General features: G+C 46.9%; 5 long non-coding RNA genes across 6 annotated transcripts in view; all 5 read right to left on the reverse strand.

The window, feature by feature from the left end:
• Positions 1 to 8,230: 8,230 nt before the first annotated feature.
• LOC148045730 (uncharacterized) lies at positions 8,231 to 11,086 on the reverse strand. The gene is made up of 3 exons (XR_015696304.1): positions 10,983 to 11,086; positions 10,308 to 10,372; positions 8,231 to 8,794 (listed from the first exon to the last, which is right to left on the reverse strand). It is a non-coding gene; the product is annotated as an uncharacterized LOC148045730 (long non-coding RNA).
• A 5,424-nt stretch (positions 11,087 to 16,510) lies between these two features.
• On the reverse strand, positions 16,511 to 20,348 carry LOC148045731 (uncharacterized). The gene is made up of 3 exons (XR_015696308.1): positions 20,041 to 20,348; positions 17,202 to 17,591; positions 16,511 to 16,748 (listed from the first exon to the last, which is right to left on the reverse strand). It is a non-coding gene; the product is annotated as an uncharacterized LOC148045731 (long non-coding RNA).
• Positions 20,349 to 25,446: 5,098 nt separating this feature from the next.
• Positions 25,447 to 58,008, reverse strand: LOC148045732 (uncharacterized). 2 transcript variants are annotated; one of them, XR_015696303.1, is made up of 5 exons: positions 57,849 to 58,008; positions 49,677 to 49,736; positions 47,856 to 47,912; positions 27,448 to 27,512; positions 25,447 to 26,010 (listed from the first exon to the last, which is right to left on the reverse strand). It is a non-coding gene; the product is annotated as an uncharacterized LOC148045732 (long non-coding RNA). The 2 variants fall into 2 exon arrangements; XR_015696302.1 differs by lacking the exons at positions 25,447 to 26,010; positions 27,448 to 27,512 and adding exons at positions 44,731 to 45,306; positions 47,181 to 47,245 and having other exon boundaries at positions 57,849 to 57,995.
• Positions 33,624 to 37,480, reverse strand: LOC148045733 (uncharacterized). The gene is made up of 3 exons (XR_015696307.1): positions 37,172 to 37,480; positions 34,333 to 34,722; positions 33,624 to 33,879 (listed from the first exon to the last, which is right to left on the reverse strand). It is a non-coding gene; the product is annotated as an uncharacterized LOC148045733 (long non-coding RNA).
• An 11,468-nt stretch (positions 58,009 to 69,476) lies between the features above and the next one.
• Positions 69,477 to 71,225, reverse strand: part of LOC148045734 (uncharacterized) — a 2,596-nt gene continuing 847 nt past the window's right edge. Inside the window, exon 2 of the long non-coding RNA XR_015696306.1 lies at positions 69,477 to 70,048. This is a non-coding gene — a long non-coding RNA (uncharacterized LOC148045734). The remainder of the gene's footprint in view (positions 70,049 to 71,225) is intronic.

A 71,225-nucleotide genomic window follows, 5' to 3' on the forward strand; every position in this document is an offset into this window, starting at 1 on the left:
GATCTTCTTTGGGTATCAAAGATATAAACGCTGTCTTCCAAGATGGAGGCACTTTACTTTCCGTTTGAATCTTATTAAATAATTCTCTAAGAGGTTCTACCATTTCTAACTGTAAATTTTTATAGTAAACCACTGTCAAACCGTCTGTACCTGATGCTTTCCCTAACTTTAATTGCTTAATTACCTGCAAAATTTTCCCCGAGGTTATTGGTTGATTCAATTTTTGCCTGTGCTCTTCTCTAACTGAGGGTATTTTCTCTTTATCTAAATATTTGTCTATATCTAGACCATTAATTTTATCCCCTTTATACAATTCTGTAAAAAATTCCCGAAATGCCTTTTGAATCTCTTCCTGCTGAAACACCTCCTTCCCTCTATAAATCAGTTTAGATATATTTCGAGTTTTCCTTTTTTTCCTAATCTGATAAGCTAACCATCTGCCAGGTTTGTTTGCGTTACAAAAGGTATTGTGTTTTGTATATAATAAATTAGTAGCTACCTGGTCAGAGATCAACATGTCAAATTGAGATTTTAATATGGTGATAGCTTCCTTAACCTTTGTATCGCCTGGATTCATTGTTAACTCCAACTCTTTTCTCTTAATTTCCTCTTCCAATTCTGTTCGTTTTAGCCCTTGTTTTTATCTATGTGTTTTATTTATATTCATCAGCACACCTCTCATATATGCTTTTTTTGCATCCCATACGAATTCCATAGATGTACCCTTATTCATATTCAAAACAAAATATTCAGATAACAATTTTTTACAATCATTAATATACTTTTCATATCTAAATAAGTTTTCATTCAATCTCCAAGACCTTCTTGCCTGCACTACCCTTCCCAATTCCATCCAAACTGGGTTATGATCCAAAAGGACCCTAGCCGCAATCTTTGTCTTCTTGACCCTAAAAAGCAAATCATTAGTGATTAGTATAAAATCAATCCTTGAAAGGGATTGATGTCTATCAGAGAAGAAAGTGAAATCATATTCCTCTGTGTTTCTTTCTCGCCAAATATCTCTCAATTCAAAGTCGTCCATCATGTCAAAAAGAGGTTTGGGTAGCTTTGCTCGCATCTTAGTATTTGGGCAAGAAGTCTTCTTATCTCTTTTAGTGTCTATCACACCATTCCAGTCACCCAATAGTATACAGGACTTATAGTCCCACTGTACTAATTTGGCATGAAGATTTCTATAGAATCTATCTTGCTGTTGATTAGGAGCATAAATTCCCAAAAGTAATGTCTTTTTCCCTTCTAGGATTAGATCTAACGCGATATATCTTCCGAAGGGATCTGCTTCAATTAATTCAGCTTTCATGTCTTTTCTTAAGTATACAACTATACCATTTTTCTTTTCCATAACAGAAGCTACAAAATGTTGACCAAGTTTTGAGTTAATCAGATATTTTTCATCAGTTGATTTGATATGAGTTTCTTGCAAACAAATTATGTCATTCTTAAACTGTTTGAGATAGTGAAGTATTTTCTTTCTCTTCTGTGGGGAATTCAATCCATTGGCATTCCATGTTAAGATCTTAGTTGTCATCTTTGGTTGGCTGAAGAATTTTTAGAGCTTCCTGCATGGCCTGTTTAACCTTAGGCCTAGCTCCTCCCACTGCTTCCAGACTTGTTACTGTAGCTCCTTGATCGATGGCCGGTGATTGTTGAGGTTGTTGCCTTTTAGCTTGTTTCTCCATTCGTCTAGTAATCATACGGCTAGGTCTTTGTTCCATAACACCTTGCGCTTCTAGAAGAGAGAGATGCTCCATCTTATCTGATAGTTGTGTAGTTTGCTGTCTGTCCTGTCCTTCTTGTGGTCTTTCTCCAGGTCCAGATGATGCAGGATATCCAGCCTTCAAAATATTATGGTAAAAATCTCGGGCTTTCCATACAGAGTTGATTCGGAGGACTCCGATGACGACACATCGCCTCACTGGGTGAGTTCAAACAAGGGGCCCCTGCTAATCCCTATTGAATTGAAAGTTCCTCCTGAGGGGAAACCTGCCACCCTCCTGGCCTTACTTGATTCAGGCTGTTCCCGATCCATGATCAACCCAGCCATGGTGGAGAAATTAGGCCTCAAATTGCGCACTTTGAAAACCCCAATTGTGTTTTGCCAAATAGATGGATCCATTGCGGGGGGGGGCGCCCATTTTTTTACGGAGCCTTTGGAAATGAGGTTGGGTACCCATACTGAATTAATCTCTTTTGTGGTCGCACCTGGCATGGACAGGCCACTCATTTTGGGCATCCCATGGCTCCGGAAGTGGAACCCTTACATAAATTGGCGGACAGGCCGCTTACGCGTTCGCTCGAAGGTGCCTCCAGTGGGGGAGGGCTCTCCGGACCAACCTGAAGTCACTGACGTTCCTGAAGTGGCCGCTAGAGGGCAGGAAAGGATTGCAGGAGAGGAGAAAATTCCGAAAGAATATCTGGATCTTAAGGAAGTCTTCAGCGAACAATCTTCGGACATTCTGCCCCCCCCACAGGCCTACTGATTGCTCCATAGACATTTTACCCGGGGTTAAGCTCCCGAAACCCCGGATTTACTCCATGTCGCCCAGGGAAATGGAGGAGATGCGCTCTTTCATTGACAAAAATTTGAAACGTGGTTTCATTGAACCGGCTCGACCCAAAGTAGCTGCCCCTGTACTGTTTCGTGAAAAGAAAGATGGTTCTCTTCGCTTATGCTGTGACTTTAGAAACCTTAACGCTGTCTCTACTCAGAACCTCTACCCACTCCCATTGATGAAAGACTTGTTGGCACAGCTAGGGAAGGGCCGCATCTTCACTAAATTGGACCTCCGAGAAGCTTACTATAGAGTACGCATTAAGGAAGGGGACGAATGGAAGACTGCTTTCAACTGCCCTCTCGGTTGTTTCCAGTTCCGGGTTATGCCTTTTGGCCTACAGGGGGCTCCTGCTGTTTTCATGCAACTTATTAATGAGATCTTGCACGATCATCTGTACAAGGGCGTTATCGTGTACCTGGACGATATCCTCATTTATACTCGCAGTTACGACCACCACGTCACTCTGGTGCGCACTGTTTTGAAAAAACTCTGTGCCGCTGACCTTTATGCCAAATTGTCTAAGTGTGAGTTTCACCAAACTAAAATTGACTATCTGGGCTATCGCATCTCCCCTGATGGCATTGAAATGGACCCTGAAAAGGTGAAGGCGGTCACTGAATGGGACGCGCCCAAAACTCGTAAACAATTGCAAAAATTTTTGGGTTTCGCTAATTTTTACCGTCAATTCATTCCCTCTTTTGCTAAGATTGCTCTCCCTATTACTAATTTGCTCAAGACGAAAGGCGACCCGAAGCCTAAACCTAATAAGCCTTTGGACTGGAACATGGAATGCCAGGCGGCATTCGAGAAACTTAAACGCCTTTTTGCCGCTGAACCAGTTCTTAAGCATCCTGATCTCGACCAGCCTTTCGTCATCCAGGCTGATGCCAGTGATGTCGCCGTAGGGGCCGTTCTGCTGCAAGCCAACGACCAAGGTAACTTGCAGCCTTGCGCATACACCTCTCGAAAACTCACTGACACGGAGAGGCGTTGGGCGGTTTGGGAGAAGGAGGCTTTCGCAGTCCGTTGGGCTCTCGCTACTTGGCGCCATTTCCTAGAGGGCGCTAAACACCCATTTGAGGTTTGGACTGACCACAAGAACTTGGAAGCGTTGCGGACGCCTCGTCGTCTCTCCCCCAAACAAATGCGCTGGGCCCAATATTTCAACCATTTCAATTTCACTCTAAAGTATATCCCGGGCGGGAAGAACTTCATGGCGGATGCTTTGTCCAGATTACCGCAATATAATTGCTCTAAACTCAGTGTCGTCCAACCGCTCCTGGCAGCTCCGGTACTCACACGTCAACAGACCCAAGCACAGAGGGAAGTGTCTCAAGATCTACTTTCTGACCTTAAAAAAGCTCTTCCTCAAGACGACTGGTTTCTGAACCATCGGGACGAGTGCACCATGAGGGACGATCTACCGTGGATTGGTGCTAAATTATACATCCCCGCATCCCTACGGCTTGTCGTCCTTCGTCGCGCTCATGACTCCAGATTGGCGGGTCATTTTGGGTTCGTAAAAACTTTGCATCTCGTGAAGAGACAATTCTGGTGGCCCTCTTTGAAAAAGGACATTGAACTGTATGTGGCCAGTTGCCCAGTTTGCGCTACCGCCAAGAAACCGCCGGGGAAACCACAGGGACTACTCCAGTCCGTCGCTCGCCCGGTTGCCCCTTGGAAGGAGATTTCTATGGACTTTATTGTTGAGCTTCCCGAAAGCCAGGGGCATACCGTTATCTGGGTGATCACTGATTTGTTTTCCAAGCAAGTTCATTTCGTGCTTTGTCACAAAATTCCTTCCGCCAAGGCATTAGCTAAACTGTTCATTTCACACATCTACCGTTTGCATGGGGTTCCCGACCGTATTATCTCCGATCGTGGGGTCCAATTCACATCTACTTTTTGGAAGGAATTTCTCAAATGCATTGGCTCCGCCCAGGGCCTTAGCTCCGCCTACCATCCTCAGACTAACGGCGGCTGTGAACGTACAAATTCCGTCCTTGAGCAATATTTACGTTGTTTCATCAATTATCAACAAGACGATTGGGTTGATTTGTTACCGCATGCTGAGGTGGCCTACAACAACTTGGTTCACTCCAGCACGGGGTTCACCCCTTTTCGGGTCGTTTACGGCCAAGATTTTGTTCCTATTCCCGAATTGCCTACTGACCAGCCACAAGTTCCTTCAGTTGCAGACTGGAGTGAGCGTCTCAGTCGCATCTGGCCTCTGACTCTTTCCACTTTGGACGCTGCCCATAATGCCCATAAGAAGCAAGCCGATAAAAAACGCACTCAGCCCTATGAATACCGCCCTGGGGATTTGGTGTATTTGTCCACGAAATTCTTGAACACTACGCAGAAGTCAAAGAAATTAGGACCCAAATATGTTGGCCCTTTCCCTATTGTGAAAGTCATCAATCCTGTTTCTGTTCGTTTACAATTGCCCAAACACCTCAACCGAATCCACCCAGTGTTCCACATCAACCTCATTAAGCCTGTTCGGGTTTCCCACTTACGCCCCCCGGATGAACCTCCGCCTGCTCCGTTGCTGATTGATGGGGAACATCATTTTGAAGTTCGTGCAATTCTTGATTCCCGCAGGCACCGTAATCGCATCCAATACCTGGTGGCTTGGAAGCACTTTCCCCCCTCCCACACGGAATGGGTTGATAAATCCCACGTTCGTGCTCCCCGCCTGCTACAGAAATTTTATGCTGCTTATCCCGACAAGCCTTGATTTTTTCCCCCTCCTTCTTCTTTTTGTGTGTTGTCGTTTGTCTATTTCGTTTGTTTTTCTTCCAGGCCTGACAGCCTTTTTCCGGGGGACGGCCGGATGTCAGCTTCTGCCTTGCTGTTGCTTCAGCTGCCATGAAACGGGAAGGGGGGGGTTGGTATTTGGGAGGGGTTAATTGATGTGCTGGAGGAATGTTCTAGGATGTACCAGTCGTTGGGATTGCGCATGCCTGTGTGTTTCCCGCCTGCATCAACGGCCTCGACATTCCATCTTTCGGCCTGTCTTTTTGAAGTTATCTCACACCTGACACTTGAAGGACTTATGATTGGACTGGAGCTATGATCCTAAGGGGGGGGGAACGGGCTATTCTATATATCAATTGCTTTCGCGCCTAATCAAGCAGACTTTGCTTTGCTACTGCTCGCTTACCATTTATAATTAGTAAAAGTACTTTTGATTTCCAACCCATGGAGTCTCTTAGTTTTCTTTCCTAATTATGGAATGGAGTGGTGCCTGACACGATATCTGCCTATCAAATGTAAGTATAATACCAAATGGTGCGTCCCATCTATACTGTATCTGATGGTTTCTGAGTTCTTCGACTAAAAAAGCGTAGTCTCTCCTGGCTCTTAGCATTTGAGGTGGTATCTCTTTTAAAACAATCAGGTCTTGACCGCCAATTTGGAGGTTAGTGTTATAAGACTCTTGTAGTATCATGTTTCTGAGCTCTCTTGTAGTGAAGTATATAATGATGTCTCGAGGAAGCTGTTTCTGCTTTGCCACCCAGAAGTTAACGCGATAAACTTTGTCGATCTGCCAGTCGAGCTTAGTCCCTGGTCTTCCCACCAGACGGTCAAAGGCTTCTGATAGGATCTGTTTCAGGTTCTCCTGTTTCTCCTCACGCAGCCTCCTTACTCTTAATGCCAGTTCCATTTGTCTATACTGTATCATAATAATTTTTTCCCCATCATTTTCAACTTTTTGTTGCACCATCTCTGTTTTCAATGTCAAGTTGGTATTAGCCTCATTAAGATCCTCTAGACTATCTTCAATTCTGGAAACATGTTCTGTCAATACAGTTACAAGTCCCAGCATTTCATCTTTAATTTTAACAACCCTGGCATCGATTTTATCATACAACTCCTGTTTAAGTTCTTTTATTTCCCCTTTTATTTCTTTTATTTCTTCTTTTCCCTCCTGTTTTATCTCCTGTTTTATCTCCTCTTTAAGATCTCTAAGTTTAACTTCCATTTTAATTGTCTGAGCATTGAGAGCCACACTTAATTCACTCAAGAAGAATTCTTTTGTTAACAAATCTCCAGCAGGGGGTGTAGGGAGCGGAGGCTGCAACCTTGTGCCAGGCACTGAGGATGTGCCCCTGGGAATAGTGGGCGACGGTTTCAGATTAGGATTTGGTTTTGAGGCCATTCCAAATTTTATCTTCAAGCAGTTAATAAAACTCTACTGGCTGACTGTGCAGCTATAGGAAAAGATGCTGAATTTCTCCCTTTGTTTTGAAATTTGAGGCTTGGCAAAGCTTTACCAAGGATTTCAGAAAATAAGCATTGTAACAAGACAGTTCAGCAAATTCATCACCATTTAAATTCCAGATAAGCAAGATTAATGAGAGAAAGGAAGTCTTGTAAAAATGAAACTAATTAAAAAGTTTCTGCTGGCCGATTGTGAGGCAGGGTGATAAATCACTCCTTTGAAGTTTTAAAATTCTGTAGCGTTTAACAAGGAGATTAAGAAAATAATCATTGTTACAGGAGAATCCAGCCGGCTCGGTGCCATTTTAAAAGCCTCTAAGTAAATAGATTTTCAGAAGACGATCTTGTAAAAAAAAAGAAGCTAGGATCTTGGTAAACAATTAATGTCCTCTTAAATGGATTCAGCTCGCATTAAAATCAAATAAATCAAAGCTGTGAACTGAGTGGGAGAGATCTTACTTTGTTCTGCGCAAGGCAGTTTGAAGTTCCCAGCAAGGATGCCGTTCTGCCTTGGGCTGCCCCCCCCTCTCTGCAGACACAAAAGCTGCAAAAATTGAAGGGCATTTGCCAGCAAAACTATATCTTCTTCCCTTCTTGCCTGAAGGATAAGAAACCTGTTAGACGTCAGATAGATGATCATCTAAACAGATACATGACCAGGAATTCGGGGGCAGCTATTTTAAGCTGCCACCATCAGTAAGCTCTGCCCAGGAAGTCCGACTATCTGGAATTTCTTAGTCCCATATTTATTTTGAGTATAGTCAATCCATCTTCTCCACTCCAGTTTATATATCTCATTTGAGTGGTCCTTGAGATATCCTGATATTTTAGCCATCTCTGCTAGGCTTGTTACTTTTAAGTCCATTCTTGAATAGTAGGCAAATCTTCCTTCTTCCAGTATTGCACCACCAACTGTCCAATCTGTTCTTGAAGAACTCCAGTTGGAGATTTGGAGCACCCACAACTTCTGGAGATGTCCCACTAGTTAATTGTCCTCACCTTCAGCAGGAAATTTCTCCTTAGTTCTAGGTAGCTTCTCTCCTTGATGGGTTTCCATCCATTGCTTCTTCTTCTTCTACCTTCTAGTGCTTTGGAGAATGACCCCCTATTCTCTGTGACAGCCCCTCAAGTATGGGAAGATGCTACCCCTTCACCCCAAATATGGTCAACATGATCTCTTATATCTAGAAAGCGGGTTTGGTTTCTTCATTTGCTTTTATCTCCAGACCTAAAGGTGGACCATTTCAGATACCAGATGTGGAGAAGCCCTCAATATACTCAGAAGGGATTATGGCGAAAGGGAGACGGGGGAGGGAGGGGATAGAGAGAGAAAGTTTCCATAGGTTTTTCTGGAAAATCTTCAGGTAAGCAGGACAGGAAGTAAATTTAAACCATGTTTGTAAATGATACAAGCGGAAGGGTGAAAATTCAGAATTTCAACTTTTTATTTGCGAAATCGGTCCATTGAGTACTGTTTGATTGTAAAAAGCATAATCTTGATTTGAGATGCGGAGTCTTTTTTGTCTTCATGCTTATATCCGGAAGAGGAGACTCCGCCATACAGCTAGTCCTCGACTTATGACCCCAGCTGAGCCCCACACAAGTGTTGCTAAGTGAGAAACGGGTTCAGTGAATTTCGTCCCCTTTCCCGGGTTTTTTCTCACCGGGAATCCCAGCGGTGGTTAAGAAAGTCACCCAGTCGTTAAGTGAATTGGGATTTCCTGTTGACTTTGTTGGTCGAAAGGTTGTAAAAAGGGGCGAGGGATAGCGTGACCCCGGGGTCATAAATGTGAGTTGGCTGTCCAAGCATTCAAATCACATGAGTATAGTCGTAAGCGTGAGAAAGGGGTCATAGGTCCCGTCGTTCGGGGACATTGCTAAGCCAACTGTTGTAAGTCGAGGACTGCCTGTATGGGGAATGCGCTCAGATTATTGGGAGAAAATTCTGGAAGCAGAGTTGAATTCCTTGTCCTGATCTTTGAGCCCAGAGCCTGCAGGAAAAGGAAGGAGAGGTTGGAAGATACCAGTCAAGATCTGGGTCTGAGGGCGGGGGGGGATCCTGAAAGCAGCCAGATCAAAGCATAGTCTATCTGTTGGGGAGGGGGGTTCTTCCTCCTCCAGACCACTCACAACCTTCAAGGCTTCCTTCAAGGATCTTGGTTTAGCGTGTGACTGAGTTTATGATTAGTCTTTTACAAAATCGTGGTTACTGGGGTCTGTGGAGCACACGAGAAAGAGACTGCGCAGCCACCGCCATCCATTTTGGCCAGGAGAGGCGCCACAGGTGGTTCCTCCTGATATTTGCAGGCCAGGCCCATGGCCAGATTTAAGCATCCCATGTAGGCCTTGAGTTTGACACCCCTGGTCTGGGGTCTCCTATTTGAGCAGTGGGTTGGGCTAGATGACCTCTGAGGTATCTTCCAATGTTATTCTCTAAAATTACACTTTTGCTATAATCTATATACAAACATATCCTGATAGATAGATGATTGATTGATTGATTGATTGACTGACAGACAGACAGACAGGATAGATAGATAGATAGATGATAGATAGATAGATAGATAGATAGATAGATAGATAGACAGACAGACAGACAGACAGACAGACAGACAGACAGACAGACAGACAGATATGGACAGAGACAGACATGGATGATGGATAGATGGATGGATAAATATAGATGGATAGATATTAAATGATTGATGATAAGTTATTGAGACAGACAGACAGACAGACAGACAGAGACAGACAGATAGAAGATAGATAGATAGATAGATAGATAGATAGATAGATAGATGATAGATAGATAGATAGATAGATAGATAGATAGATAGATAGATAGATAGATAGATAGATGTGATATGTAGATAGGATAGAGAGAGGTAGATGATGGATAGATGGATGGATAAATATAGATGGATATTAAATGATTGATGATAAATTACTGAAGAGATAGATAGACAGACAGACAGACAGAAAGACAGAAAGACAGAAAGACAGAAAGACAGAAAGACTTTTAAAAATATATTTCTTTTCCATTTTCCTTACTATCTTCAGTTTTTATCTTTCATTATTGTAAGCCGCCCACGGTTTTTCTGAGGTAAGATGGTCAGCCAATATATTTTATAAATATATTAGTAAATCCGTAATTCAATAAATCAGTAAATCAATAAATCCGTAAATCAATAAATCAGAAAATCAATAAATCAGAAAATCAATAAAAGCAAATATATAAATCAATAAATCAATAGTCTTGTTTCTTTCTTTTCTATTTCCTTTCTTCCTCTCTTTCTTTCTCTATTTGTTCTTTTCTCTTCTCCGCACCTTCTGTTTTTTCCTTGTATTCTTTTCATATTTTTAAAATTTTTGCATTAACTTTTACCTTTTCAATTTCAACGTTGAATCAAATTAGTATCTTTTTTAAAAAAAAAGAGAAATTCCTTTGAATCCCCGCAAACCCATCCCGAAACCCTTCTACACCTCTTCGGCTCTTTGACGTACTTGTGTGCCGGAATCGACATGCATCAAATCGCGTCTTCGCCATCCTCAGTAGCGGCACCGTCAATCTGCAGAAGGGAAGATCAAAACGGCGGGTGTGGGGTTGGTTAGCAGGGAATGGAAGCAGACGATTCGCGGCGGCCAAGTGGCGTGACTGGGTAAGTGTGACCAGCTTGGCGCATCTGGCTGAGTGCTGCTGACTCAGCACGGTTGACTCGGCACAGCCACGCGGCCGTCATCTGGCGGGTGCATCGTCTGGTGGGCGCAGCTGGTTTGGACCTGCTGACTCGGCGCGGCAGGGTCAGTACGGAACAAATCGTACTGGCTAACTCGATGTGGAAACAACTCGGCGCCCTACAAACTACCGACAGCCAAGCAGGCGCAAACACCCACACACCCCATTCCGAGTTTGGGGACTTTTCTGCACAGAGGAAGGAGAGGCCCTTCTAAATAGGACCACATAGAGCCAGGCAGGCCCAGCCACGATTTCCACCACCAATTTGGGTGAACCAGTCTGAACCGGCTGAATGCCACCTCTGCCCATCCCCTCCCCAGAGCCAAAGCAGGTGGCAAGGAACTTCTGGGTTCCAAGTTCTCCCCATGTTGAGTTAGGCTGTGCGACTTGTTGCGCGCCGAGTCTCCCCACCCAACCCGGAACCTCTTCAATCCCAAACATACCTTGATACGCTGTAGCCGTTCCCAAAGGTCTGACGGGAATTCTTCGACACTTGGGATCTGTGGGAGGAGAGGACACTAAGGAAATCTCCCAACCGGGAGAAAGGCTGCGACTTCACCAGATTGGAGAAAAGAAGGACACTATAGCAGCATTCCAGTATTTTGGGAGGGGGGGGTGCCCCAAAAAAGAGGGGGGGGGGTCATTGTCCTAAGGACCAGAAGGCAAGATGAGAAGCGACAGATGGAAACTCATCCAGGAGAGAAGCAAGCTGGAATTGAGAAGAAACCTCTTACCGGGAGGACAATTATCCGGTGGAACCGCTTGCCACCACTGTCAGGCCTGCAGTTATATCCCTTTTAGGATCTTTGGCCTTCCACACTCTCTCTCTATTGCCTTATGCTGTTTCCTTAGTGTAGTAGTTCGGAGGGGGGAATAGGAAGGAGTAGGATTGTGGAATGTATTGTTGTCATTCTTTCCTAAAAGCCCAAGGTCATCTTTTGTCTCCGCACCAGTACACCTGACCAGAACCAGCTGGGTGGAGATGCCAGTGTGGAAGAAGAAGATTGGACCATGTGATGGATTTGTGGGGGTGGGGACAAGATCACAAACTTTCAACTGGGTAGGAATCCTAGGTAACTTTCAGAATTGGGATTCCACAGATGTGCCAAGATGTCTGACTTATTAAATTGGAACTTTAAGGGTTGTTTTGCCTTGGACTCTGATTTAATTCTGCATGATACTTGGAACGCTAACAACCAGAGGTTGTGGGTGCTCCATCAGCGGGAGGTTTGGAAGAAGAGACAGGTCAGTCACTTCCCTGCAATGGTATCGTGTCTCCTGCTTGGGCAGTGGGCTGGACTAGAAGACCTCCAAGATCCCTTCCAGCTCTTTTCTGATGGATGGATTGAGAAGGCAGACGCCAATTAAGAACTGCTTTCCTGGAGAACGGAGGGGAACTTGAGCAGCCCCTGATCTATCTGTCAGCTCTCACTTTAGGATTTCTATCCTACACTCTCAGGCAACAACAGATGCCACCAACACTCTCTCTTTGGTCCATAGCCCAGAGGCCAGGACTATGGAGGGAGGATGAGGAGAGACACGCTTGGGGAATCGAAAGTAGAGACTGCACCTTCTCTCGATGCTGCCTCAGGGTCATCCAGCTGGGAGAAGAAAGAGGGAGTTGCATACCAAGTTGCTGAATAGAGCTGGAAGGCACCTTGGAGCTCATCTAGTGCGACCTCCTGCTCAAGCAGGAGACCCTGACAGAATTACAGAGTTGGAAGGGACCTTGGAGGTCTTCTAGTCCAACCCCCTGCTCATGCAGGTGACCCTTACAAATGGTTGCCCAGTCTCTTCTTAAAAGCCTCCAGTGATGGAGCATCCACAAGTTCTGGTGGCAAGCAGTTCCACTGGTTAATTGTTTTGCCGGTTTGTTTGAAGCGCACTTTATGCTGTTGCAACCACTTTCGCTTCTCAACTTGCCAATGAACTGGGGGGGGGGAGAGGAATGGGGGAAATGGAACGTAACCTCCAGACATTAAGAAGTCGAATCCTGAGAACCAAGGACACTTACGCAGGTGTTTCCTAAACCCCAGGGGCATTTTCTCATAATTGGACAGTGTGACCTGCTCTAATAGTGGGAGGGGGAATGCTATATTCGAAGTATGTGGATTGCGTGGGAATTAGCCAGAGTTGGTTTGGCTTCCGCCGTGCTGAAATGAGGTACTCAACATAATTTTGCGTTCGGAGATTGTATCATCTCGAGCGGGCTTGCCTGGTTGGGTTCTTCAGTCGGAACCTTGACACATACCTCAAGAGCAGGTCGAGGAGTCGGGAATTCGGCCAAGTCATCTATCAGTCGGCCCTCCAACTGGGGGGAAAACCAGGCGTTAGAAGGCAGAACTTGGGGACAGCCCCCCCTCCCAAGGTGCAAAATGTCTTTGCTCAGCATAAGAAACGCTCAGAGTGGGGAAGAAGATGGAATCCCCCAACCTTTCTGGCCAGGTGGGGGGAGAGGATGCTTCCACACGAGTGGCGGGCAAGCGTGCACAGCTTCCTTTGTGTGAGTGATGGACACACACGCATGCCACTCGCGCACCCATGGTTGCACAAATGGAAGCATGTGCTCCCATGCTTGCTTGTAGTTCACACAATTGAGGACACACGTGCTTGCCCGCCACTTCTGCAACCCAGTTACACAGGACTTGGGCCCCGATAGCGAGCTGCGGCCTGGGGATTGGGGAGCGTTAAGCAAAGGAGAGTTAAGGACCATGTAAGATGCAGGGGTCTCCAGAGGGGTCACACAGAAGATGCAAAGACTGCCTTTTCGTCATCTGCGATCCAGGAGACAAGGAGATGTGGCTGCAGAATCTGAGGGATTCCATTAGAATCTGAATTTTGTCCCAGACAAAAGGCTTCCTAGGTCAAAAAGGTCAAGCTGTTGGCCGCCGGTTACGTTTTTTAACTGCACTGCCGAGCTTTGGTTATGTGAAGCACTGGGGAAACCGAGAGATTCAGTCAGTTCAAATGAGGATCAAGATTTACTGCAAGCTTTAGCTCTCTACAAGAATCTGGCCTACTAATGGTGAAAGGAAATGAGTGGGAGATAAGAATAGAAGGAATTCAAGGCAGGCTGGAATTATCTGTGCAGGGACTCGTAACTGATGACATTTTTGACCCCTCCTTTGGGCTCAGCCGGGTCATCTCCTACAGGTTGCACAACTGTTGTGACTTTCATTTTTAACCAATCACTGTAGACACCCTTGCCACAAAATCGCAGGGTTATGGGGAGAAGGGGGTGATTTTGTAAGGCAAAGTCATCCTTTCAGAATTGGGGTACCAGCCGGATTCGACGGTGTTCATCCCATGCAGATTCAATCTGCATTCAATCCCTGTGCCCTAGACTCGATCCCAGGGAATGGATCCTACGCTCCCGAGGCAAACCCCAGCCTCATCGGCGGGATCCAGATTGGTTCTGCTCAAGGGTGGGTTGCTGCTGGTCCCCGCCAGTTCTCGTGAACCGGTTGGTCACCGGACCCAGAATTAAGCCCGCCCTGCCCCCAGCCCTGTATACCCATCCCGGCTAGACGGTATTTTGTCCCTTCTCGCTCCCCGTTGCTCAAAAAAGCGACTTCAGGAAGGTCCTTTGCTATCAGGTATGTTCTAGGATGCCTGCCGCCACCAAAGGACCTTCCCGGAGTTGCTTTTCTGAGCAACATGGGGACAGAAGGGACAAAATACCATCCGTTTTCCCCGTGCTCAAAAAAGCGACTTCGGGAAGGTCCGTTGGTGGCGGCAGGCGTCCTAGAACCTGCCTGCTAGCAAAGGACTTCACCGGGCTTCCGTGCAAACTACCGCCAGTAGCCCCGTGCTCAGAAAGCAAGTCCGGGCCCAACCTCATAAAGTGGCGAGGAAAGATCCGCGTTTAAGGCCTGCCATTCGAAGAAGCGGGCGGAGGAAGCAGTCGCTCCTTGTTCCAGGTCAGTTTGGTTGCAGTGCAGGGGTGGGTTTCAGCCTGTCCTAACCGGTACGCTAGAACCCGTTCGTGAAATTGAGCGTATGTTTTAGAACCCCTTCCTCCGGTGGCGGAATGTACCGGAATGCTTGGTTCGCTTCCCCCACCCGACGCGATCTCCTTTCGTTCTCCCTCTGTGTCATTCACTCGTTCGGGCAGCAGAGAACGAAAGGAAATCGCATAGCCGAGGACAAGGGAGCCTGCAGCCTCCTTCATTCAAACATTCAGGCTGCGGGGATGGGGGCGGCTTTCTCGCACGCTCTTTCTCTGAAGCCGCGCTGAATTCAGCAAACTGGGCAACACGTGCCCTTGGGCTTGTACAGCAGCCGAAGAACAGGAGGTGAGGATTCGGCTGCTGCACAAGCCCACGGGCAGGCGCTGCCCTCTTCTCTCTGATAGCCGCCTGGTTCAAAAGGAGGAGGAGCCCATCCGGGAAGACGAGGAATGCGAGGAGGATCCAGTGGAGAGCCTCCTCCTTTCAAACCAGGCGGCTATCAGAGAGAAGAGGGCCTGTGCGGTTATGCTGCAGCTGAAGATCGCCTGGTTAAAAAGGAGGAAGAGGAGGCTCCGCTGGTCCAAAGCCCATCCACGGGGACAGGGATCCCCATCGCGTTCTTCGTCTTCTTGGATGGTTTAAGGTTTATTAGCATTTGTATGCCGCCCACTCCCTAGAGACTCTGGGCGGCTTACAGATAAAAACGGGGGGACGTATATAAAAATTAAAAGAAACAAACATTAAAATTACACATCATGCATACCGCTTAGAGTGGGGCTGGATAAAATCAACAGCCCCAGGCCTGCCGGAACAGCCAGGTCTTAATCGCTTTGCGGAAGGCCGGAAGAGTAGTAAGGGTCCGGATCTCTACGGGGAGATTGTTCCATAGGGCTGGAGCAGCTACAGAGAAGGCCCTCCCCCGGGGAGTCGCCAACCGACATTGACCGGCAGATGGAACCTGGAGGAGGCCTAATCTGTGTGATCTTATTGGTCTCTGGGAGGTAAATGGCAGGAGGTGGTCTCTCAGGTGGGCTCCTCCTCCTTTTTAACCAGGCAGCTATCAGAGAGAGGAGGGCAGCGCGAAGGAGGAGCAGAACGGCCTTGATCCTGTCGAGCTGTCCAGTCAAAAAACCTTTTCCTTCTGTAAAAAAAGGGGGGGGATTCCAGAGACACACTGAAGGAGGGAATCCTCAGCCAGGGAACCCTTTGCTCCGTCACAGCAGCCTTTTCAAGCAGGATCAGACTAGCTTGAAAGCCTCCCCTTCTACTTCAGCGGGGAAATTCCAGGCTCCCTCCCGCAGAAAAAGATCCCCTTCACCGAAGCTCGAGAGGGGAGCGCTGCCTCTGCCCGGCAGAATCTCCAGAGAGAACTTTGCAATTAGCTGTGGAGTGGCGAGCAGCGGACTTGAGCGTTTGCACGCATTCAGCCAAGGTCCTGCTGAGCCCCGCTACTTTGGACGACCCGATGGATTTTACGATGGATGTGCACCCCCCGGAGGTGTTGAAGAAGGACAGGCAGCTCAGCCTGATCCAGGACGACAGGTGTGACAGCGGCTTACAGAGAGAGAGGGGGGGGGAGAGAGACAGACAGAGACAGGCAGACAGACACACAGACACACAGAGTGGGAAACAGATACACACAGAGGCAGGGAGGAGATACAGAGGGAGAGACAGAGAGAGACAGACGCACAGAGACAGAGACAGACACACAGAGAGAATGACAGAGAGAGACACAGAGGGAGGGAGATAGAGGCAAAGAGCCACACAGAGAGTGAGAGACAAACTGAGAGAGAGAGAGAAAGAAAGAAAGAAAAAGAAAGTGGGAGAGGGAGATGAAAGAAAGATAAAGGGAGAGAGAGAGATGCAAAAGGAAGGAAGAAAGGAGAGAGAGATAAAGAGAGAGAGAGAAAAAAAGAAAGAGAAAGAAAGAAAGAAAGAGAGAGAGAGAGAGAAAGAAAGAAAGAAAGAAAGAAAGAAAGAAAGAAAGAAAGAAAGAAAGAAAGAAAGAAAGAAAGGACTTATGACCACAATTGAGTCCAAAATTTTGGTTACTAAGCAAAAGTGTTGTTAAGTGAGTTTCAGCACATTTTTCAAATTGGCCACGCCTACATGGTCACATGACCGCTGAGCCACTTCCACAAAACAGGCCACACCTACAGAATAGTTGTAAAAAAAATTGAAACCCACCACTGGTTCTACCTTGTCAAGCGGTATTCCAAATGCGATGGAGGAGTAACATCCGTAACGACCACAGCGTCTCTGCAAAAAAGAAAAAACACCCCTCTTTACCAGCCGGCTGGAGAAACTTTTCAGGTTAAGGCAGCCTGTTCCAATCCGGCTGTCTGACTACAATACCCATCATCTCTTCAGACTGAGATTAGCAGAGCCCACTAAACCCATTCCAGATCAGTCCAGGTAGGAAACAACCTCCCTGTCTTCTAGCCCTGATGTTGTTACACAGTTGGGTCATGAAATGTCTACAAGACAACCACCAAGCTCAGAGACCCCCAAGGATCCCACATCCCTCCTCCCCATCCTCCTCCTTCTCCCCTTCCCTCCAAGCACTGATGATGTTCCCTAGTTGGCTTATGAAACGTCTGCAGGGAAACCACTGAGGAAGAGCCCCCTAACCCTAAATCCTAACCCACAAGAAACATCTTCTCAGCTGACCCACCCAGCTGTCCCCGTTAACCACGGGCAGTGTGGACTCACTGGAACGCTGACCGCCGTCTCAACCACCAAAGCCAAGAGGAAGGCTGAGATCAACCAAAGCTTCTTCATGGCCGTCTTTCTCCACAAGATTCGAGGCAGGAGCGCTTGAGTTGAGAGCCCGCCGAGTTGTCTACGCTCCGTCGCTGGACTTTGACTTCTGGTTTCCCGTTAACGGGGTATTGTGGACACATCTGGATTGTTAGCATAAGGCCGAGCAACGGCCTTCAGTCTCTGGCCAATGATTAGCCACTTGGAGGGATGTCCTGCTGGACCCCAAACCTTCAGGTGAAAAGATAATGAGATGTTTGCTTTGGATATCTGCTTCCGTACTTTCTCTGTGACGCACCAAGCTTTGATTCACTTACTACCTTCCTACGTACAATGTTGTTCCTTTTTAGGACAAAGAAGAAGGATCAAAAGAAATGCAAGGAGGAGAGGAATCTTACAGAACCATATAATAACAGCTGGAAGGGACCTCGGAGGTCCTCTAGTCCAACCCCCTGCTCGAGCAGAGACCCTTACAGAATCATAGAAGGGAAGGGCCCTTGGAGGTCTTCTAGTCTGCAAGACCTCCAAGGTCCCTTTCAACTCGCTGAATTCTATGATCTTCTAAGGATCTCCTCCTTGAGCAGGGGGCTGGACTAGAAGACCTCTGAGGTCCCTTCCAACTCTACCCTGAAGTTTGAATTCGATTAAGGCTTCTGACTTTACGGCCATGCCCCTCAGTTGCACTTCTGGCAAACCATGCCACGTCTACAGGACCTCTTCGTAAACTGCGTTATGTTCTTGAAAGTCCTTTTTTTTTTTTGAGGTTCTCCTGAACTTGATCCGATCCTAACCTTCTGGTTTTTGCCACCTTCTCAAGGAAGTCGTGGCTTCTTCAAATATTGGTTTGGCCTTTTGGTTCTCATTCCTGATGAAGATAAGAGTCAACCAAGTTTATTCCTCCGTTCGATGTGTGGCCGCTTCCTTGTCCATCAAACTTCCTTCATTCTCATTTTATAAAACGTGCATCTTCTTAAACCTCCAGTTCCCACAGCTTCAAGAAAAGCTTTCCCCAGTGAGCCCATATACAATGGTTCATTTAGTGACTGTTCCAAGTTGCAACGGCCCAGAAAAAAAGGTGACTTATGACCATTTTTCACAGTTACGACTTACATCCGTTCACTCGCGATCATGTGATTTAAATTCAAATCCTGGGCCACTGGTTCAGTTTTACAACCATTGCTATTTCCCAGGGATCGTGTGATCCTCTCTTGCGACCTTCGGACCAGCACAGTTAAGGGGGGGGGGAGCTCGATTTGCTTAGTGACCGGCTGACTAACTTATCAACTGTGGCGATTCACTTAACAACCGTGGCAAGAAAGGTCGTAAAACGGGGCAAGACTCACCTAATGACATCAAGTTGGGGCTCCATTGTGACCCGTAATCAAGGACTATCTCTACCACAGAGCTCCGAAGCCCCTTCTTCTGTTACTTCACTTGGCCTTGACTTTTTCACAATGATAAACGCTTGGCAACTGACTTGTATTTATGACGGTTGCAGTGACCCGGGGTCACAGGATCAAAATTCATATGCTTGGCAACAGACTCATACTTATGACGGTTGAAGTGTCCCCAGGTCACTCAATCCTTCCGGCAAACAAACTCAGTGAGGAAACCAGATTTTCTTAAGAACTGTGTTTCAGCTTAATGGCTGCAGTGATTTGTTTAACAACGGGGGCAGGAATGGGGGTAAAAGAATGCAAAATGCACTGAGCAAGTGTCTTGCTTAGTAGCAGAAATGTTGGGCTCAATTCTGGTCATAAGTCAAGGAATAGCTGCATACCTGTATGCAGCCATTGGGACAGGATTTTTAGGTTGCTAAACTCAGCTGTACCTAATTTTACGTCCTCTTTTGCCACAGTTGTTAAGTGAACCCCACTGCCATTAAGCAGCTAGGTGGGCAGTAAAAGAAGTGCAAAATATAAATAATTATAAATAAAATGAAACGAGAGGCATTTTTTTCTTACAATAGATAAACATTGTACAGGCTGGGCAAGGCCTGATAGCAATCCTGCCCCAACTTGAACATTTAAGCCAAACTGACCTTTAACTTCATTGGTCGATAAAGGTTTAGTCTACTAACGGTCAAGTGGAGTATGATAAAGCAAAGCCAGAACTGAAATTTGCGACTGGCAAATCCCTGGGTGGAACCTTCCCGTCTTAGGCACATCCCAACATTGCTCCCTCCACCCCACTCCATTGTCCAATCATGTTCAAAGAAGATGTTTTTTGGAACGGCCGTTCTGAGTGCAGGCTGTCTTGTGCCTCCATTCCTTTCCTGGGGAAAACGGCCTTGAAGCGGAGTCTCTGAGAGGCAGACTTAGGTTGGTTACTTTCAGTTTCCCCCACTAAGCATTCTCTCTCTTTTTCATTCCCTCCTCCTTTCTTCTTCCTTCCCCCCTCTCCTTCTTTTTCCTTCCTTGCTCTCTTCCCATCTTTTTCTTTGTCTTTCTTCTTTCCCTTTCTCCTTCTTCCATGCTCAAATGCAAAAGGGGAAACGTTTCTCCTTTGGTTTTGCTTTCAGATTGTTTTTGCTAGCCCTCGGCCAGTTGAAAACAGAGGAAGGAAAACCAGCGTCTTTTTCCTCTTCCTCCTCCTGCTCCTCCTCCTCTTCCTCCTCTCCGCAAACCCCACTCCCATCTAGCCCTGATGCTGTTCCCTAGTTGGGTCATGAAACATCTGCAGGGAAACCACTGAGGAAGAGCCCCCTAACCCTAAATCCTAACCCACAAGAAACGTCTTCTAAACTGACCCACCCAGCCGACCCCGTTAACCACGGGCAGTGTGGACTCACTGGAACGCTGACCGCCGTCTCAACCACCAAAGCCAAGAGGAAGGCCGAGATCAACCAAAGCTTCTTCATGGCCGTCTTTGTCCACAAGATTCGAGGCAGGATCGCTTGAGTTGAGAACCCGCCGAGTTGTCTATGCTCCGTGGCTGGACTTTGACTTCTGGTTTCCCGTTAACGGGGTATTGTGGACACATCTGGATTGTTAGCATAAGGCCGAGCAATGGCCTTCAGTCTCTGGCCAATGATTAGCCACTTGGAGGGATGTCCTGCTGGACCCCAAACCTTCAGGTGAAGAGATAATGAGATGTTTGCTTTGGATATCTGCTTCCGTACTTTCTCACTGACGCACCAAGCCTTGATTCACTTACTACTTTCCTACCTACAATGTTGCTCCTTTTGAGGACAAAGAAGAAGGATCAGAGAAATGCAAGGGAGGAGAGGAACCTTAGAGAACCATATCATAACAGCTGGAAGGGACCTCAGAGGTCCTCTAGTCCAACCCCCTGCTCGAGCAGAGACCCTTACAGAATCATAGAAGGGAAGGGCCCTTGGAGGTCTTCTAGTCTGGGTTGTTGAGTGAGTTTCTCACCACCATTATTAAGTGAATCACCACAATTATTAAAGTTAGACACATGGTCATTAAGTGAATCTGGCTTCCCTGTTGATTTTGCTCATCGGAAGGTCGCAAAATGGGATCGTGGAACTCCGGGACGCTGCGACCATCATAAATGCGAGTCGGTTGCCAAGTATCTCAGTTTTGATCACACGGCCACAGAGATGCCACAATGGTCGTAAGTGTGAAAAAAGGTCATAAGTCAGTTTTTTCAGGGCCGTTGTAACTTTAAATGGTCACTAAGTGAACCATCGTAAGTTGAGGGCTGCCTGTATGAGGATCACAGATAGTCCTTGACAATTGAGACAGTTGTTAAGTGAGTTTTGCCTCCTTTTGCAACCTTTCTTGCCATGGTTTAATGCAACACAAGTGCTTGGCCAAGATTAAGCCCAGCATTGTTGATTTATAGGTAGTCCTCGACTTACAATAATTCATTTAGTGACTGTTTGAAGTTACAGCAGCCCTGAAAAAAGGGACGTAGGACCAGTTTCCACACTTACGACCGTTGCAGCAGTGAAAGCAAACCATGGTTTAAGGCGACACGAGAGCTTGGCCAAAATTAAGCCCTGCATTATTGATTGACAGCTGGTCCTCGAGTTATAACAGTTCATTTACTGACCATTGGAAGTTGCAATGGCACTGAAAAAAGTCCCTTATGACTGTTTCTCACACTTACAAACATTGCGAAAATCCCCCCCCCCGGTGAAGTGATCAAAATTTGGATTCTTGCCAACTGACATATTTATGACAGTCATAGCCGTCATAGCCAGGGGTCGCGCGAGGCCGTTTGGCGACTGTCTAATGAGCAAAGTCCCCAGGGGAAGCCTGAAAGCTCTCACCTCTTTGCCCGCTGTGGGGTGGGTCATTGGTGTTGTGTCCTGGCCAGCAGATGGCGCTGTGCAAGGCGCCTCTGATTGGCCAGGATGCGCCTGCTTCTTGGAAGGAGAAACCCTGTACTCCCATTGGTTCCCCGTCTGACAGCTGGCAGTATAAATAGCTGTCAGGCGGGGGTTTTCGTTGCCTGTTACTTGATTAAGTTTCTGTTGAATAAACCATTCTGTTGTTAGTAGACCGGTCTCCTCAGTCATTACTTCAGACTACAAAAATTGGAGTCTGAGAATGCACCAGGAAGGGGGGTGGGGGTCCATTGGCACCGGCTTCTCTCACCTGGTGGTGGGCGCCTTCTTCTCCTGCGGAGGACTCTGGGGGACCAAAGGAAGGGGGAGGAGATGCTCACAGGGTCCTACCAGGATTTGAGAGCCAGAGAGCCGCCATTCCCAAACCCCAGTGAGAGGACCCGAGCGGAGGTATATGAAAATAAGAGCAAACCCCTCGCCCTTTTAGCACTGAGATGTTAGCTATTTGGGTCACAAGATGTCTGCAAGAAAACCACCATGCTAAGAGCGCCCCAAGGACCCCTTCAGTCCAAGAACTGCCAACTTTGGAGTCCACCTACCCATCCCTGATGCCCTGTTCCACCCCAAAATCCACGCCCTACCAGTTCTCCAGGTTGCCACCCTCCGAAGACCCGTGGGAGGAGCAGCGTTGCCCCCATAGTGCCCAGCGCCACTCACCATGGTCTTCAAATATACTTTTTTATTTTCATTTTCATAACAAACAATCACATGTATACTATTACATACCCAGTATCCTATTGTATTAAATAGCAATTACATCAGTTCTTCTTGCCATCAACACCCAAAAATATAAAAACCCATTATTAGCTCTTCTGCTCTCCATACACCTCTTTCTTCTACCTCTCTCCTACCTCCTTTCTTCCCTCCATCATCCTTTCCTACTCTACTTCCCCTTCCTTTCTCCTCTCTCTACATTCCACTCCTCCTTATCCTCCTCATCTTCCCCCCTTACCCTCTCTCCTATCCCTCTCTTCCCGTCTTTCGTCTCCCTTTGGTTTCCTCTCATTGGTGTATTTCCGCTTCTGAGCAAACTCCAATCTATGTTGATGGTATTTATACTTCCATAACAATATACTTAACATATCCTAGTTTTAAAGAAAAAATAAGAGAAGACAGTATACATGTGCAATCATATTACATTAAAATCTAACACCCCTCATCAAAACTCCCTCCCTCACCCTTTACATTGAGCTTAGCTCCTCCTTGCTAAGCTAACTTTAAACAATTTATATCATTCCTGATCTTAATCATAAGCTATCTGGAATTTCCTAGTCCCGTATTTATTTTTTATAGAATCAATCCATTTTTTCCCGTCTCGTTTATCCATATTTATTTTGTATATAATCAATCCATTTTTTCCAGTCTCACTTATATCTCTCGTTTAAGTGATGTTTAAGATATGCAGATATTTTAGCCATCTCGGCTGAATTTGTGACTTTCAGTGTCCATTCTTGAATTATAGGCAAGTCTTCCTTCCTCCAGTATTGCGCCACCAACAATCTAACTGCAGTTATTAAGTGCAAAATCAAATTAATCTCTACAGCTGCACAATCAGTAATTATACCTAACAAAAATAACTGAGGAGTAAACTTTAAAAGTTAAAAAAAAACATTTTGCATAATCCTAATTTCATCTTCCAGTCCTGTTCACTTTCCCCCTTGTTTACGTCTATGTAATCTATTTAGATTTATCAAAGCTCCTCTCATATACGCTTTACTTGCATCCCATACAATTTCCATAGATGTACCCTTATTCATATTGAAAACAAAGTATTCTGCTAACAATCTTTTACATTCGCTGGTATATTTCTCATGTCTAAATAAATTTTCATTCAATCTCCAAGACCTTCTTGCTTGCGTCACCCCTCCCAACTCCATCCAAACTAGATTACGATCTGATAAAACTCTGGCAGATATCTTTATCTTCTTCACCCTAGAAAACAAATCATTGGGAATTAGTAGATTGTTGTTTTTTTAATTGTTGATCCATTCGTCTGGTAATCACACGGTTTTGTCTTTGTTCCTTGGCTCCTTGTACTTCTGAGGGAGAAAGATGATCCATCCTTGTTGATAGTTGTGTAGTTTGCTGTCTATCTTCTCCTTCTTGTTCTCTTTCTCTAGGTCCAGGTGGGGCGGGATGTCCGGCCTTCAGGATATTATGGTAAAAGTCTCGAGCTTCCCATACTGATTTAAGACTGTATCTTTGCCCCTCAAAGATGAATGTTAGCCTCCCATCTGAACTGTAGCTGATGATTTTTAAGCTCTTTGACTAAAAAAGCATAGTCTTTCCTGGATCCTAGCATTTGAGGTGGTATCTCTTTCAGAACAGTCACTTCCTGACCCCAAATTTGAAGCTTGGTTTTATAGGACTCTTGCAATATCATATTCCTCATGTCTCTTGTAGTAAAGTAAATCACAATGTCCTTAATGATGCCAATACTAATTTGGTATCGAAAATCGACGTGGTGCAACAAAAAGTTGGAAATGCTGAAAAAGAAATTATTATGTTACAGTATAGACAAATGGAGTCTGCACTAAGAATAAGAGGTTTGTGTGAAAACAATCAGGAGAATTTGAAACAGATTTGTTTCAGAAGCTTTCGATAGTCTGTTGGGAAGGCCAGGGGGAAATTTTGATTGGCAAATTGATAAGGTTTATCGCTCCCTGCTGGCGAAACACTCACCATGGTCTTCATCAGCCCTTGGCTCAGAGCTGAGAGGCTACCCAACCGGTAAGGTCTCCATCGCTTCTGTTGGTACTGGGTGGTCCGGATTATTTGGACGGTTGCCCTGCAGGATGGAGAGGTCATAGAGAGGACCTGGCTGTTTTACAAGGGCCCCTCCCTCCCCCAGGGTCAAATTCAGCCCTTTATTATCTGGCAGACACTTCCATCAGAACAGAACTGGAAGGGATCTTGGGAGGTCTTCTAGTCCAACCCCTGCTCAAATTACAGAATTATAGAATAATTAGAGTTGGAAAGAACCTTGTCATCTAGTCCAACCCACAGTTCATGCAGGAAACCCTTTCAGAATTGGAAGAGCTGAAAGGGACCTTAGAGGTTTTCTAGTCTGACCCCTGCTGAAGCAGGAGAATTTTACAGAATTAGAGAATAATAGATTTGAAAGGGACCTTGGAGGTCTTCCACTCCAACTCCTGCTCGAATTACAGAATTATAGAATAATAGAGTTGGAAAGAACCTTGAGGTCATCTAGTCCAACCCACAGCTCATGCAGGAAACCCTTACAGAATTGGAAGAGCTGAAAGTGACCTTGGAGGTCTTCTAGTCTGACAGAGGGACCTTGAACATCATTTAGCTCAACCCCCCCCCCCCGGTTGAGCAGGACACTTTATACCATTCCAGACAAATGATTACTCAGTCTCTTCTTGAAAACCTTCAGTGTTGCAACACCTGCAACTTCTGGTGGCAAGCTGTTCCACTGGTGAATGGTCCTCCCTGTTCGGAAATTCTTCCTTAATTCCAGGTTGCTTCTCTCCTTAATGAGTTTCCATCCATTGCTTCTTCTTCTTCTACCTTCTAGTGCTTTGGAGAATGACCCCCTATTCTCTGTGACAGCCCCTCAAGTATGGGAAGATGCTACCCCTTCACCCCAAATATGGTCAACATGATCTCTTATATCTAGAAAGCGGGTTTGGTTTCTTCATTTGCTTTTATCTCCAGACCTAAAGGTGGACCATTTCAGATACCAGATGTGGAGAAGCCCTCAATATACTCAGAAGGGATTATGGCGAAAGGGAGACGGGGGAGGGAGGGGATAGAGAGAGAAAGTTTCCATAGGTTTTTCTGGAAAATCTTCAGGTAAGCAGGACAGGAAGTAAATTTAAACCATGTTTGTAAATGATACAAGCGGAAGGGTGAAAATTCAGAATTTCAACTTTTTATTTGCGAAATCGGTCCATTGAGTACTGTTTGATTGTAAAAAGCATAATCTTGATTTGAGATGCGGAGTCTTTTTTGTCTTCATGCTTATATCCGGAAGAGGAGACTCCGTCATACAGCTAGTCCTCGACTTATGACCCCAGCTGAGCCCCACACAAGTGTTGCTAAGTGAGAAACGGGTTCAGTGAATTTTGTCCCCTTTCCCGGGTTTTTTCTCACCAGGAATCCCAGCGGTGGTTAAGAAAGTCACCCAGTCGTTAAGTGAATTGGGATTTCCTGTTGACTTTGTTGGTCGAAAGGTTGTAAAAAGGGGGGGGGGATTGCGTGACCCCGGGGTCATAAATGTGAGTCGGCTGTCCAAGCATCCAAATCACATGAGTATAGTCGTAAGCGTGAGAAAGGGGTCATAGGTCCTGTCGTTCGGGGCCATTGCTAAGCGAACTGTTGTAAGTCGAGGACTGCCTGTATGGGGAATGCGCTCAGATTATTGGGAGAAAATTCTGGAAGCAGAGTTGAATTCCTTGTCCTGATCTTTGAGCCCAGAGCCTGCAGGAAAAGGAAGGAGAGGTTGGAAGATACCAGTCAAGATCTGGGGGGGGGGCATCCTGAAAGCAGCCAGATCAAAGCATAGTCTATCTGTTGGGGGGGTTCTTCCTCATCCAGATCACTCACAACCTTCAAGGCTTCCTTCAAGGATCTTGGTTTAGCGTGTGACTGTGTTTATGATTCATCTTTTACAAAATCGTGGTTACTGTGGTCTGTGGAGCACACGAGAAAGAGACTGCGCAGCCACCGCCATCCATTTTGACCAGGAGAGGCGCCACAGGTGGTTCCTCTTGATATTTGTAGGCCAGGCCCACGGCCAGATTTAAACACCCCATGTAGGCCTTGAGTTTGACACCCCTGGTCTGGGGTCTCCTACTTGATCAGTGGGTTGGGCTAGATGACCTCTGAGGTACCTTCCAATGTTATTCTCTAAAATTACACTTTTGCTATAATCTATATACAAACATATCCTGATAGATAAATGATTGATTGATTGATTGATTGACTGACAGACAGACAGACAGGATAGATAGATAGATAGATGATATAGATAGATAGATAGATAGATAGATAGATAGACAGACAGACAGACAGACAGACAGACAGACAGACAGACAGACAGACATGGATAGAGATAGACATGGATGATGGATAGATGGATGGATAAATATAGATGGATAGATATTAAATGATTGATGATAAGTTATTGAGACAGGCAGACAGACAGACAGAGACAGACAGATAGAAGATAGATAGATAGATAGATAGATAGATAGATAGATAGATAGATAGATAGATAGATAGATAGATAGATGTGATATGTAGATAGGATAGAGAGAGGTAGATGATGGATAGATGGATGGATAAATATAGATGGATATTAAATGGATGATGAATTACTGAAGATATAGATAGATAGACAGACAGACAGACAGACAGAAAGACAAAAAGACTTTTAAAAATATATTTCTTTTCCATTTTCCTTACTATCTTCAGTTTTTATCTTTCATTATTGTAAGCCGCCCAGGCTTTTTCTGAGGTAAGATGGTCAGCCAATATATTTTATAAATATATCAGTAAATCCGTAATTCAATAAATCAGTAAATCAATAAATCAGAAAATCAATAAATCAGAAAATCAATAAATCAGAAAATCAATAAAAGCGAATATATAAATCAATAAATCAATAGTCTTGTTTCTTTCTTTTCTATTTCCTTTCTTCCTCTCTTTCTTTCTCTATTTGTTCTTTTCTCTTCTCCGCACCTTCTGTTTTTTCCTTGTATTCTTTTCATATTTTTAAAAATTTTGCATTAGCTTTTACCTTTTCAATTTCAACGTTGAATCAAATTACTATCTTTTTTTATAAAAAGAAACTCCTTTGAATCCCCGCAAACCCATCCCGAAACCCTTCTACACCTCTTCGGCTCTTTGACGTACTTGTGTGCCGGAATCGACACGCATCAAATCGCATCTTCGCCATCCTCAGTAGCGGCACCGTCAATCTGCAGAAGGGAAGATCAAAACGGCGGGTGTGGGGTTGGTTAGCAGGGAATGGAAGGGGAAGAGTCGCGGCGGCCAAGTGGGCGTGACTGGGTAAGTGTGACCAGCTTGGCGCATCTGGCTGAGTGCTGCTGACTCAGCACGGTTGACTCGGCACAGCCACGCGGCCGTCATCTGGCGGGTGCATCGTCTGGTGGGCGCAGCTGGTTTGGACCTGCTGACTCGGCGCGGCAGGGTCAGTACGGAACAAATCGTACTGGCTAACTCGATGTGGAAACAACTCGGCGCCCTACAAACTACCGACAGCCAAGCAGGCGCAAACACCCACACACCCCATTCCGAGTTTGGGGACTTTTCTGCACAGAGGAAGGAGAGGCCCTTCTAAATAGGACCACATAGAGCCAGGCAGGCCCAGCCACGATTTCCACCACCAATTTAGGTGAACCAGTCTGAACCGGCTGAATACCACCTCTACACCACCCTCCCCAGAGCCAAAGCAGGAGGCAAGGAACTTCTGGGTTCCAAGTTCTCCCCATGTCGAGTTAGGCTGTGCGACTTGTTGCGCGCCGAGTCTCCCCACCCAACCCGGAACCTCTTCAATCCCAAACATACCTTGATACGCTGTAGCCGTTCCCAAAAGTCTGACGGGAATTCTTCAACACTTGGGTTCTGTGGAAGGAGAGGACACTAAGGAAGTCTCCCAACCGGGAGAAAGGCTGCGACTCAGATTAGAGAAAATAAGGACACTATAGCAGCATTCCAGTATTTTGGGGGGGGGGTGCCCCAAAGAAGAGGGGGGAGTCATTGTCCTAAGGACCAGAAGGCAAGATGAGAAGCGACTGATGGAAACTCATCCAGGAGAGAAGCAACCTGGAATTGAGAAGAAACCTCTTACCGGGAGGACAATTATCCGGTGGAACCGCTTGCCACCACTGTCAGGCCTGCAGTTATATCCCTTTTAGGATCTTTGGCCTTCCACACTCTCTCTCTTATTGCCTTATGCTGTTTCCTTAGTGTAGTAGTTGGGAGGGGGGAATAGGAAGGAGTAGGATTGTAGAATGTCATTTTTGTCATTCTTTCCTAGAAGCCCAAGGTCATCTTTTGTCTCTGCACTTTTACACCTGACCGGAACCAGCTGGGTGGAGATGCCAGCGTGGAAGAAGAAGATTGGACCATGTGATGGATTTGTGGGTGTGGGGGACAAGATCACGAACTTTCAACTGGGTAGGAATCCTAGGTAACTTTCAGAATTGGGATTCCACAGATGTGCCAAGATGTCTGACTTATTAAATTGGAACTTTAAGGGTTGTTTTGCCTTGGACCCTGATTTAATTCTGCATGATACTTGGAACGCTAACAACCAGAGGTTGTGGGTGCTCCATCAACGGGAGGTTTGGAAGAAGAGACTGGTCAGTCACTTGCCTGCAATGGTATCGGGTCTCCTGCTTGGGCAGTGGGCTGGACTAGAAGACCTCCAAGATCCCTTCCAGCTCTTTTCTGATGGATGGATTGAGAAGGCAGACGCCAATTAAGAACTGCTTTCCTGGAGAACGGAGGGGAACTTGAGCAGCCCCTGATCTATCTGTCAGCTCTCACTTTAGGATTTCTATCCTACACTCTCAGGCAACAACAGATGCCACCAACACTCTCTCTTTGGTCCATAGCCCAGAGGCCAGGACTATGGAGGGAGGATGAGGAGAGACACGCTTGGGGAATCGAAAGTAGAGACTGCACCTTCTCTCGATGCTGCCTCAGGGTCATCCAGCTGGGAGAAGAAAGAGGGAGTTGCATACCAAGTTGCTGAATAGAGCTGGAAGGCACCTTGGAGCTCATCTAGTGCGACCTCCTGCTCAAGCAGGAGACCCTGACAGAATTACAGAGTTGGAAGGGACCTTGGAGGTCTTCTAGTCCAACCCCCTGCTCATGCAGGTGACCCTTACAAATGGTTGCCCAGTCTCTTCTTAAAAGCCTCCAGTGATGGAGCATCCACAAGTTCTGGTGGCAAGCAGTTCCACTGGTTAATTGTTTTGCCGGTTTGTTTGAAGCGCACTTTATGCTGTTGCAACCACTTTCGCTTCTCAACTTGCCAATGAACTGGGGGGGGGAGAGGAATGGGGGAAATGGAACGTAACCTCCAGACATTAAGAAGTCGAATCCTGAGAACCAAGGACACTTACGCAGGTCTTTCCTAAACCCCAGGGGCATTTTCTCATAACAATACTCTGACCTTTAATTGGACAGTGTGACCTGCGCTAATAGTGGGAGGGGGAATGCTATATTCGAAGTATGTGGATTGCGTGGGAATTAGCCAGAGTTGGTTTGGCTTCCGCCGTGCTGAAATGAGGTACTCAACATAATTTTGCGTTCGGAGATTGTATCATCTCGAGCGGGCTTGCCTGGTTGGGTTCTTCAGTCGGAACCTTGACACATACCTCAAGAGCAGGTCGAGGAGTCGGGAATTCGGCCAAGTCATCTATCAGTCGGCCCTCCAACTGGGGGGAAAACCAGGCGTTAGAAGGCAGAACTTGGGGACAGCCCCTCCCAAGGTGCAAAATGTGTTTGCTCAGCATAAGAAACGCTCAGAGTGGGGAAGAAGATGGAATCCCCCAACCTTTCTGGCCAGGTGGGGGGAGAGGATGCTTCCACACGAGTGGCGGGCAAGCGTGCACAGCTTCATTTGTGTGAGTGATGGACACACACGCATGCCACTCGCGCACCCATGGTTGCACAAATGGAAGCATGTGCTCCCATGCTTGCTTGTAGTTCACACAATTGAGGACACACGTGCTTGCCCGCCACTTCTGCAACCCAGTTACACAGGACTTGGGCCCCGATAGCGAGCTGCGGCCTGGGGATTGGGGAGCGTTAAGCAAAGGAGAGCTAAGGACCATGTAAGATGCAGGGGTCTCCAGAGGTTCACACAGAAGATGCAAAGACTGCCTTTTCGTCATCTGCGATCCAGGAGACAAGGAGATGTGGCTGCAGAATCTGAGGGATTCCGTTAGAATCTGAATTTTGTCCCATACAAAAGGCTTCCTAGGTCAAAAAGGTCAAGCTGTTGGCCGCCGGTTACATTTTTTAACTGCACTGCCGAGCTTTGGTTATGTCAAGCACTGGGGAAACCGAGAGATTCAGTCAGTTCAAATGAGGATCAAGATTTACTGCAAGCTTTAGCTCTCTACAAGAATCTGGCCTACTAATGGTGAAAGGAAATGAGTGGGAGATAAGAATAGAAGGAATTCAAGGCAGGCTGGAATTATCTGTGCAGGGACTCGTAACTGATGACATTTTTGACCCCTCCTTTGGGCTCACCCGGGTCATCTCCTACAGGTTGCACAACTGTTGTGACTTTCATTTTTAACCAATCACTGTAGACACCCTTGCCACAAAATCGCAGGGTTATGGGGAGAAGGGGGTGATTTTGTAAGGCAAAGTCATCCTTTCAGAATTGGGGTACCAGCCGAATTCGACGGTGTTCATCCCATGCAGATTCAATCTGCATTCAATCCCTGTGCCCTAGACTCGATCCCAGGGAATGGATCCTACGCTCCCGAGGCAAACCCCAGCCTCATCGGCGGGATCCAGATTGGTTCTGCTCAGGGGTGGGTTGCTGCTGGTCCCCGCCAGTTCTCGTGAACCGGTTGGTCACCGGACCCAGAATTAAGCCCGCCCTGCCCCCAGCCCTGTATACCCATCCCGGCTAGACGGTATTTTGTCCCTTCTCACTCCCCGTTGCTCAAAAAAGCGACTTCAGGAAGGTCCTTTGCTAGCAGGCATGTTCTAGGATGCCTGCCGCCACCAAAGGACCTTCCCGGAGTTGCTTTTCTGAGCAACATGGGGACAGAAGGGACAAAATACCATCCGTTTTCCCCGCGCTAAAAAAAGCGACTTCGGGAAGGTCCGTTGGTGGCGGCACGCGTCCTAGAACCTGCCTGCTAGCAAAGGACTTCACCGGGCTTCCGTGCAAACTACCGCCAGTAGCCCCGTGCTCAGAAAGCAAGTCCGGGCCCAACCTCATAAAGTGGCGAGGAAAGATCCGCGTTTAAGGCCTGCCATTCGAAGAAGCGGGCGGAGGAAGCAGTCGCTCCTTGTTCCAGGTCAGTTTGGTTGCAGTGCAGGGGTGGGTTTCAGCCTGTCCTAACCGGTACGCTAGAACCCGTTCGTGAAATTGAGCGTATGTTTTAGAACCCCTTCCTCCGGTGGCGGAATGTACCGGAATGCTTGGTTCGCTTCCCCCACCCGACGCGATCTCCTTTCGTTCTCCCTCCGTGTCATTCACTCGTTCGGGCAGCAGAGAACGAAAGGAAATCGCATAGCCGAAGACAAGGGAGCCTGCAGCCTCCTTCATTCAAACATTCAGGCTGCAGGGATGGGGGGCGGCTTTCTCGCACGCTCTTTCTCTGAAGCCGCGCTGAATTCAGCAAACTGGACAACGCGTGCCCTTGGGCTTGTACAGCAGCCGAAGAACAGGAGGCGAGGATTCGGCTGCTGCACAAGCCCACGGGCAGGCGCTGCCCTCTTCTCTCTGATAGCCGCCTGGTTCAAAAGGAGGAGGAGCCCATCCGGGAAGACGAGGAATGCGAGGGGGATCCAGTGGAGAGCCTTCTCCTTTTAAACCAGGCAGCTATCAGAGAGAAGAGGGCCTGTGCGGTTATGCTGCAGCTGAAGATCGCCTGGCTAAAAAGGAGGAAGAGGAGGCTCCGCTGGTCCAAAGCCCATCCACGGGGACAGGGATCCCCCTCGCGTTCTTCGTCTTCCTGGACGGTTTAAGGTTTATTAGCATTTGTATGCCGCCCACTCCCTAGAGACTCTGGGCGGCTTACAGATTATAAACGGGGGGACGTATATAAAAATTAAAAGAAACAAACATTAAAACTATACAACAGCTTAGAGTGGGGCTGGATAAAAATCAACAGCCCCAGGCCTGCCGGAACAGCCAGGTCTTAATCGCTTTGCGGAAGGCCGGAAGAGTAGTAAGGGTCCGGATCTCCACGGGGAGATTGTTCCATAGGTCCGGAGCAGCTACAGAGAAGGCCCTCCCCCGGGGAGTCGCCAACCGACATTGACCGGCAGATGGAACCTGGAGGAGGCCTAATCTGTGTGATCTTATTGGTCTCTGGGAGGTAAATGGCAGGAGGCGGTCTCTCAGATGGGCTCCTCCTCCTTTTTAACCAGGTGGCTATCAGAGAGAGGAGGGCAGTGCAACGGAGGAGCAGAACGGCCTTAATCCTGTCGAGCTGTCCAGTCAAAAAACCTTTTCCTTCTGTAAAAAAAAGGGGGGGATTCCAGAGACACACTGAAGGAGGGAATCCTCAGCCAGGGAACCCTTTGCTCCGTCACAGCAGCCTTTTCAAGCAGGATCAGACTAGCTTGAAAGCCTCCCCTTCTACTTCAGCGGGGAAATTCCAGGCTCCCTCCCGCAGAAAAAGATCCCCTTCACCGAAGCTCGAGAGGGGATCGCTGCCTCTGCCCGGCAGAATCTCCAGAGAGAACTTTGCAATTAGCTGTGGAGTGGCGAGCAGCGGACTTGAGCGTTTGCACGCATTCAGCCAAGGTCCTGCTGAGCCCCGCTACTTTGGACGACCCGATGGATTTTACGATGGATGTGCACCCCCCGGAGGTGTTGAAGAAGGACAGGCAGCTCAGCCTGATCCAGGACGACAGGTGTGACAGCGGCTTACAGAGAGAGAGGGGGGGGGAGAGAGACAGACAGAGACAGGCAGACAGACACACAGACACACAGAGTGGGAAACAGATACACACAGAGGCAGGGAGGAGATACAGAGGGAGAGACAGAGAGAGACAGACGCACAGAGACAGAGACAGACACACAGAGAGAATGACAGAGAGAGACACAGAGGGAGGGAGATAGAGGCAAAGAGCCACACAGAGAGTGAGAGACAAACTGAGAGAGAGAGAGAAAGAAAGAAAGAAAAAGAAAGTGGGAGAGGGAGATGAAAGAAAGATAAAGGGAGAGAGAGAGATGCAAAAGGAAGGAAGAAAGGAGAGAGAGATAAAGAGAGAGAGAGAAAAAAAGAAAGAGAAAGAAAGAAAGAAAGAGAGAGAGAGAGAGAAAGAAAGAAAGAAAGAAAGAAAGAAAGAAAGAAAGAAAGAAAGAAAGAAAGGACTTATGACCACAATTGAGTCCAAAATTTTGGTTACTAAGCAAAAGTGTTGTTAAGTGAGTTTCAGCACATTTTTCAAATTGGCCACGCCTACATGGTCACATGACCGCTGAGCCACTTCCACAAAACAGGCCACACCTACAGAATAGTTGTAAAAAAAATTGAAACCCACCACTGGTTCTACCTTGTCAAGCGGTATTCCAAATGCGATGGAGGAGTAACATCCGTAACGACCACAGCGTCTCTGCAAAAAAGAAAAAACACCCCTCTTTACCAGCCGGCTGGAGAAACTTTTCAGGTTAAGGCAGCCTGTTCCAATCCGGCTGTCTGACTACAATACCCATCATCTCTTCAGACTGAGATTAGCAGAGCCCACTAAACCCATTCCAGATCAGTCCAGGTAGGAAACAACCTCCCTGTCTTCTAGCCCTGATGTTGTTACACAGTTGGGTCATGAAATGTCTACAAGACAACCACCAAGCTCAGAGACCCCCAAGGATCCCACATCCCTCCTCCCCATCCTCCTCCTTCTCCCCTTCCCTCCAAGCACTGATGATGTTCCCTAGTTGGCTTATGAAACGTCTGCAGGGAAACCACTGAGGAAGAGCCCCCTAACCCTAAATCCTAACCCACAAGAAACATCTTCTCAGCTGACCCACCCAGCCGTCCCCGTTAACCACGGGCAGTGTGGACTCACTGGAACGCTGACCGCCGTCTCAACCACCAAAGCCAAGAGGAAGGCTGAGATCAACCAAAGCTTCTTCATGGCCGTCTTTCTCCACAAGATTCGAGGCAGGAGCGCTTGAGTTGAGAGCCCGCCGAGTTGTCTACGCTCCGTCGCTGGACTTTGACTTCTGGTTTCCCGTTAACGGGGTATTGTGGACACATCTGGATTGTTAGCATAAGGCCGAGCAACGGCCTTCAGTCTCTGGCCAATGATTAGCCACTTGGAGGGATGTCCTGCTGGACCCCAAACCTTCAGGTGAAAAGATAATGAGATGTTTGCTTTGGATATCTGCTTCCGTACTTTCTCTGTGACGCACCAAGCTTTGATTCACTTACTACCTTCCTACGTACAATGTTGTTCCTTTTTAGGACAAAGAAGAAGGATCAAAAGAAATGCAAGGAGGAGAGGAATCTTACAGAACCATATAATAACAGCTGGAAGGGACCTCGGAGGTCCTCTAGTCCAACCCCCTGCTCGAGCAGAGACCCTTACAGAATCATAGAAGGGAAGGGCCCTTGGAGGTCTTCTAGTCTGCAAGACCTCCAAGGTCCCTTTCAACTCGCTGAATTCTATGATCTTCTAAGGATCTCCTCCTTGAGCAGGGGGCTGGACTAGAAGACCTCTGAGGTCCCTTCCAACTCTACCCTGAAGTTTGAATTCGATTAAGGCTTCTGACTTTACGGCCATGCCCCTCAGTTGCACTTCTGGCAAACCATGCCACGTCTACAGGACCTCTTCGTAAACTGCGTTATGTTCTTGAAAGTCCTTTTTTTTTTTTGAGGTTCTCCTGAACTTGATCCGATCCTAACCTTCTGGTTTTTGCCACCTTCTCAAGGAAGTCGTGGCTTCTTCAAATATTGGTTTGGCCTTTTGGTTCTCATTCCTGATGAAGATAAGAGTCAACCAAGTTTATTCCTCCGTTCGATGTGTGGCCGCTTCCTTGTCCATCAAACTTCCTTCATTCTCATTTTATAAAACGTGCATCTTCTTAAACCTCCAGTTCCCACAGCTTCAAGAAAAGCTTTCCCCAGTGAGCCCATATACAATGGTTCATTTAGTGACTGTTCCAAGTTGCAACGGCCCAGAAAAAAAGGTGACTTATGACCATTTTTCACAGTTACGACTTACATCCGTTCACTCGCGATCATGTGATTTAAATTCAAATCCTGGGCCACTGGTTCAGTTTTACAACCATTGCTATTTCCCAGGGATCGTGTGATCCTCTCTTGCGACCTTCGGACCAGCACAGTTAAGGGGGGGGGGAGCTCGATTTGCTTAGTGACCGGCTGACTAACTTATCAACTGTGGCGATTCACTTAACAACCGTGGCAAGAAAGGTCGTAAAACGGGGCAAGACTCACCTAATGACATCAAGTTGGGGCTCCATTGTGACCCGTAATCAAGGACTATCTCTACCACAGAGCTCCGAAGCCCCTTCTTCTGTTACTTCACTTGGCCTTGACTTTTTCACAATGATAAACGCTTGGCAACTGACTTGTATTTATGACGGTTGCAGTGACCCGGGGTCACAGGATCAAAATTCATATGCTTGGCAACAGACTCATACTTATGACGGTTGAAGTGTCCCCAGGTCACTCAATCCTTCCGGCAAACAAACTCAGTGAGGAAACCAGATTTTCTTAAGAACTGTGTTTCAGCTTAATGGCTGCAGTGATTTGTTTAACAACGGGGGCAGGAATGGGGGTAAAAGAATGCAAAATGCACTGAGCAAGTGTCTTGCTTAGTAGCAGAAATGTTGGGCTCAATTCTGGTCATAAGTCAAGGAATAGCTGCATACCTGTATGCAGCCATTGGGACAGGATTTTTAGGTTGCTAAACTCAGCTGTACCTAATTTTACGTCCTCTTTTGCCACAGTTGTTAAGTGAACCCCACTGCCATTAAGCAGCTAGGTGGGCAGTAAAAGAAGTGCAAAATATAAATAATTATAAATAAAATGAAACGAGAGGCATTTTTTTCTTACAATAGATAAACATTGTACAGGCTGGGCAAGGCCTGATAGCAATCCTGCCCCAACTTGAACATTTAAGCCAAACTGACCTTTAACTTCATTGGTCGATAAAGGTTTAGTCTACTAACGGTCAAGTGGAGTATGATAAAGCAAAGCCAGAACTGAAATTTGCGACTGGCAAATCCCTGGGTGGAACATTCCCGTCTTAGGCACATCCCATCATTGCTCCCTCCACCCCACTCCATTGTCCAATCATGTTCAAAGAAGATGTTTTTTGGAACGGCCGTTCTGAGTGCAGGCTGTCTTGTGCCTCCATTCCTTTCCTGGGGAAAACGGCCTTGAAGCGCAGTCTCTGAGAGGCAGACTTAGGTTGGTTACTTTCAGTTTCCCCCACTAAGCATTCTCTCTCTTTTTCATTCCCTCCTCCTTTCTTCTTCCTTCCCCCCTCTCCTTCTTTTTCCTTCCTTGCTCTCTTCCCATCTTTTTCTTTGTCTTTCTTCTTTCCCTTTCTCCTTCTTCCATGCTCAAATGCAAAAGGGGAAACGTTTCTCCTTTGGTTTTGCTTTCAGATTGTTTTTGCTAGCCCTCGGCCAGTTGAAAACAGAGGAAGGAAAACCAGCGTCTTTTTCCTCTTCCTCCTCCTGCTCCTCCTCCTCTTCCTCCTCTCCGCAAACCCCACTCCCATCTAGCCCTGATGCTGTTCCCTAGTTGGGTCATGAAACATCTGCAGGGAAACCACTGAGGAAGAGCCCCCTAACCCTAAATCCTAACCCACAAGAAACGTCTTCTAAACTGACCCACCCAGCCGACCCCGTTAACCACGGGCAGTGTGGACTCACTGGAACGCTGACCGCCGTCTCAACCACCAAAGCCAAGAGGAAGGCCGAGATCAACCAAAGCTTCTTCATGGCCGTCTTTGTCCACAAGATTCGAGGCAGGATCGCTTGAGTTGAGAACCCGCCGAGTTGTCTATGCTCCGTGGCTGGACTTTGACTTCTGGTTTCCCGTTAACGGGGTATTGTGGACACATCTGGATTGTTAGCATAAGGCCGAGCAATGGCCTTCAGTCTCTGGCCAATGATTAGCCACTTGGAGGGATGTCCTGCTGGACCCCAAACCTTCAGGTGAAGAGATAATGAGATGTTTGCTTTGGATATCTGCTTCCGTACTTTCTCACTGACGCACCAAGCCTTGATTCACTTACTACTTTCCTACCTACAATGTTGCTCCTTTTGAGGACAAAGAAGAAGGATCAGAGAAATGCAAGGGAGGAGAGGAACCTTAGAGAACCATATCATAACAGCTGGAAGGGACCTCAGAGGTCCTCTAGTCCAACCCCCTGCTCGAGCAGAGACCCTTACAGAATCATAGAAGGGAAGGGCCCTTGGAGGTCTTCTAGTCTGGGTTGTTGAGTGAGTTTCTCACCACCATTATTAAGTGAATCACCACAATTATTAAAGTTAGACACATGGTCATTAAGTGAATCTGGCTTCCCTGTTGATTTTGCTCATCGGAAGGTCGCAAAATGGGATCGTGGAACTCCGGGACGCTGCGACCATCATAAATGCGAGTCGGTTGCCAAGTATCTCAGTTTTGATCACACGGCCACAGAGATGCCACAATGGTCGTAAGTGTGAAAAAAGGTCATAAGTCAGTTTTTTCAGGGCCGTTGTAACTTTAAATGGTCACTAAGTGAACCATCGTAAGTTGAGGGCTGCCTGTATGAGGATCACAGATAGTCCTTGACAATTGAGACAGTTGTTAAGTGAGTTTTGCCTCCTTTTGCAATCTTTCTTGCCATGGTTTAATGCAACACAAGTGCTTGGCCAAGATTAAGCCCAGCATTGTTGATTTATAGGTAGTCCTCGACTTACAATAATTCATTTAGTGACTGTTTGAAGTTACAGCAGCCCTGAAAAAAGGGACGTAGGACCAGTTTCCACACTTACGACCGTTGCAGCAGTGAAAGCAAACCATGGTTTAAGGCGACACAAGAGCTTGGCCTAAATTAAGCCCTGCATTATTGATTGACAGCTGGTCCTCGAGTTATAACGGTTCATTTACTGACCATTGGAAGTTGCAATGGCACTGAAAAAAGTCCCTTATGACTGTTTTTCACACTTAAAAACATTGCGAAAATCCCCCCCCTGGTGAAGTAATCAAAATTTGGATTCTTGCCAACAGACATATTTATGACGGTTATAGCCGTCATAGCCAGGGGTCGCGCGAGCCCGTTTGGCGACTGTCTGATGAGCAAAGTCCCCAGGGGAAGCCTGAAAGCTTTCACCTGTTTGCCCGCTGTGGGGTGGGTCATTGATGTTGTGTCCTGGCCAGCAGATGGCGCTGTGCAAGGCGCCTCTGATTGGCCAGGACGTGCCTGCCTCTTGGTGGGAGAAACCCTGTACTCCCATTGGTTCCCCGTCTGACAGCTGGCTGTATAAATAGCTGTCAGGCGGGGGTTTTCGTTGCCTGTTACTTGACTAAGTTTCTGTTGAATAAACCATTTCGTTGTTAGTAGACCGGTCTCCTCAGTCATTACTTCAGACTACAAAAATTGGAGTCTGAGAATGCACCAGGAAGGGGGGGGAGTCCATTGGCACTGGCTTCTTTACCTGGCGGGGGCCGCCTTCTTCTCCTGTGGAGGACTCTGGGGGACCAAAGGAAGGGGGAGGAGATGCTCACAGGGTCCTACCAGGATTTGAGGGCCGGAGAGCCGCCATTCCCAAACCACAGTGAGAGGACCCGAGTGGAGGTATATGAAAATAAGAGCAAACCCCTCACCCTTTTAGCACTGAGATGTTAGCTATTTGGGTCACAAGATGTCTGCAAGAAAACCACCATGCTAAGAGCGCCCCAAGGACCCCTTCAGTCCAAGAACTGCCAACTTTGGAGTCCAGCTACCCATCCCTGATGCCCTGTTCCACCGCAAAATCCACGCCCTACCAGTTCTCCAGGTTGCCACCCTCCGAAGACCCGTGGGAGGAGCAGCGTTGCCCCCATAGCGCCCAGCGCCACTCACCATGGTCTTCAAATATACTTTTTTATTTTCATTTTCATAACAAACAATCACATGTATACTATTACATAGCCAGTATCCTATTGTATTAAATAGCAATTACATCAGTTCTTCTTGCCATCAACACCCAAAAATATAAAAACCCATTATTAGCTCTTCTGCTCTCCATACACCTCTTTCTTCTACCTCTCTCCTACCTCCTTTCTTCCCTCCATCATCCTTTCCTACTCTACTTCCCCTTCCTTTCTCCTCTCTCTACATTCCACTCCTCCTTATCCTCCTCATCTTCCCCCCTTACCCTCTCTCCTATCCCTCTCTTCCCGTCTTTCGTCTCCCTTTGGTTTCCTCTCATTGTGATTTGTGATTTGTGATTTTATTGAGATTTGTAGGCCGCCCTTTTCCCTGAGGGGACTCAGGGCGGCTCACACAAAATCGGGGAAGGGGAAATACAGACAATAACAAAGACACATATAATAAAAACAGTAACCAACATGCATTCATCATTCGGGGGGGGGCAACTATCTTCATCCCCAGGCCTGACGGGCTAGCCAGTTCTTCAAGGCTGTGCGGAAGGCCTGGACGGTGGTGAGGGTACGAATCTCCACGGGGAGTTCGTTCCAAAGGGTCGGGGCGACTACTGAGAAGGCCCTCCTCCTTGTAGTTGCCAGCCGACACTGGCTGGCCGATGGAATACGGAGGAGGCCCAATCTGTGTGATCTTATTGGTCGCAGGGAGGTAATTGGCAGAAGGCGGTCTCTCAAGTATCCAGATCCACTACCATGTAGGGCTTTATGGGTGATTAACAGCACCTTGAAGCGCATCCGGAAGTCGACAGGTAGCCAGCGCAGCTCGCGGAGGATAGGTGTAATGTGGGTGAACCGCGGTGCACCCACTATCGCTCGCGCGGCTGCGTTCTGCACTAGCTGAAGACGCCGGATGCTCTTCAAGGGCAGCCCCATGTAGAGCACATTGCAGTATTCCAGCCTAGAGGTCACGAGGGCCCGAGTGACTGTTGTGAGTGCCTCCCGATTCAGGTAGGGTCGCAACTGGCGCACCAGGCGTACCTGGGCGAATGCCCCCCTAGCCACAGCCGTCAAATGGTGGTCGAATGATAGCTGTGGATCTAGGAGGACTCCCAAGTTGCGGACCCTCTCTGAGGGGTATAGAGTTTGGCCCCCCAGCCTGAGAGATGGAATATTGGTGGAATCCTTGGGAGGGAAACACAACAGCCACTCGGTCTTTTCTGGGTTGAGCACAAGCTTGTTAGCCCTCATCCAGTCCATAACCGCCTCCAGACCCCGGCTCATCACGTCTGCCGCTTCATTGAGTTGGCACGGGGCGGACAGATACAGTTGAGTATCGTCCGCATATTGATGGTATCTAATCCCGTGCCTGCGGATGATCTCTCCCAGCGGTTTCATGTAGATGTTGAATAGTAGGGGGGATAAGACCGAGCCCTGAGGCACCCCATATGTTAGGGGCCTAGGGGACGATCTCTGCCCCCCCACTAACACCGACTGCGACCTGTCCGAGAGGTAGGAAGAGAACCACCGCAACACGGTGCCTCCCACCCCCACCTCCCGCAGTCGTCGCAGAAGGATACCATGGTCGATGGTATCGAAAGCCGCTGAGAGGTCAAGGAGAACCAGGATGGAGGAATGTCCTCCATCTCTGGCTCTCCATAGATCATCAGTCAATGCGACCAAAGCGGTTTCAGTGCTGTAACCGGGTCTGAAGCCTGACTGGAAGGGGTCGAGATAGTTTGTTTCCTCCAAGGACCGCTGGAGCTGAAAGGCCACCACCTTCTCAACAACCTTCCCAAGAAAGGGAAGGTTGGAGACTGGACGATAGTTATTAAGGACAGCTGGATCCAAAGATGGCTTCTTTAGGAGGGGTCTCACCACCGCCGCCTTCAGTGCGGCGGGGAAGTTCCCCTCCCGAAGAGAGGCGGTCACGACCGCCTGGATCCAGCCTCGTGTCACCTCACTGCTGCTGGTAACCAGCCATGAGGGACACGGGTCCAGTACGCAGGTGGAGGCACTCACAGCCCTCATGGCCTTGTCCACATCCCCGGGGGTAACATCCTGAAACTCAACCCAGAGGTGTTCCATCTGATCCTCTTGTGCCTCGGCTGGAACTGCAGGGGTGGAGTCCAAGTCCGACCGAAACCGAGCAATTTTGTCCGCTAAGAATTGGGCATAATCCTCAGCTCTGCCCTGTAAGGGTTCCCCCGCCTCCCTTTTATTTAATAGGGAGCGGGTTATCTTAAACAGGGCGGCTGGGCGGGACTCAGCGGACGCAACCAAGGTGGCTATATGGGATCTTTTCGCTGCCCTAAGCGCTCTGGTGTATTCCTCTCATTGGTGTATTTCCGCTTCTGAGCAAACTCCAATCTATGTTGATGGTATTTATACTTCCATAACAATATACTTAACATATCCTAGTTTTAAAGAAAAAATAAGAGAAGACAGTATACATGTGCAATCATATTACATTAAAATCTAACACCCCTCATCAAAACTCCCTCCCTCACCCTTTACATTGAGCTTAGCTCCTCCTTGCTAAGCTAACTTTAAACAATTTATATCATTCCTGATCTTAATCATAAGCTATCTGGAATTTCCTAGTCCCGTATTTATTTTTTATAGAATCAATGCATTTTTCCCCGTCTCGTTTATCCATATTTATTTTGTATATAATCAATCCATTTTTTCCAGTCTCACTTATATCTCTCGTTTAAGTGATGTTTAAGATATGCAGATATTTTAGCCATCTCGGCTGAATTTGTGACTTTCAGTGTCCATTAATGAATTATAGGCAAGTCTTCCTTCCTCCAGTATTGCGCCACCAACAATCTAACTGCAGTTATTAAGTGCAAAATCAAATTAATCTCTACAGCTGCACAATCAGTAATTATACCTAACAAAAATAACTGAGGAGTAAACTTTAAAAGTTTAAAAAAAACATTTTGCATCATCCTAATTTCATCTTCCAGTCCTGTTCACTTTCCCCCTTGTTTACGTCTATGTAATCTATTTAGATTTATCAAAGCTCCTCTCATATACGCTTTACTTGCATCCCATACAATTTCCATAGATGTACCCTTATTCATATTGAAAACAAAGTATTCTGCTAACAATCTTTTACATTCGCTGGTATATTTCTCATGTCTAAATAAATTTTCATTCAATCTCCAAGACCTTCTTGCTTGCGTCACCCCTCCCAACTCCATCCAAACTAGATTATGATCTGATAAAACTCTGGCAGATATCTTTATCTTCTTCACCCTAGAAAACAAATCATTGGGAATTAGTAGATTGTTGTTTTTTTAATTGTTGATCCATTCGTCTGGTAATCACACGGTTTTGTCTTTGTTCCTTGGCTCCTTGTACTTCTGAGGGAGAAAGATGATCCATCCTTGTTGATAGTTGTGTAGTTTGCTGTCTATCTTCTCCTTCTTGTTCTCTTTCTCTAGGTCCAAGTGGGGCGGGATGTCCGGCCTTCAGGATATTATGGTAAAAGTTTCGAGCTTCCCATACTGATTTAAGATGGTATCTTTGCCCCTCAAAGATGAATGTTAGCCCAACTGGTGCCTCCCATCTGAACTGTAGCTGACGATTTTTAAGCTCTTCAACTAAAAAAGCATAGTCTTTCCTGGATCTTAGCATTTGAGGTGGTATCTCTTTCAGAACAGTCACTTCCTGACCCCCAATTTGAAGCTTGGTTTTATAGAACTCTTGCAATATCATATTCCTCATGTCTCTTGTAGTAAAGTAAATCACAATGTCCTTAATGATGCCAATACTAATTTGGTATCGAAAATCGACGTGGTGCAACAAAAAGTTGGAAATGCTGAAAAAGAAATTATTATGTTACAGTATAGACAAATGGAGTCTGCACTAAGAATAAGCGGTTTATGTGAAAACAATCAGGAGAATTTGAAACATATTTTTTTCAGAAGCTTTCGATAGTCTGTTGGGAAGGCCAGGGGGAAATTTTGATTGGCAAATTGATAAGGTTTATCGCTCCCTGCTGGCGAAACACTCACCACTGTCTTCATCAGCCATCGGCTCAGAGCTGAGAGGCTACCCAACCGGTAAGGTCTCCATCGCTTCTGTTGGTACTGGGTGGTCCGGATTATTCGGACGGTTGCCCTGCTGCCCTCACCATCGCCGCCCTGCAGGATGGAGAGGTCATAGAGAGGACTTGGCTGTTTTACAATGGCCCCCTCCCTCCGCCAGGGTCAAATTCAGCCCTTTATTGTCTGGCAGACACTTCCATCAGAACAGAACTGGAAGGGACCTCGGAGGTCTTCTAGTCCAACCCCTGCTCGAACAGGAGACCTTTACAGAATTAGAGAATAATAGACTTGGAAGGGACCTTTGAGGTCTTCCAGTCCAACCTCTGCTCGAGCAGGAGATTTTTACAGAATTAGAGAATAATAGATCTGAAAGGGACCTTGGAGGTCTTCTAGTCCAACTCCTGCTCGAATTACAGAATTATAGAATAATAGAGTTGGAAAGAACCTTGTCATCTAGTCCAGCCCACAGCTTATGCAGGAAACTCTTAGAGAATTGGAAGAGCTGAAAGGGACCTTGGAGGTCTTCTAGTCCAACCCCTGCTTGAATTACAGAATTACAGAATAATAGAGTTTGAAAGAACCTTGAGGTCATCTAGTCCAACCCACAGCTCATGCGGGAAACCCTTACAGAATTGGAAGAGCTGAAAGGGACCTTGGAGGTCTTCTAGTCTGACCCCTGCTCAAGCAGGAGACCCTTACAGAATGACAGAGGGACCTTGGACGTCATTTAGCTCACCCCCCCCCCCCCGATTGAGCAGGACACCTTATACCATTCCAGACAAATGATTACTCAGTCTCTTCTTGAAAACCTTCAGTGTTGCAACACCTGCAACTTCTGGTGGCAAGCTGTTCCACTGGTGAATGGTCCTCCCTGTTCGGAAATTCCTCTAATTCCAGGTTGCTTCTCTCCTTAATGAGTTTCCATCCATTGCTTCTTCTACCTTCTAGTGCTTTGGAGAATGACCCCCTATTCTCTGTGAAAGCCCCTCGAGTGTGGGGCTTCACCTCAAATATGGTCAACATGATCTCTTATATCTAGAAAGCGGGTTTGGTTTCTTCATTTGGTTTTATCTCCAGACCTAAAGGTGGACCATTTCAGATACCAGATGTGGAGAAGCCCTCAATATACTCAGAAGGGATTATGGCGAGAGGGAGAGAGAGGGAGGGAGGGAGGGAGGGAGGGAGAGAGAGAGAGAGAGAAGGGGGGGTTTCTACAGGTTTTTCTGGAAAATCTTTATGTAAGCAGGACAGGAAGTAAATTTAAACCATGTTTGTAAATGATACAAGCGAAAGGGTGAAAATTCAGAATTTCAATTCTTTATTTGCGAAATCGGTCCATTGAGTATTGTTTGATTGTAAAAAGCATAATCTTGATTTGAGATGCGGATTCTTTTTTGTCTTCATGCTTATATCCGGAAGAGGAGACTCCGCCATACAGCTAGTCCTCGACTTATGACTCCAGTTGAGCCCCACCCAAGTGTTGCTAAGTGAGAAACGGGTTCAGTGAATTTCGTCCCCTTTCCCGTTTTTTTCTCACCGGGAATCCCAGCGGTGGTTAAGAAAGTCACACAGTCGTTAAGTGAATTGGGATTTCCTGTTGACTTTGTTGGTCGAAAGATTCTAAAAGGGGGGGGGGGGTGTTGCGTGACCCCGGGGTATAACAACCGTCATAAATGTGAGTGGGCTGTCCAAGCATCCAAATCACATGAGTATAGTCGTAAGCGTGAGAAAGGGGTCACAGGTCCCGTCGTTCGGGGCCATTGCTAAGCGAACTGTTGTAAGTCGAGGACTGCCTGTATGGGGAATGCGCTCAGATTATTGGGAGAAAATTCTGGAAGCAGAGTTGAATTCCTTGTCCTGATCTTTGAGCCCAGAGCCTGCAGGAAAAGGAAGGAGAGGTTGGAAGATACCAGTCAAGCTCTGGGGGGGGGGGGGCATCCTGAAAGCAGCCAGATCAAAGCATAGTCTATCTGTTGGGGGGGTTCTTCCTCATCCAGACCACTCACAACCTTCAAGGCTTCCTTCAAGGATCTTGGTTTAGCGTGTGACTGTGTTTATGATTCGTCTTTTACAAAATCGTGGTTACTGGGGTCTGTGGAGCACACGAGAAAGAGACTGCGCAGCCACCGCCATCCATTTTGGCCAGGAGAGGCGCCACAGGTGGTTCCTCTTGATATTTGTAGGCCAGGCCCACGGCCAGATTTAAACACCCCATGTAGGCCTTGAGTTTGACACCCGTGGTCTGGGGTCTCCTACTTGATCAGTGGGTTGGGCTAGATGACCTCTGAAGGCCCTTCCAACTCTGTTATTCTCTAAAATTACACTTTTGCTATAATCTATATACAAAAATATCCGATAGATAGATACATAGATACATAGATAGCTAGCTAGCTAGCTAGATAGATAGATAGATAGATAGATAGATAGATAGATAGATAGATAGATAGATAGATAGACAGACAGACAGACAGACAGACAGACAGACAGACAGACAGACAGACAGACAGACAGATATGATATGTAGATAGGATAGAGAGAGGTAGATGATGGATAGATGGATGGATAAATATAGAGGGATATTAAATGATTGATAAATTACTGAAGAGATAGATGATGATAGATAGATAGATAGACAGATAGACAGATAGACAGATAGACAGATAGACAGATAGACAGATAGACAGATAGACAGATAGACAGATAGACAGATACAGATAGACAGATAGACAGATAGACAGATAGACAGATAGACAGATAGACAGATAGACAGATAGACAGATAGACAGACAGAGATAGAGATAGAGATAGAGATAGAGATAGAGATAGAGATAGATAGAGAGATAGATAGATAGAGATAGATAGATAGATATAGATGATAGATAGATAGATAGATAGATAGATATAGATGATAGATAGATAGAGAGAGAGAGAGAGAGAGATAGATAGAGATAGATAGATAGATAGATAGATAGATATAGATAGATAGAGATAGATAGATAGATAGATAGAGATAGATAGATAGATAGATAGATAGATAGATAGATAGATAGATAGATAGATAGATAGATAGATAGATGGAGATAGAGAGATAGAGAGATAGAGAGATAGAGATAGATAGATAGATAGATAGATAGATAGATAGATAGATAGATAGATAGATAGATAGATAGATAGATATAGATGATAGATAGAGAGTCAGACAGACAGACAGACAGACAGACAGACTTTTAAAAATATATTTCTTTTCAATTTTCCTTACTATCTTCAGTTTTTATCTTTCATTATTGTAAGCCGCCCAGGGTTTTTCTGAGGTCAGATGGTCAGCCAATATATTTTATAAATATATCAGTAAATCCGTAAATCAATAAATCATAAAATCAATAAATCATAAAATCAATAAATCATAAAATCAATAAATCATAAAATCAATAAATCATAAAATCAATAAATCAATAATTCAGCAAATCAATAAAAGCAAATATATAAATCAATAAATCAATAGTCTTGTTTCTTTCTTTTCTATTTCCTTTCTTCCTCTCTTTCTTTCTCTATTTGTTCTTTCTTCTTCTCTGCACCTTCTGTTTTTTCTTTGTATTCTTTTCATATTTTTAAAAATTTTGCATTAGCTTTTACCTTTTCAATTTCAACGTTGAATCAAATTAGTATCTTTTTCAAAAAAAAAAGAAATTCCTTTGAATCCACGCAAACCCATCCCGAAACCCTTCTACACCTCTTCGGCTCTTTGACGTACTTGTGTGCCGGAATCGACACGCATCAAATCGCGTCTTCGCCATCCTCAGTAGCGACACCGTCAATCTGCAGAAGGGGAGATCAAAATGCCGGGTGTGGGGTTGGTTAGCAGGGAATGGAAGGGGAAGATTTGCGGCGGCCAAGTGGGCGTGACTGGGTAAGTGTGACCAGCTTGGCGCATCTGGCTGAGTGCTGCTGACTCAGCACGGTTGACTCGGCACAGCCACGCGGCCGTTGTCTGGCGGGTGCGTCGTCTGGTGGACGCAGCTGGTTTGGACCTGCTGACTCGGCACGGCAGGATCAGTACGGAACAAATCGTACTGGTTAACTCGATGTGGAAACAACTCGGCGCCCTACAAACTACCGACAGCCAAGCAGGCGCAAACACCCACACACCCCATTCCGAGTTTGGGGACTTTTCTGCACAGAGGAAGGAGAGGCCCTTCTAAATAGGACCACATAGAGCCAGGCAGGCCCAGCCACGATTTCCACCACCAATTTGGGTGAACCAGTCTGAACCGGATGAATACCACCTCTACACCACCCTCCACAGAGCCAAAGCAGGAGGCAAGGAACTTCTGGGTTCCAAGTTCTCCCCATGTCGAGTTAGGCTGTGCGACTTGTTGCACGCCGAGTCTCCCCACCCAACCCCGAATCTCTTCAATCCCAAACATACCTTGATACGCTGTAGCCGTTCCCAAAGGTCTGACGGGAATTCTTCGACACTTGGGATCTGTGGAAGGAGAGGACACTAAGCAAGTCTCCCAACCGGGAGAAAGGCTGCGACTCAGATTAGAGAAAAGAAGTACACTATAGCAGCATTCCAGTATTTTGGGAGGGGGGGTGCCCCAAAAAAGAGGGGGGGGGTCATTGTCCTAAGGACCAGAAGGCAAGATGAGAAGCGACAGATGGAAACTCATCCAGGAGAGAAGCAAGCTGGAATTGAGAAGAAACCTCTTACCGGGAGGACAATTATCCGGTGGAACCGCTTGCCACCACTGTCAGGCCTGCAGTTATATCCCTTTTAGGATCTTTGGCCTTCCACACTCTCTCTCTATTGCCTTATGCTGTTTCCTTAGTGTAGTAGTTCGGAGGGGGGAATAGGAAGGAGTAGGATTGTGGAATGTATTGTTGTCATTCTTTCCTAAAAGCCCAAGGTCATCTTTTGTCTCCGCACCAGTACACCTGACCGGAGCCAGCTGGGTGGAGATGCCAGCGTGGAAGAAGAAGATTGGACCATGTGATGGATTTGTGGGGGTGGGGACAAGATCACAAACTTTCAACTGGGTAGGAATCCTAGGTAACTTTCAGAATTGGGATTCCACAGATGTGCCAAGATGTCTGACTTATTAAATTGGAACTTTAAGGGTTGTTTTGCCTTGGACTCTGATTTAATTCTGCATGATACTTGGAACGCTAACAACCAGAGGTTGTGGGTGCTCCATCAGCGGGAGGTTTGGAAGAAGAGACAGGTCAGTCACTTCCCTGCAATGGTATCGTGTCTCCTGCTTGGGCAGTGGGCTGGACTAGAAGACCTCCAAGATCCCTTCCAGCTCTTTTCTGATGGATGGATTGAGAAGGCAGACGCCAATTAAGAACTGCTTTCCTGGAGAACGGGGGGGAACTTGAGCAGCCCCTGATCTATCTGTCAGCTCTCACTTTAGGATTTCTATCCTACACTCTCAGGCAACAACAGATGCCACCAACACTCTCTCTTTGGTCCATAGCCCAGAGGCCAGGACTATGGAGGGAGGATGAGGAGAGACATGCTTGGGGAATCGAAAGTAGAGACTGCACCTTCTCTCGATGCTGCCTCAGGGTCATCCAGCTGGGAGAAGAAAGAGGGAGTTGCATACCAAGTTGCTGAATAGAGCTGGAAGGGACCTTGGAGCTCATCTAGTGCGACCTCCTCCTCAAGCAGGGGACCCTGACAGAATTACAGAGTTGGAAGGGCCCTCGGAGGTCTTCTAGTCCAACCCCCTGCTCATGCAGGTGACCCTTACAAATGGTTGCCCAGTCTCTTCTTAAAAGCCTCCAGTGATGGAGCATCCACAAGTTCTGGTGGCAAGCAGTTCCACTGGTTAATTGTTTTGCCGGTTTGTTTGAAGTGCACTTTATGCTGTTGCAACCACTTTCGCTTCTCAACTTGCCAATGAACCGGGGGGGGGGGAGAGGAATGGGGGAAATGGAACGTAACCTACAGACATCAAGAAGTCGAGTCCTGAGAACCAAGGACACTTACGCAGGTCTTTCCTAAACCCCAGGGGCATTTTCTCATAACAATACCCTGACCTTTAATTGGACAGTGTGACCTGCTCTAATAGTGGGAGGGGGAATGCTATATTCGAAGTATGTGGATTGCGTGGGAATTAGCCACAGTTGGTTTGGCTTCCGCCGTGCTGGAATGAGGTACTCAACATAATTTTGCGATCGGAGATTGTATCATCTCGAGCGGGCTTGCTGGGTTGGGTTCGTCAGTCGGAACCTTGACACATACCTGAAGAGCAGGTCGACGAGTCGGGAATTCGGCCAAGTCATCTATCAGTCGGCCCTCCTCCTGGGGGGAAAACCAGGCGTTAGAAGGCAGAACTTGGGGACAGCCCCCCCTCCCAAGGTGCAAAATGTCTTTGCTCAGCATAAGAAACGCTCAGAGTGGGGAATAAGCCAGAGTTCCCCAACCTTTCTGGCCAGGTGGGGGGAGAGGATGCTTCCACGCGAGTGGCGGGCAAGCGTGCACAGCTTCATTTGTGTGAGTGATGGACACACACGCATGCCACTCGCGCACCCATGGTTGCACAAATGGAAGCATGTGCTCCCATGCTTGCTTGCAGTTCACACTATTGAGGACACACGTGCTTGCCCGCCACTTCTGCAACCCAGTTACAAAGGGCTTGGGCCCCGATAGCGAGCTGCGGCCTGGGGATTGGGGAGCGTTAAGCAAAGGAGAGCTAAGGACCATGTAAGATGCAGGGGTCTCCAGAGGTTCACACAGAAGATGCAAAGACTGCCTTTTCGTCATCTGCGATCCAGGAGACAAGGAGATGTGGCAGCAGAATCTGAGGGATTCCGTTAGAATCTGAATTTTGTCCCAGACAAAAGGCTTCCTAGGTCAAAAAGGTCAAGCTGTTGGCCGCCGGTTACGTTTTTTAACTGCACTGCCGAGCTTTGGTTATGTCAAGCACTGGGGAAACCGAGAGATTCAGTCAGTTCAAATGAGGATCAAGATTTACTGCAAGCTTAAGCTCTCTACAAGAATCTGGCCTACTAATGGTGAAAGGAAATGAGTGGGAGATAAGAATGGAAGGAATTCAAGGCAGGCTGGAATTATCTGTGCAGGGACTCGTAACTGATGACATTTTTGACCCCTCCTTTGGGCTCAGCCGGGTCATCTCCTACAGGTTGCACCACTGTTGTGACTTTCATTTTTAACCAATCACTGTAGACACCCTTGCCACAAAATCGCAGGGTTATGGGGAGAAGGGGGCGATTTTGTAAGGCAAAGTCATCCTTTCAGAATTGGGGTACCAGCCGAATTCGACGGTGTTCATCCCATGCAGATTCAATCTGCATTCAATCCCTGTGCCCTTGACTCGATCCCAGGGAATGGATCCTACACTCCCGAGGCAAACCCCAGCCTCATCGGCAGGATCCAGAATGGTTCTGCTCAGGGGTGTGTTGCTGCCGGTCCCCGCCGGTTCTCGTGAACCGGTTGGTCATCGGACCCAGAAGTAAGCCCGCCCTGCCCCCAGCCCTATATAGCCATCCCGGCTAGATGGTATTTTGTCCCTTCTCTCTCCCCGTTGCTCAAAAAAGCGACTTCAGGAAGGTCCTTTGCTATCAGGGAGGTTCTAGGAGTCTGCTGCCACCAAAGGACCTTCCCGGAGTTGTTTTTCTGAGCAACGGTGAGACAGAAGGGACAAAATACCATCCGTTTTCCCCATGCTCAGAAAAACAACTTCGGGAAGGTCCTTTGTTGGCGGCAGGCGTCCTAGAACCTGCCTGCTAGCAAAGGACTTCACCGGGCTTCCGTGCAAACTACCGCCAGTAGCCCCGTGCTCAGAAAGCAAGTCCGGGCCCAACCTCATAAAGTGGCGAGGAAAGATCCGCGTTTAAGGCCTGCCATTCGAAGAAGCGGGCGGAGGAAGCAGTCGCTCCTTGTTCCAGGTCAGTTTGGTTGCAGTGCAGGGGTGGGTTTCAGCCTGTCCTAACCGGTACGCTAGAACCCGTTCGTGAAATTGAGCGTATGTTTTAGAACCCCTTCCTCCGGTGGCGGAATGTACCGGAATGCTTGGTTCGCTTCCCCCACCCGACGCGATCTCCTTTCGTTCTCCCTCCGTGTCATTCACTCGTTCGGGCAGCAGAGAACGAAAGGAAATCGCATAGCCGAAGACAAGGGAGCCTGCAGCCTCCTTCATTCAAACATTCAGGCTGCGGGGATGGGGGGCGGCTTTCTCGCACGCTCTTTCTCTGAAGCCGCGCTGAATTCAGCAAACTGGACAACGCGTGCCCTTGGGCTTGTACAGCAGCCGAAGAACAGGAGGCGAGGATTCGGCTGCTGCACAAGCCCACGGGCAGGCGCTGCCCTCTTCTCTCTGATAGCCGCCTGGTTCAAAAGGAGGAGGAGCCCATCCGGGAAGACGAGGAATGCGAGGGGGATCCAGTGGAGAGCCTTCTCCTTTTAAACCAGGCAGCTATCAGAGAGAAGAGGGCCTGTGCGGTTATGCTGCAGCTGAAGATCGCCTGGCTAAAAAGGAGGAAGAGGAGGCTCCGCTGGTCCAAAGCCCATCCACGGGGACAGGGATCCCCATCGCGTTCTTCGTCTTCTTGGATGGTTTAAGGTTTATTAGCATTTGTATGCCGCCCACTCCCTAGAGACTCTGGGCGGCTTACAGATAAAAACGGGGGGACGTATATAAAAATTAAAAGAAACAAACATTAAAATTACACATCATGCATACCGCTTAGAGTGGGTCTGGATAAAATCAACAGCCCCAGGCCTGCCGGAACAGCCAGGTCTTAATCACTTTGCGGAAGGCCGGAAGAGTAGTAAGGGTCCGGATCTCTACGGGGAGATTGTTCCATAGGTCCGGAGCAGCTACAGAGAAGGCCCTTCCCCAGGGACCCGCCAACCGACATTAACCGGCAGATGGAACCCGGAGGAGGCCTAATCTGTGTGATCTTATTGGTCTCTGGGAGCTAAATGGCAGGAGGCGGTCTCTCAGTTGGGCTCCTCCTCCTTTTTAACCAGGCGGCTATCAGAGAGAGGAGAGCAGTGCAACAGAGGAGCAGAACGGCCTTGATCCTGTCGAGCTGTCCAGTCAAAAAACCTTTTCCTTCTGTAGAAAAAAAAGGGGGGGATTCCAGAGACACACTGAAGGAGGGAATCCTCAGCCAGGGAACCCTTTGCTCCGTCACAGCAGCCTTTTCAAGCAGGATCAGACTAGCTTGAAAGCCTCCCCTTCTACTTCAGCGGGGAAATTCCAGGCTCCCTCCCACAGAAAAAGATCCCCTTCACGGAAGCTCGAGAGGGGAGCGCTGCCTCTGCCCGGCAGAATCTCCAGAGAGAACTTTGCAATTAGCTGTGGAGTGGCGAGCAGCGGACTTGAGCATTTGCACGCATTCAGCCAAGGTCCTGCTGAGCCCCGCTACTTTGGACGACCCGATGGATTTTACGATGGATGTGCACCCCCCGGAGGTGTTGAAGAAGGACAGGCAGCTCAGCCTGATCCAGGACGACAGGTGTGACAGCGGCTTACAGAGAGAGAGGGGGGGGGGGAGAGAGACAGACAGAGACAGGCAGACAGACACACAGACACACAGAGTGGGAAACAGATACACACAGAGGCAGGGAGGAGATACAGAGGGAGAGACAGAGAGAGACAGACGCACAGAGACAGACACACAGAGAGAATGACAGAGAGAGACACAGAGGGAGGGAGATAGAGGCAAAGAGCCACACAGAGAGTGAGAGACAAACTGAGAGAGAGAGAGAAAGAAAGAAAGAAAAAGAAAGTGGGAGAGGGAGATGAAAGAAAGATAAAGGGAGAGAGAGAGATGCAAAAGGAAGGAAGAAAGGAGAGAGAGATAAAGAGAGAGAGAGAAAAAAAGAAAGAGAAAGAAAGAAAGAAAGAGAGAGAGAGAGAGAAAGAAAGAAAGAAAGAAAGAAAGAAAGAAAGAAAAAGAGAGGACTTATGACCACAATTGAGTCCAAAATTTTGGTTACTAAGCAAAAGTGTTGTTAAGTGAGTTTCAGCACATTTTTCAAATTGGCCACGCCTACATGGTCACATGACCGCTGAGCCACTCCCACAAAACGGGCCACACCTACACAATAGTTCTAAAAAAAATTGAAACCCACCACTGGTTCTACCTTGTCAAGCGGTATTCCAAGTGCGATGGAGGAGTAACATCCGTAACGACCACAGCGTCTCTGCAAAAAAGAAAAAACACCCCTCCTTACCAGCCGGCTGGAGAAACTTTTCAGGTTAAGGCAGCCTGTTCCAATCCGGCTGTCTGACTACAATACCCATCATCTCTTCAGACTGAGATTAGCAGAGCCCACTAAACCCATTCCAGATCAGTCCAGGTAGGAAACAACCTCCCTGTCTTCTAGCCCTGATGTTGTTACATAGTTGGGTCATGAAATGTCTGCAAGAAAACAACCCAGCTCAGAGAGCATCAAGGACCCCACAGTCGTCGTCGTCCTCCTCCTCCTCCTCCTCCTCCTCCTCCTCCTCCTCCTCCTCCTCCTCCTCCTCCTCCTCCTCCTCCTCCTCCTCCTCTCCACCCACTCGACTCCTTTCTAGCACTGATGATGTTACCTAGATAGGTCATGAAATTTCTGGAAGGAAACCAGCAAGCTCAAGAGAACACCAAGGATTGCCCAGTCCTTCTTTCTTTCCTTCGTTCCGTCCCCTTTCTTTTTCCTTCCTTCCTTCCTTCCTTCCTTCCTTCCTTCCTTCCTTCCTTCCTTCCTTCTTCTGCCTTGCATCTTCCCTCCCTTTCTATTTCCCTCCTTCTTTCTTTCCTTCCACATTTCCCGTTTCCTTCCTTTTTCTTTCTTTTTCTCTTTCTTTTCTGTGTTCCTTCCATCGCTCCTATCCCGTTTCTTTTTACTTCCTCCTTTCTTTCTTCCATCCACCTCCACTGTTTCCTTCCCTTTTCTTTCTTTTTCCTCTCTTCTTCCTCCCTCCCTCCAATCCTCTCTTCCTCTCTCCCTCCGTTCCTCCTTTTGCCCTCCGTCCATCCATCCATCCTTCCTCCTCCTCTTCCTTTCCTTGTTTTCTCCTCCTTCTCTCCAAAAACCCCACTCCCTTCTAGCGCTGATGATATCCCCAAGTTGGGTCGTGAAATGTCTACAAGACAACCACCAAGCTCAGAGACCTCCAAGGATCCCACATCCCTCCTCCCCATCCTCCTCCTTCTCACCTTCCCTCCAAGCACTGATGATGTTCCCTAGTTGGGTCATGAGCCCTAGTTGGGTCAAGAGCCAAGGTGGCGCAGTGGTTAAATGCAGCACTGCAGGCTACTGCTAGATCAGCAGGTCAGCGGTTCAAATCTCACCGGCTCAGGGTTGACTCAGCCTTCCATCCTTCCGAGGTGGGTAAAATGAGGACCCAGATTATTGGGGGCAATATGCTGACTCTCTGTAAACCGCTTAGAGAGGCCTGAAAGGCCTATGAAGCGGTATATAAGTCTACTGCTATTGCTATCATGAAACGTCTGCAGGGAAACCACTGAGGAAGAGCCCCCTAACCCTAAATCCTAACCCACAAGAAACGTCTTCTAAGCTGACCCACCCAGCCGACCCCATTAACCACGGGCAGTGTGGACTCACTGGAACGCTGACCGCCGTCTCAACCACCAAAGCCAAGAGGAAGGCCGAGATCAACCAAAGCTTCTTCATGGCCGTCTTTCTCCACAAGGTTCGAGGCAGGATCGCTTGAGTTGAGAACCCGCCGAGTTGTCTACGCTCCGTCGCTGGACTTTGACTTCTGGTTTCCCGTTAACGGGGTATTGTGGACACATCTGGATTGTTAGCATAAGGCCGAGCAACGGCCTTCAGTCTCTGGCCAATGATTAGCCACTTGGAGGGATGTCCTGCTGGACTCCAAACCTTCAGGTGAAGAGATAATGAGATGTTTGCTTTGGGTATCTGCTTCCGTACTTTCTCTGTGACGCACCAAGCTTTGATTCACTTACTACCTTCCTACGTACAATGTTGTTCCTTTTGAGGACAAAGAAGAAGGATCAAAAGAAATGCAAGGAGGAGAGGAATCTTACAGAACCATATAATAACAGCTGGAAGGGACCTCGGAGGTCCTCTAGTCCAACCCCCTGCTCGAGCAGAGACCCTTACAGAATCATAGAAGGACAGAGTGGGACCTTGGAGGTCTTCTAGTCTGCTAGTGCTCCAAGCTCCCTTTCAACTCTCTGAATTCTATGATCTTCTAAGGATCTCCTCCTTGAGCAGGGGGCTGGACTAGAAGACCTCTGAGGTCCCTTCCAACTCTACCCTGAAGTTTGAATTCGATTAAGGCTTCTGACTTTACGGCCATGCCCCTCAGTTGCACTTCTGGCAAACCATGCCACATCTACAGGACCTCTTCGTAAACTGCGTTATGTTCTTGAAAGTCCTTTTTTTTTTTTTGAGGTTCTCCTGAACTTGATCCGATCCTAACCTTCTGGTTTTTGCCACCTTCTCAAGGAAGTCGTGGCTTCTTCAAATATTGGTTTGGCCTTTTGGTTCTCATTCCTGACGAAGATAAGAGTCAACCAAGTTTATTCCTCCGTTCGATGTGTGGCCGCTTCCTTGTCCATCAAACTTCCTTCATTCTCATTTTATAAAACGTGCATCTTCTTAAACCTCCAGTTCCCACAGCTTCCAGAAAAGCTTTCCCCAGTGAGCCCATATACAATGGTTCATTTAGTGATTGTTCCAAGTTGCAACGGCCCAGAAAAAAAGGTGACTTATGACCATTTTTCACAGTTACGACTTACATCCGTTCACTCGCGATCATGTGATTTAAATTCAAATCCTGGGCCACTGGTTCAGTTTTACAACCATTGCTATTTCCCGGGGATCGTGTGATCCTCTCTTGCGACCTTCGGACCAGCACAGTTAAGGGGGGGGGAGCTCGATTTGCTTAGTGACCGGCTGACTAACTTATCAACTGTGGCGATTCACTTAACAACCGTGGCAAGAAAGGTCGTAAAACGGGGCAAGACTCACCTAATGACATCAAGTTGGGGCTCCATTGTGACCCGTAATCAAGGACTATCTCTACCACAGAGCTCCGAAGCCCCTTCTTCTGTTACTTCACTTGGCCTTGACTTTTTCACAATGATAAACGCTTGGCAACTGACTTGTATTTATGACGGTCGCAGTGACCCGGGGTCACAGGATCAAAATTCATATGCTTGGCAACAGACTCATACTTATGACGGTTGAAGTGTCCCCAGGTCACTCAATCCTTCCGGCAAACAAACTCAGTGAGGAAACCAGATTTTCTTAAGAACTGTGTTTCAGCTTAATGGCTGCAGTGATTTGTTTAACAACGGGGGCAGGAATGGGGGTAAAAGAATGCAAAATGCACTGAGCAAGTGTCTTGCTTAGTAGCAGAAATGTTGGGCTCAATTCTGGTCATAAGTCAAGGAATAGCTGCATACCTGTATGCAGCCATTGGGACGGGATTTTTAGGTTGCTAAACTCAGCTGTACCTAATTTTACGTCCTCTTTCACCACAGTTGTTAAGTGAACCCCGCTGCCATTAAGTAGCTAGGTGGGCGGTAAAAGAAGTGCAAAATATAAATAATTATAAATAAAATGAAACGGGAGGCATTTTTTTCTTACAATAGATAAACATTGTACAGGCTGGGCAAGGCCTGATGTCAATCCTGCCCCAACTTGAACCTTTAAGCCAAACTGACCTTTAACTTCATTGGTCGATAAAGGTTTAGTCTACTAACGGTCAAGTGGACTATGATAAAGCAAAGCCGGAACTGAAGTTCGCAGGCAGCAAATCCCTGGGTGGAACATTCCCGTCTTAGGCACATCCCATCATTGCTTCCTCCACCCCACTCCATTGTCCAATCATGTTCAAAGAAGATGCTTTTTGGAACGGCCGTTCTGAGTGCAGGCTGTCTTGTGCCTCCATTCCTTTCCTGGGGGAAACGGCCTTGAAGCGCAGTCTCTGAGAGGCAGACTTAGATTGGTTACTTTCAGTTTCCCCCACTAAGCATTCTCTCTCTTTTTCATTCCCTCCTCCTTTCTTCTTCCTTCCCCCCCCCTCCTTATTTTTCCTTCCTTGCTCTCTTCCCATCTTTTTCTTTGTCTTTCTTCTTTCCCTTTCTGCTTCTTCCATGCTCAAATGCAAAAGGGGAAACGTTTCTCCTTTGGTTTTGCTTTCAGATTGTTTTGCTAGCCCTCGGGCAGTTGAAAACAGAGGAAGGAAAAGCCAGCGTCTTTTTCCTCTTCCTCCTCCTGCTCCTCCTCTCCGCAAACCCCACTCCCTTCTAGCCCTGATGCTGTTCCCTAGTTGGGTCATGAAACATCTGCAGGGAAACCACTGAGGAAGAGCCCCCTAACCCTAAATCCTAACCCACAAGAAACGTCTTCTAAGCTGACCCACCCAGCCGACCCCGTTAACCACGGGCAGTGTGGACTCACTGGATTGCTGACCGCCGTCTCAACCACCAAAACCAAGAGGAAGGCCGAGATCAACCAAAGCTTCTTCATGGCCGTCTTTCTCCACAAGATTCGAGGCAGGATTGCTTGAGTTGAGAACCCGCCGAGTTGTCTACGCTCCGTTGCTGGACTTTGACTTCTGGTTTCCCGTTAACGGGGTATTGTGGACACATCTAGATTGTTAGCATAAGGCCGAGCAACGGCCTTCAGTCTCTGGCCAATGATTAGCCACTTGGAGGGATGTCCTGCTGGACTCCAAACCTTCAGGTGAAGAGATAATGAGATGTTTGCTTTGGATATCTGCTTCCGTACTTTCTCTCTGACGCACCAAGCCTTGATTCACTTACTACCTACCTATCTACCTACAATGTTGCTCCTTTTGAGGACAAAGAAGAAGGATCAGAGAAATGCAAGGGAGGAGAGGAACCTTAGAGAACCATATCATAACAGCTGGAAGGACCTCGGAGGTCCTCTAGTCCAACCCCCTGCTCGAGCAGAGACCCTTACAGAATCATAGAAGGACAGAGTGGGAAGGGCCCTTGGAGGTCTTCTAGTCTGCAAGTCCTCCAAGCTCCCTTTCAACTCTGTGAATTCTATGATCTTCTAAGGATCTCCTCCTTGAGCAGGGGGCTGGACTAGAAGACCTCTGAGGTCCCTTCCAACTCTACCCTGAAGTTTGAATTCGATTAAGGCTTCTAACTTTACGGCCATGCCCCTCAGTTGCACTTCTGGCCAACCATGCCACATCTACAGGACCTCTTCGTAAACTGCGTTATGTTCTTGAAAGTCCTTTTTTTTTTTTGAGGTTCTCCTGAACTTGATCCGATCCTAACCTTCTGATTTTTGCCACCTTCTCAAGGAAGTCGTGGCTTCTTCAAATATTGGTTTGGCCTTTTGGTTTTCATTCCTGACGAAGATAAGAGTCAACCTAGTTTATTCCTCCGTTCGATGTGTGGCCGCTTCCTTGTCCATCAAACTTCCTTCATTCTCGTTTTATAAAACGTGCATCTTCTTAAACCTCCAGTTCCCACAGCTTCCAGAAAAGCTTTCCCCAGTGAGCCCATATACAATGGTTCATTTAGTGACTGTTCCAAGTTGCAATGGCCCAGAAAAAAGGTGACTTATGACCATTTTTCACACTTACGACTTACATCCGTTCACTCGCGATCATGTGATTTAAATTCAAATCCTGGGCCACTGGTTCGGTTTTACAACCATTGCTATTTCCCAGGGATCGTGTGATCCTCTCTTGCGACCTTCGGACCAGCACAGTTAAGGGGGGGGGAGCTCGATTTGCTTAGTGACCGGCTGACTAACTTATCAACTGTGGCGATTCACTTAACAACTGTGGCAAGAAAGGTCGTAAAACGGGGCAAGACTCACCTAATGACATCAAGTTGGGGCTCCATTGTGACCCGTAATCAAGGACTATCTCTACCACAGAGCTCCGAAGCCCCTTCTTGTGTTACTTCACTTGGCCTTGACTTTTTCACAATGATAAACGCTTGGCAACTGACTTGTATTTATGACGGTCGGAGTGACCCGGGGTCACAGGACCAAAATTCATATGCTTGGCAACAGACTCATACTTATGACGGTTGAAGTGTCCCCAGGTCACTCAATCCTTCCGGCAAACAAACTCAGTGAGGAAACCAGATTTTCTTAAGAACTGTGTTTCAGCTTAATGGCTGCAGTGATTTGTTTAACAACGGGGGCAGGAATGGGGGTAAAAGAATGCAAAATGCACTGAGCAAGTGTCTTGCTTAGTAGCAGAAATGTTGGGCTCAATTCTGGTCATAAGTCAAGGAATAGCTGCATACCTGTATGCAGCCATTGGGACGGGATTTTTAGGTTGCTAAACTCAGCTGTACCTAATTTTACGTCCTCTTTCACCACAGTTGTTAAGTGAACCCCGCTGCCATTAAGTAGCTAGGTGGGCGGTAAAAGAAGTGCAAAATATAAATAATTATAAATAAAATGAAACGGGAGGCATTTTTTTCTTACAATAGATAAACATTGTACAGGCTGGGCAAGGCCTGATGTCAATCCTGCCCCAACTTGAACCTTTAAGCCAAACTGACCTTTAACTTCATTGGTCGATAAAGGTTTAGTCTACTAACGGTCAAGTGGACTATGATAAAGCAAAGCCGGAACTGAAGTTCGCAGGCAGCAAATCCCTGGGTGGAACATTCCCGTCTTAGGCACATCCCATCATTGCTCCCTCCACCCCACTCCATTGTCCAATCATGTTCAAAGAAGATGCTTTTTGGAACGGCCGTTCTGAGTGCAGGCTGTCTTGTGCCTCCATTCCTTTCCTGGGGGAAACGGCCTTGAAGCGCAGTCTCTGAGAGGCAGACTTAGATTGGTTACTTTCAGTTTCCCCCACTAAGCATTCTCTCTCTTTTTCATTCCCTCCTCCTTTCTTCTTCCTTCCCCCCCCCTCCTTATTTTTCCTTCCTTGCTCTCTTCCCATCTTTTTCTTTGTCTTTCTTCTTTCCCTTTCTGCTTCTTCCATGCTCAAATGCAAAAGGGGAAACGTTTCTCCTTTGGTTTTGCTTTCAGATTGTTTTGCTAGCCCTCGGGCAGTTGAAAACAGAGGAAGGAAAAGCCAGCGTCTTTTTCCTCTTCCTCCTCCTGCTCCTCCTCTCCGCAAACCCCACTCCCTTCTAGCCCTGATGCTGTTCCCTAGTTGGGTCATGAAACATCTGCAGGGAAACCACTGAGGAAGAGCCCCCTAACCCTAAATCCTAACCCACAAGAAACGTCTTCTAAGCTGACCCACCCAGCCGACCCCGTTAACCACGGGCAGTGTGGACTCACTGGATTGCTGACCGCCGTCTCAACCACCAAAACCAAGAGGAAGGCCGAGATCAACCAAAGCTTCTTCATGGCCGTCTTTCTCCACAAGATTCGAGGCAGGATTGCTTGAGTTGAGAACCCGCCGAGTTGTCTACGCTCCGTTGCTGGACTTTGACTTCTGGTTTCCCGTTAACGGGGTATTGTGGACACATCTAGATTGTTAGCATAAGGCCGAGCAACGGCCTTCAGTCTCTGGCCAATGATTAGCCACTTGGAGGGATGTCCTGCTGGACTCCAAACCTTCAGGTGAAGAGATAATGAGATGTTTGCTTTGGATATCTGCTTCCGTACTTTCTCTCTGACGCACCAAGCCTTGATTCACTTACTACCTACCTATCTACCTACAATGTTGCTCCTTTTGAGGACAAAGAAGAAGGATCAGAGAAATGCAAGGGAGGAGAGGAACCTTAGAGAACCATATCATAACAGCTGGAAGGACCTCGGAGGTCCTCTAGTCCAACCCCCTGCTCGAGCAGAGACCCTTACAGAATCATAGAAGGACAGAGTGGGAAGGGCCCTTGGAGGTCTTCTAGTCTGCAAGTCCTCCAAGCTCCCTTTCAACTCTGTGAATTCTATGATCTTCTAAGGATCTCCTCCTTGAGCAGGGGGCTGGACTAGAAGACCTCTGAGGTCCCTTCCAACTCTACCCTGAAGTTTGAATTCGATTAAGGCTTCTAACTTTACGGCCATGCCCCTCAGTTGCACTTCTGGCCAACCATGCCACATCTACAGGACCTCTTCGTAAACTGCGTTATGTTCTTGAAAGTCCTTTTTTTTTTTTGAGGTTCTCCTGAACTTGATCCGATCCTAACCTTCTGATTTTTGCCACCTTCTCAAGGAAGTCGTGGCTTCTTCAAATATTGGTTTGGCCTTTTGGTTTTCATTCCTGACGAAGATAAGAGTCAACCTAGTTTATTCCTCCGTTCGATGTGTGGCCGCTTCCTTGTCCATCAAACTTCCTTCATTCTCGTTTTATAAAACGTGCATCTTCTTAAACCTCCAGTTCCCACAGCTTCCAGAAAAGCTTTCCCCAGTGAGCCCATATACAATGGTTCATTTAGTGACTGTTCCAAGTTGCAATGGCCCAGAAAAAAGGTGACTTATGACCATTTTTCACACTTACGACTTACATCCGTTCACTCGCGATCATGTGATTTAAATTCAAATCCTGGGCCACTGGTTCGGTTTTACAACCATTGCTATTTCCCAGGGATCGTGTGATCCTCTCTTGCGACCTTCGGACCAGCACAGTTAAGGGGGGGGGAGCTCGATTTGCTTAGTGACCGGCTGACTAACTTATCAACTGTGGCGATTCACTTAACAACTGTGGCAAGAAAGGTCGTAAAACGGGGCAAGACTCACCTAATGACATCAAGTTGGGGCTCCATTGTGACCCGTAATCAAGGACTATCTCTACCACAGAGCTCCGAAGCCCCTTCTTCTGTTACTTCACTTGGCCTTGACTTTTTCACAATGATAAACGCTTGGCAACTGACTTGTATTTATGACGGTTGCAGTGACCCGGGGTCACAGGATCAAAATTCATATGCTTGGCAACAGACTCATACTTATGACGGTTGAAGTGTCCCCAGGTCACTCAATCCTTCCGGCAAACAAACTCAGTGAGGAAACCAGATTTTCTTAAGAACTGTGTTTCAGCTTAATGGCTGCAGTGATTTGTTTAACAACGGGGGCAGGAATGGGGGTAAAAGAATGCAAAATGCACTGAGCAAGTGTCTTGCTTAGTAGCAGAAATGTTGGGCTCAATTCTGGTCATAAGTCAAGGAATAGCTGCATACCTGTATGCAGCCATTGGGACGGGATTTTTAGGTAACTAAACTCAGCTGTACCTAATTTTACGTCCTCTTTCGCCACAGTTGTTAAGTGAACCCTGCTGCCATTAAGCAGCTAGGTGGGCGGTAAAAGAAGTGCAAAATATAAATAATTATAAATAAAATGAAACGGGAGGCATTTTTTTCTTACAATAGATAAACATTGTACAGGCTGGGCAAGGCCTGATGTCAATCCTGCCCCAACTTGAACCTTTAAGCCAAACTGACCTTTAACTTCATTGGTCGATAAAGGTTTAGTCTACTAACGGTCAAGTGGACTATGATAAAGCAAAGCCGGAACTGAAATTTGCGACTGGCAAATCCCTGGGTGGAACCTTCCCGTCTTAGGCACATCCCATCATTGCTCCCTCCACCCCACTCCATTGTCCAATCATGTTCAAAGAAGATGCTTTTTGGAACGGCCGTTCTGAGTGCAGGCTGTCTTGTGCCTCCATTCCTTCCCTGGGGAAAACGGCCTTGAAGCGCAGTCTCTGAGAGGCAGACTTAGGTTGGTTACTTTCAGTTTCCCCCACGAAGCATTCTCTCTCTTTTTCATTCCCTCCTCCTTTCTTCTTCCTTCCCCCCCCTCTCCTTCTTTTTCCTTCCTTGCTCTCTTCCCATCTTTTTCTTTGTCTTTCTTCTTTCCCTTTCTGCTTCTTCCATGCTCAAATGCAAAAGGGGAAACGTTTCTCCTTTGGTTTTGCTTTCAGATTGTTTTGCTAGCCCTCGGGCAGTTGAAAACAGAGGAAGGAAAAGCCAGCGTCCTCTTCCTCCTCCTGCTCCTCCTCTCCGCAAACCCCACTCCCTTCTAGCCCTGATGCTGTTCCCTAGTTGGGTCATGAAACATCTGCAGGGAAACCACTGAGGAAGAGCCCCCTAACCCTAAATCCTAACCCACAAGAAACGTCTTCTAAGCTGACCCACCCAGCCGACCCCGTTAACCACGGGCAGTGTGGACTCACTGGATTGCTGACCGCCGTCTCAACCACCAAAACCAAGAGGAAGGCCGAGATCAACCAAAGCTTCTTCATGGCCGTCTTTCTCCACAAGATTCGAGGCAGGATCGCTTGAGTTGAGAACCCGCAGAGTTGTCTATGCTCCGTGGCTGGACTTTGACTTCTGGTTTCCCGTTAACGGGCTATTGTGGACACATCTGGATTGTTAGCATAAGGCTGAGCAACGGCCTTCAGTCTCTGGCCAATGATTAGCCACTTGGAGGGATGTCCTGCTGGACCCCAAACCTTCAGGTGAAGAGATAATGAGATGTTTGCTTTGGATATCTGCTTCCGTACTTTCTCTCTGACGCACCAAGCCTTGATTCACTTACTACTTTCCTACCTACAATGTTGCTCCTTTTGAGGACAAAGAAGAAGGATCAGAGAAATGCAAGGGAGGAGAGGAACCTTAGAGAACCATATCATAACAGCTGGAAGGGACCTCGGAGGTCCTCTAATCCAACCCCCTGCTCGAGCAGAGACCTTTACAGAATCATAGCAATAGCAATAGCAGTAGACTTATATACCGCTTCATAGGGCTTTCAGCCCTCTCTAAGCGGTTTACAGAGAGTCAGCATATTGCCCCCAACAATCTGGGTCCTCATTTTACCCACCTCGGAAGGATGGAAGGCTGAGTCAACCCTGAGCCGGCGAGATTTGAACCGCTGAACTGCTGATCTAGCAGTAGCCTGCAGTGCTGCATTTAACCACTGCACCACCTTGGCTCTAGGTGGCACTGCGCCACCTTGGCTCATAGAAGGGAAGGGCCCTTGGAGGTCTTCTAGTCTGGGTTGTTGAGTGAGTTTCTCACCACCATTATTAAGTGAATCACCACAATTATTAAAGTTAGGCACATGGTCATTAAGTGAATCTGGCTTCCCTGTTGATTTTACTCATCGGAAGGTCGCAAAATGGGATCGTGGAACTCCGGGATGCTGCGACCGTCATAAATGTGAGTCGATTGCCAAGTATCTCAGTTTTGATCACACGACCACGGGGATGCCACAATGGTCGTAAGTGTGAAAAAAGGTCAGTTTTTCAGAGCCGTTGTAACTTTAAATGGTCACTAAGTGAACCATCGTAAGCTGAGGGCTGCCTATATGAGGATCACAGGTAGTCCTTGACTTATGACCCCAATCGGCCGACAATTTGTGTGGCTAATTGAGACAGTTCTTAAGTGAGTTTTGCCCCCTTTTAGAACCTTTCTTGCCATGGTTTAATGCAACACAAGTGCTTGGCCAAGATTAAGCCCAGCATTGTTGATTTATAGGGAGTCCCCGACTTACAATAATTCATTTAGTGACTGTTTGAAGTTACAGCAGCCCTGAAAAAAGGGACGTAGGACCAGTTTCCACACTTACGACCGTTGCAGCAGTGAAAGCAAACCATGGTTTAAGGCGACACGAGAGCTTGGCCAAAATTAAGCCCTGCATTATTGATTGACAGCTGGTCCTCGAGTTATAATGGTTCATTTACTGACCATTGGAAGTTGCAATGGCACTGAAAAAAGTCCCTTATGACTGTTTCTCACACTTACAAACATTGCGAAAATCCCCCCCCCCCCCCGGTGAAGTAATCAAAATTTGGATTCTTGCCAACAGACATATTTATGACGGTCATAGCCGTCATAGCCAGGGGTCGTGCGAGCCCGTTTGGCGACTGTCTGATGAGCAAAGTCCCCAGGTGAAGCCTGAAAGCTTTCACCTGTTTGCCCGCTGTGGGGTGGGTCATTGATGTTGTGTTCTGGCCAGCAGATGGCGCTGTGCAAGGCACCTCTGATTGGCCAGGACGTGCCTGCCTCTTGGTGGGAGAAACCCTGTACTCCCATTGGTTCCCCGTCTGACAGCTGGCTGTATAAATGGCTGTCAGGCGGGGGTTTTCGTTGCCTGTTACTTGACTAAGTTTCTGTTGAATAAACCATTCCGTTGTTAGTAGACCGGTCTCCTCAGTCATTACTTCAGACTACGAAAATTGGAGTTTGAGAATGCACCAGGAAGGGGGGGGGTCCATTGGCACCGGCTTCTCTCACCTGGCGGGGGGCAACTTCTTCTCTCTTCTCCTGTGGAGGACTCTGGGGGGATCAAAGGAATGGGGAGGAGATGCTCACAGAGTCCAACCAGGATTTGAGAGCTGGAGAGCCGCCATTCCCAAACCACAGTGAGAGGACCCGAGCGGAGGTATATGAAAATAAGAGCAAACCCCCTCACCCTTCTAGCACTGAGATGTTAGCTAGTTGGGTCACAAGACGTCTGCAAGAAAACCACCATGCTCAGAGTGTCCCAAGGACCCCTTCAGTCCAAGAACTGCCAACTTTGGAGTCCAGCTACCCATCCCTGATGCCCTGTTCCACCCCAAAATCCACGCCCTACCAGTTCTCCAGGTTGCCACCCTCTGAAGACCCGTGGGAGGAGCAGCGTTGCCCCCATAGCGCCCAGCGCCACTCACCATGGTCTTCAAATATACTTTTTTATTTTCATTTTCATAACAAACAATCACATGTATACTATTACATAGCCAGTATCCTATTGTATTAAATAGCAATTACATCAGTTCTTCTTGTCATCAACACCCAAAAATATAAAAACCCATTATTAGCTCTTCTGCTCTCCATACACCTCTTTCTTCTACCTCTCTCCTACCTCCTTTCTTCCCTCCATCATCCTTTTCTACTCTACTTCCCCTTCCTTTCTCCTTCTCCTCTCTCTACATTCCACTCCTCCTTATCCTCCTCATCTTCCCCCCTTACCCTCTCCTATCCCTCTCTTCCTGTCTTTCTTCTCTCCTCTGTTTCCCACTCTTCCTCTCATTGGTGTATTTCCGCTTCTGAGCAAACTCCAATCTATGTTGATGGTATTTATACTTCCATAACAATATACTTAACATATCCTACTTTTAAAGAAAAAATAAGAGAAGACAGTATACATGTGCAATCATATTACATTAAAATCTAACACCCCTCGTCAAAAATCCCTCCCTCCCCCCCTCCCCCCAACCTCCCCCCCCCAGCCTTCCCTCCCCTGACTTCCCAGAACATCTTTACATTGAACTTAGCTCCTCCTTTCTAAGCTAACTTTAAACAATTTATATCATTCCTGATCTTAATCATAAGCTATCTGGAATTTCCTAGTCCCGTATTTATTTTTTATAGAATCAATCCATTTTTTCCAGTCTCACTTATATCTCTCGTTTAAGTGATGTTTAAGATATGCAGATATTTTAGCCATCTTGGCTGAATTTGTGACTTTCAATGTCCATTCTTGAATTGTAGGCAAGTCTTCCTTCCTCCAGTATTGCGCCACCAACAATCTAACTGCAGTTATTAAGTGCAAAATCAAATTAATCTCTACAGCTGCACAATCAGTAATTATACCTAAGAAAAATAACTGAGGAGTAAACTTTAAAAGTTTAAAAAAAACATTTTGCATAATCCTAATTTCATCTTCCAGTCCTGTTCACTGTCCCCCTTGTTTACGTCTATGTAATCTATTTAGATTTATCAAAGCTCCTCTCATATACGCTTTACTTGCATCCCATACAATTTCCATAGATGTACCCTTATTCATATTGAAAACAAAGTATTCTGCTAACAATCTTTTACATTCGCTGGTATATTTCTCATGTCTAAATAAATTTTCATTCAATCTCCAAGACCTTCTTGCTTGCGTCACCCCTCCCAACTCCATCCAAACTAGATTATGATCTGATAAAACTCTGGCAGATATCTTTATCTTCTTCACCCTAGAAAACAAATCATTGGGAATTAGTAGATTGTTGTTTTTTTAATTGTTGATCCATTCGTCTGGTAATCACACGGTTTTGTCTTTGTTCCTTGGCTCCTTGTACTTCTGAGGGAGAAAGATGATCCATCCTTGTTGATAGTTGTGTAGTTTGCTGTCTATCTTCTCCTTCTTGTTGTCTTTCTCTAGGTCCAAGTGGGGCGGGATGTCCGGCCTTCAGGATATTATGGTAAAAGTTTCGAGCTTCCCATACTGATTTAAGATGGTATCTTTGCCCCTCAAAGATGAATGTTAGCCCAACTGGTGCCTCCCATCTGAACTGTAGCTGACGATTTTTAAGCTCTTCAACTAAAAAAGCATAGTCTTTCCTGGATCTTAGCATTTGAGGTGGTATTTCTTTCAGAACAGTCACTTCCTGACCCCCAATTTGAAGCTTGGTTTTATAGGACTCTTGCAATATCATATTCCTCATGTCTCTTGTAGTAAAGTAAATCACAATGTCCTTAATGATGCCAATACTAATTTGGTATCGAAAATCGTCGTGGTGCAACAAAAAGTTGGAAATGCTGAAAAAGAAATTATTATGTTACAGTATAGACAAATGGAGTCTGCACTAAGAATAAGAGGTTTGTGTGAAAACAATCAGGAGAATTTGAAACAGATTTTTTTCAGAAGCTTTCGATAGTCTGTTGGGAAGGCCAGGAGGAAATTTTGATTGGCAAATTGATAAGGTTTATCGTGCTAACTCCCTGCTGGTGAAACACTCACCATGGTCTTCATCAGCCCTCGGCTCAGAGCTGAGAGGCTGCCCAACTGGTAAGGTCTCCATCGCTTCTGTTAGTACTGGGTGGTTCGGATTATTCGGACGGTTGCCCTGCTGCCCTCACCATGGCTGCCCTGCAGGATGGAGAATTCATAGAGAGGACTTGGCTGTTTTACAATGGCCCCCTCCCTCCCCCAGGGTCAAATTCAGCCCTTTATTGTCTGGCAGACACTTCCGTCAGAACAGAACTGGAAGGGACCTCGGAGGTCTTCTAGTCCAACCCCTGCTCGAACAGGAGACCTTTACAGAATTAGAGAATAATAGACTTGGAAGGGACCTTGGAGGTCTTCCAGTCCAACCTCTGCTCGAGCAGGAGATTTTTGCAGAATTAGAGAATAATAGATCTGAAAGGGACCTTGGAGGTCTTCTAGTCCAACTCCTGCTCGAATTACAGAATTATAGAATAATAGAGTTGGAAAGAACCTTTAGGTCATCTAGTCCAACCCACAGCTTATGCAGGAAACCCTTAGAGAATTGGAAGAGCTGAAAGGGACCTTGGAGGTCTTCTAGTCTGACCCCTGCTCAAGCTCAAGAAAACCTTCAGTGTTGGAACACCTGCAACTTCTGGTGGCAAGCTGTTCCACTGGTGAATGGTCCTCCCTGTTCGGAAATTCCTCCTTAATTCCAGGTTGCTTCTCTCCTTAATGAGTTTCCATCCATTGCTTCTTCTACCTTCTAGTGCTTTGGAGAATGACCCCCTATTCTCTGTGACAGCCCCTCGAGTGTGGGAAGATGCTACCCCTTCACCTTCATTTGGTTTCTTCATTTGGTTTTATTTCCAGACCTAAAGGTGGACCATTTCAGATACCAGATGTGGAGAAACCCACAATATACTCAGAAGGGATTATGGCGAGAGGGAGAGAGAGGGAGGGAGGGAGGGGCAGGGGTGGGTTTCAACGCGGCGGTCCCTGCGAACCGGTTGGTCGCCGAACCCGGAAGTAAGTAACTTCCGGGAACGGCAAAGGACCCCCCCCCCGCGCCCGCCCGCGCGCCCGCTCCTTACCTGGTTTTGATGAATTCTGCGCTTCCACGCATGCGCAGGACGCATAGAGCGCCTGTGCGATCCTCCAGGAGCAGCTGGAGCATCGCACAGACACTAGTACGCATGCATGCGCCGCGCACGGGGACGCACGCACCGCACACGTGCGCGAGGACGCCGCCGGTCTTGTTCCAACCGAACCGGTTGGAACGGGGCGAGAAACCCACCCCTGGGGAGGGGGGTGAGTGAGTGAGTGAGAGAGAGAGAGAGAGAGAGAGAGAGAGAAGGGGGGTTTCTACAGGTTTTTCTGAAAAATCTTTATGAAAGCAGGACAGGAAGTAAATTTAAACCATGTTTGTAAATGATACAAGTGAAAGGGTGAAAATTCAGAATTTCAATTCTTTATTTGCAAAATCGGTCCATTGAGTATTGTTTGATTGTAAAAAGCATAATCTTGATTTGAGATGTGGAGTCTTTTTTGTCTTCATGCTTATATCCGGAAGAGGAGACTCCGCCATACAGCTAGTCCTCCACTTATGACCCCAGTTGAGCCCCACCCACATGTTGCTAAGTGAGAAACGGGTTCAGTGAATTTCGTCCCCTTTCCCGATTTTTTTCTCACCGGGAATCCCAGCGGTGATTAAGAAAGTCACGCAGTCGTTAAGTGAATTGGGATTTCCTGTTGACTTTGTTGGTCGAAAGATTCTAAAAGGGGGGGTGTTGCGTGACCCCGGGGTATAACAACCGTCATAAATGTGAGTCGGCTGTCCAAGCATCCAAATCACATGAGTATAGTCGTAAGCATGAGAAAGGGGTCACAAGTCCCGTCGTTCGGGGCCATTGCTAAGCGAACTGTTGTAAGTCGAGGACTGCCTGTATGGGGAATGCGCTCGGATTATTGGGAGAAAATTCTGGAAGCAGAGTTGAATTCCTTGTCCTGATCTTTGAGCCCAGAGCCTGCAGGAAAAGGAAGAAGAGGTTGGAAGATACCAGTCAAGATCTGGGGGGGGGGGGGCATCCTGAAAGCAGCCAGATCAAAGCATAGTCTATCTGTTGGGGGGGGGTTTCCTCCTCATCCAGACCACTCACAACCTTCAAGGCTTCCTTCAAGGATCTTGGTTTAGCCTGTGACTGTCTTTATGATTAGTCTTTTACAAAATCGTGGTTACTGTGGTCTGTGGAGCACACGAGAAAGAGACTGCGCAGCCACCGCCATCCATTTTGACCAGGAGAGGCACCACAGGTGGTTCCTCTTGATATTTGCAGGCCAGGCCCACGGCCAGATTTAAGCACCCCATGTAGGCCTTGAGTTTGACACCCCTGGTCTGGGGTCTCCTACTTGAGCAGTGGGTTGGGCTAGATGACCTCTGAGGTACCTTCCAATGTTATTCTCTAAAATTACACTTTTGCTATAATCTATATACAAACATATCCCGATAGATAGATGATTGATTGATTGACTGACAGACAGACAGACAGACAGGATAGATAGATAGATGATTGATAGATAGATAGATAGATAGATAGATAGATAGACAGACAGACAGACAGACAGACAGACAGACAGACAGACGGATAGAGATAGACATGGATAATGGATAGATGGATGGATAAATATAGATGGATAGATATTAAATGATTGATGATGTTATTGAGACAGACAGAAGATAGATAGATAGATAGATAGATAGATAGATAGATAGATAGATAGATAGATAGGTAGGTAGGTAGGTAGGTAGGTAGGTAGGTAGGTAGGTAGGTAGGTAGGTAGGTAGGTAGGTAGGTAGGTAGATAGATAGATAGATAGATAGATAGATGTGATTTGTAGATATGATATGTAGATAGTACAGAGAGAGGTAGATGATGGATAGATGGATGGATAAATATAGATGGATATTAAATGGATGATAAATTACTGAAGAGATAGATGATAGATAGATAGATAGATAGATAGATAGATAGATAGATAGATAGATAGATAGATAGGGGGGTAGATGATGTATAGATGGATGGATAAATATAGATGGATATTAAATGATTGATGATAAATTACTGAAGATATAGATGATAGATTGATAGATGTTTAGATATAGATAGATAGATAGATAGATAGATGATTGATAGATAGATAGAT

Source organism: Thamnophis sirtalis, unplaced genomic scaffold (genome assembly GCF_051295495.1).
Source record: "Thamnophis sirtalis isolate CommonGarterSnake01/CBP01778 unplaced genomic scaffold, rThaSir2_p1.2 scaffold_4, whole genome shotgun sequence".
Classification (NCBI taxonomy): domain Eukaryota; kingdom Metazoa; phylum Chordata; class Lepidosauria; order Squamata; family Natricidae; genus Thamnophis; species Thamnophis sirtalis.